Source organism: Pholis gunnellus (assembly GCF_910591455.1).
Source record: "Pholis gunnellus genome assembly, chromosome: 24".
Taxonomy (NCBI): Eukaryota; Metazoa; Chordata; class Actinopteri; order Perciformes; family Pholidae; genus Pholis; species Pholis gunnellus.
Genome location: NC_136551.1, coordinates 7,801,331 through 7,865,120, shown reverse-complemented (window position 1 = coordinate 7,865,120; position 63,790 = coordinate 7,801,331). Strand labels below are relative to the sequence as shown.

Below are 63,790 nucleotides of genomic sequence, written 5' to 3'. Positions count from 1 at the left end.
CCTGCAAACTGGAAGCGGCTGCCAGGGGATAGAGTGCACTCAACTCACACAGTAATACTTCAGGTATGGGGGGGGGGGGGGGTCAACATATGATATTTAATATGAGAAAAAAGTGTCACGTTTAAATCATTAAGCAATCATCAGGTGATTCCATAACAGTGAGCTGGTGGGACATCTAGGGATTTTAGGTAGATAACCTCATCAGGCAATGGCAGGGCTATCCCATTAGTTCCCTGCCATTGCAGCAGCTCCCATTCAACATAATAGCTTATGATCTCACACACCTTAATCGAAACCCTGCACCGATGACCGCACACACTTCGAGTCTTGGAGGCCGCGGGGCAGTAGGGCAGTGATGAGTCAGCGCTGTGATCCAGTCTGTACACCCCATCAATCCACTCACTGTCTCCTCTGTCTCTGTGCGTTTGTGAAGGTATTCGTGTGTGTGTGCGACTTCACCACTGTGTGTGTGAGTGTGTGTGTGTGTGTGTGTGTGTGTGTGAGTCTGCTGATATTACGGCGTCAGTGCCCCCTCCCCGCCACCCACCACCCACCACCCAACACCCACCTTCTCCTGCTGAATTCAGCCGGCGCATAGTTGCAGTCTGCTGAGGCGGAAGTACAGCGGGACATTCTTGTGCTAGTAAATCTATGCACACTGGAAGATGTCATACAGCAGCTGTAATTTCATTAAATTGAAAGACTTCTGCAGTATAATTGCATTCGGAACATTGGCCTGTCCAATGGTAATCAGAATCTAACATTAGCAAGCTAGCCTAGCTAGCATCCTAGCTAGTGATACGAGAGAATTTAAAACACTCACAAAATGAACTAACTTCGCTTTTGCTCCTAGAACTAGGGCTCCGCCCTCTACTGAACTCTATGGGTACAGTAGAGGGTTGATGGTATGCCGAGACCACACGTGTCGCCACAAAGTGGGAGGCCTTCTTCCCGCCCGCCTATAGGCTTGGGAGCATAGATAGGAACTGTCAGTGAAATCAGGCAACACTGCTTGAAGTTTAGATGCTTTAGCCACAAATAGGTCCAAAAACGGTGTCATCATCTCCAGAAAAATATGCACAGCTGATGTGTCATTATAGTTTCATTTTGTTATTGAAGATGTGTTGACAAAAATGAAAATAGATTACTTAAAATTACCTCGCATCTTGTTCTGGAAAGAGCCTGAAAGATGTTCAAATCAGGTAAAAAGCTCAAATAAGTACCCAGAATTGTACATAGTTTTTGATGTTTTCATGGTAATGATATGTTGCAGCAAAGTGCTGTCCAATGCATATTTACACCATTTCAAGCCTCTCACACTCTCACATTCAACCATTTACCAGGTGACGTCAGTAAGCCCTTGAGGGTTCAGGGTTTAAGACCTTAGCGGGGCACTTTGGGACTGGGCACATATTTCTTAAGATACGTTTTGATCCAATGACTTTCCAGTCACCATGCAAGGCTCGATAAACTCTTTTTCTGTGCACATACACTGAGGCATGTCACTTTTGAAATAACATGCACCATTTTTTATTGCACTTTTTGGTGTATTTGTCCTTCTTTCTCTGACACCACGGTCAGATCTAACCATTAGAAGTTTGGCCACTGCAACATTATCTTTTAAACATTTCAAACTGGCATGGAATTTCCTAGTAATGTGCAGTCAGACTGTCAAATTTGACATGGTCATTGGAACATTTTGAGTAGCTTCTCAGCAAACCTAATATATAATATATTGTATCTAACAAGATGTAATTATTTAAAGGTGCTTTTTTTGCATTTTATTGGATACAGATACCAATAGATGGGGAAGGGGGAGAGAGAGGGGACGACATGCAGCAAAGGACAACGGGTCAGATTCCATACCCAGGCAGTCTTGTGACCCTGTACAACTCACATAACTTACCTAATACAAGCTCAGATATAAAGGAAAAAACAACTTGAAAGAATTATTAAATGCCCCCAAAAACCTGAAACATGGCTGCAGAGGCAGCCGTGACTCCAGCTGCAGATTGAAACTGTGTGGTAATGCAGCGGATTAGACGAGGCATTCTGTCAACCATAAATCCCCTCCATTCTCTGTTTTAATCCTACTGCTATATCATGACATCTACCTCCAGAGAGGTGTGTGTGTGTGTGTGTGTGTGTGTGTGTGTTTCTGATTAGTTTTTTAAAGACAAGAGGCAGCTGTGTGTATTTGACAGCAATGTTTTCGTTTGACTCTCAGGATGGAGTAAACTGGTGTTTTCTGAGGAGAGAGTGAAGGGGTGTGTGAGAGGGTTTTAATTGGTTAAGTATGCGGACATTCAGGATAATTTGACAAGTTTGTAAATGTGTGTATTTGGGCACAAGTGGCTTTAAACTGTCAGCAGCACGATGCTGAACACTGGCCTCTCCCCTGAGCTATTTATAAATCAGTCCAGATGTGTTGCAGGGAATTTGTGTGTGTGTGTGTGTGTGTGTGTGTGTGTGTGTATGTGTGCTGAGCCTGGTTTAGTTAGTGTTTTATGGTTTGCTGGTATAAAAAAGAAAATCAATTTGAATTGGATTTTTTATTTCGAGGATTTTCCACAGTAAAAGCTCGGAATTTCTTTTGGAATTCTTTTGCTCATCACTTCCTCAACATTTCCCTTTTCCTAAAGTTTTTAGAGAGGTGTGTTAAAAACTCCCACACTGAAGAAACTTCAATCTCTATGCCATTTATTAAAAACTGTATGTTTTTAAGCTGTAATTGTACTACTATTTAAACTCCCTATATAACAGAAAAGTGTTTCGGAAGTCAGGAAGTGATGCGCTTCCACTCTGCTCACCAGATTACACCCACTGTCTGAGCCAAGAAACAATCAGTGCTTCTCAGAACTCTTAAGAGAAAGCTTCATGAAAACGGCCTCCATGATATACCTTGTGTCTCCTTTTTCTTCCCTTCTTCGTCAATCTTTTAATTGAAAACTGTCTCTCTCCCTTACCTCCAGCTCTCTATCAGCAGTACGATGCACAGCTAATTTAGGAGCTTCGGGGGATGGTATGCTTGTGTGTGAGTGCACATCCATTCAGTCCTCCAACGGCGAGAAGGATGTAGAGAAGGATAGGAGAGGAAGGAGGGGAGTGGCTGCCGATCTGTAGGTCTGACAAGACTGGTGCGGAAGCTGAGACACGGTTTGGCGTAATCGCCTGTCACAGTGGCAACCAGAGTGAGTGTGTGTGTGTGTGTTTGAGAGAGAGATCAATTGAGACTGGAAGAAGGAAGGACGAGGAGAGAATGTAGTGTGTGTGTGTGTGTGTGTGTGTGTGTGTGTGTGTGTGTGTGTGTGTGTGTGTGTGTGTGTGTGTGTGTGTGTGTGTGTGTGTGTGTGTGTGTGCGTGTGTGTGTGTGTGTGCAGGCGTTTTGAAAGATTGCCAGGAGGATATGGTTTTATTTCTATCTATTCAGGAAGTGGAATGGAACCTGTGAACCTCTGATGTAGCTGTATGGAGACATCTTTACAAATTCATTGTGTGGCTGACAAAAATGCCTACCTTTGGGTTGTAGAGTCGTTGAAAGTGATACAAATTTGCATTTATATATAAAAAATAGTAACGATGTAATAATTTATGTCAACGTTTTAATTTTGTTTAAAATGCCATCTGTAATATATCCCCAAGGGGTCCTGACGAGTTCAGAGTCTGCATATATGAAGTCCTTGCTGTTTTCTTATACATGTTACATCACATGTGATGAACTTCATGCTGTTTACCATGATAATATACCAGAAACTACACATATGGCAGATCCAATGTCAGTGCTGAAACTCAAAAGACAGCACACCTTCACTCATAGAAAACCGTGTCAATGTAGGATTCGATAAGTAGAATTGATCCGCAGCAGATTGGTTTCCTTGCTTTACTTGCATGGAAAATGCCCCACGTTTTCAATGACACACTGAAGTTGAGAGAAATAGTTACCATTACAATTTGCCCTCCTGCACACAAAGCACTACCACCCAATACTGACCACCATTCTTACTTTTGTCCTCCTCTTTCCCCTTCCACCTTTCTTACTTCCTCTCTCTCTGTGTCTCTCTCACTCTCCCTATAGGTCTTCAATCTCCCTTCACCCCTCTCCTCCCTGTGGATCATAGGAACGCCCCGTCATCACACCCTCCTCTCCAGACAGACCAGATGGATTCCCGGATCGCCTTTCATCCTTAATACCTTGTCTCTCTTTCTGCCCATCTTCCAACTCCACCACTTCCCTGTGTCATAATGGGTACCTGGATGGTTTACAAAGTACTCTAGGGCCCTAGAGCAAGACATTGCTCTGCTGTTGACACTTTAGTGTTTGTCAGAATGGATATGGTGTCTTGGGGTGTTAAGACAGATAAATCAGCATCGACAGTCGCAGTGGAAACGTGATATCCATGACGGATCTGAGAGAGAGAAGGGCAAAAAAAAGAGACATAGGTTCAACTATGGTTTAAAACTGCCTCATAGCACCTTAAATGACGGCTAGTGGAATCTGGGAACTCTGAAGTGCCTTGCCTAAGGGTACGCCAGCAGGGCCAAAGCAATGTACTTTAAGGAACCCAAACCCTTTTTTTAAAAGTTTATTTGGACAGTGCTCTGCTCTTGTGATCACTCCATCCATACTTCTGTATCTCCATACCTCCTTTCCTTTCTCCAGTACTCTTCATTTCATCTTTCCAGCCCATTCATTGCTTCTACACTTTGGTGTAGAGGTGCGTGTCTCCTTCCTTTCTTTCTTCCCCTTCCCTCTTTGTTGTTTTCTTTTGGCTTGCCCATCTGACCTCCACCATTCGCCCCTCTCTAGCAACGGCCGTCCTCCCCCCTCGCCCCCGCCCCCAGTCATCATCCGCCAGCCTCTCCACCCCATCTCCCCCTTCCCCTCCCCACCACCACCATCACCACCACCACCGCCATCCTCACCCTAAGCCCCACTCGCACCAGCACTACCGTCACCACCACCAACTCTCCTCCTCTCCCCCTCGCTTCTTGCCCCCTCCCTTCCTCGCCTCGTCTTCCGCGGAAACCATGGCGATGGCTGCCACTGCCTCCTCCTCTCCCTCATCCCCTTCGTCCTCATCATCGACCAACGGCGGCAGCGCCCGGGAGCACCTGCTGGCGGTGCGTCGGCGCACCCCACACACCCGGCCGTACACGATTGGTCCAGATAACCTCCGCAGCCTGTCGGTGCAGGGCACAGATGGGGAAGTCGGTGCCTCTGTGTCCTCCTCCCCCTCTACGTCGCCGGGGAGCCAACCAGAAACAGCGGGAGTTGGGCTGCAGCGGGCCAATAGCGACACAGACCTGGTGACATCAGACAGCCGCTCATCACTTGCGGCGTGTATGTACCAGCTGACTCTAGGCCACAACCACCTGGTAATCTCCTGGGACATCAAGGAGGAGGTGGATGCCACGGACTGGATCGGCCTGTACCACATCGGTAAGCAAACTCAGGGTTGGAGGGTGGGCGTAACGCTTCCACAACAACACGGTGGGGCGGCAATACCACCAATAACTGCCATATAAGCACTGTGCAGTGCGGCAGCAATAAGCGAACCAGTGGAACACACACATAGCTTCCATTCGCATTATTTGTATCACATGAAGTACTCTATTGGTATCTGCATCACTTGGTCAATCACTGGTCGGTGGAGGGGTTTAGCGAACGGTTAGTCCATTAAAGGACCAATCGTTGCAGCACTGCAGTCTTGCCACATCTAATTAGTTTGAATTACTGTTCTGGCTAGTTCTCAAATTCAAGTTCTCCATTGTTGTCTGTTCGTGCTTGCTCATCGTCATCATTCTTGTCCGTCTTCCTTTCTCCCGCCTCTCTGTCACTCCCTTCCATGTTGTCTCCCAGTCCGTCTGTCCACTTGTCTGTTCTCCTGGTTGTCTGGTGGTGCAATAGAAGTTTCTGTAGGATGGTGATATGATAGCGTTCCATCCTACATCAGCCCCACTGCTGCAACATTAACTGGCAATGGATTGTGTGCTTGTGTTTGTGTGTGAGAAAAAGATGTGGGTTAACCTGATGAAACCTGCTGACTCAGCATCAGTAAGAGCAGTACGTTTCTTCTCATGTTACATTCTCTCTCTTTCTCACACACACACACACACACGAACATTTCGAGTATGTTGTTTTCATCCTAGACTGACGTACAGGTGAATGACCGAGGGTGATGAGTGTGACCAGTCCGTCCCAAAACGATACCACAAAAACAAAATTCAAAGTGAATCAAGACCTATCAATCAGAGCGCTAGAAAAAGCAGCTTCGCTATACAGTCTGTACAATTCAGTGAAACATGTCTTCTTGTAGCAGGAATCACTGCACATTGTAGGTGTGAGGACATCAAATCTGGACAAAATGTATATGCACATTTTGACAATTTCACACACATGTATCATAGAACAAAATGAAGTGACGACATTTTGGACAGAAATGGATGTTATCTGCAACAATGCTGGTTGATGGAGGTATACAACCGCGAGGGCGGTGCTTCTGGTTCATTCTGATACGCTAGCATGGGTTTAATGTGAGATAAAAGCCCGTCTCTGTCAACAGCTGGGCTGGGTGATGCAGTTCTTAGGCTCAGGTGTGAAAGAGCAGCTTTATTTGGCAAATTAATTATTGTCCGCACCATTTCACAAAAGCTAAGGTCATCTCATACCACAAATTACCAATTGTGTGTGTGTGTGTGCGTGTGAAAGAATGATTGGCTGTGGACAATCCTCTACCTGAGACAGAGAAAGTCTGTGAAAGGTGATCTCCATCCATTCAACCTCGCTGCCGCTCTTCGGTGGTATTGACTCAATGCAGGGGGATTTCTGGGGGCTTTCTTCTCCCCAGGGGCAAGCACTGTTTCCAGCCTGGCTGTCAGCCATTCTCCCCTGGAGCCGCCTGAGTTCCACTACCTCACCCCACAGTCTGACCTTTGCGTCAGACTGTGTTAACAGGTCAAACAGGTGTGTGTGTGTGTGTGTGTGTGTGTGTGTGTGTGTGTGTGTGTGTGTGTGTGTGTGTGTGTGTGTGTGTGTGTGTGTGTGTGTGTGTGTGTGTGTGTGTGTGTGTGTGTGTGTGTGTGTGTGTGTGAGGAATTTGCTGGCACCAACAAAGGCTCAGATGTTATTGACCGTGACCTGGTGTGACTGTGGCGCTGGTGTGTGTGTGTGTGTGACAGACAGACATCAGCATCGATCCATTAGGACACCGGCCATTTGTCACAGGACATACACATGAATGTTTGATGGCTCTACAGGCACTGACAGGGATGTGGTTTATGACCTGAGGGCAGAGCATCCCTCAGTAACCCCCTTTTTCATTCTTGTGACCGTTTGACTGACAGCTTGACAACCGTGTCCTGGAACAGTCCCCAGACTCACGACTCCTGCCGCTCATTAATGAGGAGAAATGTTACACGACCTCTGTATAGAAGGCGCATGATAGAGATCATGTCACATATGTCCGCTGCATTTGAAAACAGTAACTACCATCTCTCCGTGCTTTGTTCACCTTAAAATCTCTCCTGCTGAGGTGTTTTTACAGGCTGCTGGTGAACAATAGCTGTTTGTGACCTTACCTGACGTCTTCCTCATTTACAAAAGCATCTGTGTAGAGCCACGGGTGGTAAAAAGACAAAGAGACACAAAGGGAACAACGTGTGAATATAAATGTGTGTATTTCACAGATGAGACGTGCGTGGCCAACGTGTGGGATTCCAAGAATCGTGGAGTGAATGGCACCCAGAGAGGACAGATTGTGTGGAGACTGGAGCCGGAGCCCTACTTCATGGAGCGTGAGTGGACCCCATGGGTGCTGTGTTGGTCTTCGGCTACATCCACTCTTATAGTTTTAAAACAAAAACGATCTCCGTCCATCCTAGCACGCCTGAAAACTAATATCACGTAACTATTAACGTACACTGTGCATGCGGGTGGTTACAGAAAGTAGAAAATACGACAAAGTGATAAAGTAGTCTTTGATAAAGGTCTGAGAAAATAGCCTTGATAATGTCGTAGTGATGTCATCTGATGTATCTTTGTTCTTTCCACAGCGGAGACTAAGATCTGCTTTAAATACTATCACGGCGTAAGTGGAGCATTAAGAGCAACAACTTCTTGTATCACCGTCAAGAACCCTGGAGTACCGGTATGTTAGTGTGTGTGTGTCCCATCTACATCTCCCTCAGGTCATTCCTCCACCTCTTTCACCATCAGCTCTTATCTTTTCTTTCTACTCTCACATGAAACCAGTGATCAGCTGCCATATTTATCAAGCATTTCAGAAGGAACACTTCACTTTTAATCTTGGCCCCTGACACTTTGGACCTCTGGTCTTGTGCCCGGTAGGTGCGATGAGTAAAACATCCAATTGTCCTGTACCTTTAAGTCCTACAAGGAGGTGTTTTTAGTCTTAGGTTCACTTTTTATTTGATTCCTCAAAGGAAGGTTATCGTGTTCAACGAACACAGTGACTAAATAAAGGATTACTTGAGGGTCCAGTTCAGAAAAGGTGGTTTTGAGAAGAAAATCTTCTTAACTGCTGCCCCTTAACCCGGAAAAGTTATTGGGTCACATATTTTGGACTTCACTCAGCTTAGACAGACGCTGGAAACAAATGAAGAGAAGGAAGGGATGTCCGAGTGAATGGAAGGAAGTGAATGGAGAGAAGTGGACGTCATTGAGTACTTGGCAGCGCAAACTGAGGCTAAGAGACATTTGCTCCAGTTGAGTCAGTAAAATGTAAAGCAGTCAGCCTGAATCAGGACTCTCTCTGTCTCATTATTCCTCTCCCTCTCTGATGTTCCTCCTTTTAACTTGTCATCAATATCGAATGGGTTTTTTCTCTAACAGTGAAGTTGGTCCACTCATAATGCTCTCCTATTGGTTGATTTCTCATCAGGTGGGCAGTGAAGGCCAAGTGGAGGACCAATCAGGGACTGAGCTGAGTCGTAAACTCGTCAGCTTCACCCTATCCGGTATGAGGACTGATTCGGTGGAATTGTGGTGTACTTGTGGTCAAGTTAAAGATGGTCCCAAATGCTTAAAAATGTGTGTTTTTTTTCTCCTCCAGACATCCGGGCGGTGGGCCTAAAGAAGGGCATGTTCTTCAACCCCGACCCCTACCTGAAGATGTCCATCCAGCCCGGCAAGAGGAGCGGCCTCCCCAAGTTCACCCACCACGGCCAGGAGAGACGCTCCTCCATCATAGCCAACACCACCAACCCTGTGTGGCACGGGGAGGTCAGCGCAAACACACACACACACACACACACACACACACAACTTGACATCTAAAAGTAATGTCTTTTAGTATTTTAGCTTCTTGTCTACACTAGAAGTGTTACTACTTCATGTTGGATTTCTACTAGAACATGTTTGTATGCTTAAAGATTTAAAAAAATAAACCAGTATATTTCTTATACTGTCTGTCTGAATATACTAAAAATAACTGATGTTATTATGGTTCTGTCAATCCTGGATTACCACCGAAGGAGGTGCTTTAACGTTGAATATATCTTCCGTCTCACGCACTTGCATGTTGAGAATTTATATCTACAAAGTCATGTGTAACCTTGCATGAGCCAGCCGGGTATAAGGTCCTGTGTCATCCACAAGATCATTCCCACGCAATCTTCAGGGTCTTTATGGGGATAGAGTGAAAAGGCTTAAGTCTTTAAGATTTAACTTTTGACAGTAAGAGGGCGGACCCAGTCACCATTGTATCTCTAGATTTAATTGGTTACAATCCTCGTCTTTAGATTGGCCGGATATCACTCTGACACAGACGCTAGGTGGCAGTATAGAGGTGGTTTTCAATCCGCCACTAAACAAGTTGATGGACAGTGTTTCCCTGATGTCGACTTCTTTCATGTTAATAGTTTGGCGATATTGTCCAGAGAAGTAAAACAATGATGTAGAAATTGTTGAAGCATTTGAATCCAATTTATGTCTAAATGCACAATGTAAATAAATGAACCGTAAATGTCAATAAAACTATACTTTTTACTCTTTCTGTAGAAATACACCTTTGTGGCTCTGATGACTGACGTGTTGGAGATCGAGGTGAAGGATAAGTTTGCCAAGAGCCGACCGATCATCAAGCGGTTTCTGGGTCAGCTGATCCTCCCTGTTCAGAGGCTTCTGGAGGGGCCGACCGCTGAGTGAGTGTCCACACACACATAGCTCGTATTCCCTTTGCGTGCACATCTATGAAAGGTGCAGGTTTTTAGATGAGCACTCGGACAGAAAGCGGGAACGTCTCAGGTGGTCGACAGTCATCTGACCTTCAGCACAGCGACTCAACATAGTGCAGTCAATACCGATCCGATACGTCCTAATCAGCTCAGGCATTGATTTGATATTGATCCACAACTGAAGACATTATGTACTGAACCAGGATTTATAGTGTATGCAAAGGTTGACAGTTTATAGTGGTAAAACTCATTGCACATGAATGGCAAACTTTTTAATAAATCTACGTATGTATGGTGTGTCTGTGAATTTTCTGATAATGTATGAGTGTCACTAGAGACATAATTAATGTGTGTGTGTGTGTGTGTGTGTGTGTGTGTGTGTGTGTGCGTGTGCGTGTGTGTGTGCAGTGACCAGCCAGTCAGCTACAGCCTGTGTCGTCGTCTCCCTACGGACCATGTGAGCGGGCAGCTTTCGTTCAGGGTGGTTGTCACCGCCACTGGACATGAAGGTGTGTGTGTGTGTATGTTTACATTATACAATTTTGTGGTAATGTAAATGAGCAACACACACATTAGTGTACAGTGTTTTGCATGATCAAAAGTTGTTTGACTGTCACATTCACGTCATACATCAAATAAATGTGGAAATCTATGTGAGTGGATTAATACACTGAGGGGATTTGGAGGATTAAATTTGTGATCTGGACCTCTGGATATGTTAGATAGTTATGAGCTAAAGTAATTTGTTATTTATACCCACTGGATGAATGGATTAATTCTGCGGCAGAAAAATATAATACTATAAAACGTGTTCTCTGCTCAATGCTGTACATAGCAGACTGACCAGTCAGTTACCTCAGAAATGTCCATTGTATTAAATACCACATAAGGGTTATTATAGTATTTTTCATTCAATTCAAACATTCAATGTTTCTGACACTAGTCTGTATCCTCATTTAGCTGGTATGACGTTGAATACTGCATTATATATATATATATATATATATACAGCGTAAAAGCTGTTCATTTTTCTTTTTTTATAGAAGTGTTCCATGCTTTTATTCGGAATAACTGATGCACATTCTCAAAGTCTAACTTCACAATTTCCCCTAAACCATTTCCTCGGTTTATCGATCCATGTGCACGGGTTTCCATGGCCAACATTTGTTTTCTACCACATGACTCCCAGTGCTTCTCCCCAATCTTAATTTCTCCATCCTCTCCTTCTCCCAGAAGCCTCCCCAGAGGCTGTAGGAGCCGTCCTAGGTGCAGTGAACGGTGACCCTGGAAGTCCCTCAGACGATGAAGACCTCCCTCACCAATCCTCCTCTTCACGCGTCACATACAGACGTTCCCCGACAGGCCCCGACGAAGGCTCCATGTTAGTCAATGGTGCTTGTTACTTTGGCGATGACAGCATTTGGCAGGAGCCTGGGCAGATGGGACAGGAGGATCTGCTTGCTGTGACTCTGGGCTGCCACACCCACCGGCAGGTGTCGCTCAACGACTACCTGGACACCATCGAGGCTCCGAGGAGCCCCGGGGACCGACCTTTCGCGGGGCCTTCGCCGAAACTCCGCTCCAGCTTTCCAACAGACACGCGGCTCAATGCCATGCTGCACATAGACTCCGATGAGGATGAGGAGACGGCGGGGCAGCACAGGGAGCAATCCCAGGAGACAAGGACACAGCACAGCACAGACTTAGCCTTAACGAGTAGGTGGGCTACATCTGAGTCTCGACAGGGGAATGAGGGTTCAAAAGGAGAGCCACAGGGGCAGAGCGGAGCTGCAACTGGGCCTGGCGCTGGGGCTACAACAGAAGCAGGTTCCTCTGCCAGGGCTCAGCCTGGAACTGAACCTGCAGGAGATGAAGCTGCAGAAGCACAGGCAGGAACATCAACAGCTGCTGAGACAGCAGCTGGGACCGGAGGGGTTGCTGGAGCGTCGGCAGAGGCTGCACACGTCACTGGAGACATTCTGACAGCTTCTTGCTCATCTGAGGCATCAGGGACTGATGTACAAGCAGCAGCTGGGCCGGTTGAGTCTGTGGGGGAATGTACCTGTCAGGAGCAGAGCAGCAGGACAGGGGCAAACCAGGAGGTACCCTGCACTCCCTCACTTGGTCCACTTTCACCCATTCCGGTGAGCAGCTGTAGTTTGGTGGCTAAAAGCTACATGTCTTGGATGTCAATTGGACAGAGTTTTTTTTAATTTTTTTGAATCTCTTCTCTGCTCATTTCCCCCCCTCTCCTGTCCACAGGAGGTAGAGACAAGAAAAGAAGTGGCTCCGAAGGCGGAGGAGGAAGGGGAGTCATCGAGCAGCGAGGCAAATGGACCAGTAGAAGCAGCTGCTGCTGTGAGCAGCATCCTAGCTACCCAAGGAGGAGGGACTTCTGACGTTGGTAGGTGGTAAATGTTGCTGTTTACGGGCAACAATATTTACTACAATATTATTAAAATACAATATGAAATGAGTCAAACTCAAAGACGGTGAGCGGGGGTGGAGGTGAGGCGGCCCAAATGAAGCATGGTTGCTGAAACACTGGCACCCTACGACAGCACCCATCCGTCATAGCAGCCGCACCCTAAATTATGCATTATTTTAAACCTTAAAATAATTCAGATGGATGAGTTGTATAAAGATTCACCTCCAGTTGTCATGAGTGGGGAAATTAGCTATAGAGAACAAAAAGGTTTCTTTGTACCAGACTGTGAACATGTTTATTTCTACTGTGAAGTTGGGCATTTTAACATGAGGGGCTTGGGAGATTGATTCACTTTTGGAGCCAGCCTCAAGTGGCCATTGGAGGATTTTTCTTCCACCACTGTATGTTAACATTAGTTTATTTAAGTATCAAAAGGGTTTCCTTTCGCACACACTTTTCCCCGATGCAGTTCATGTTGTGTAGTGTGTGTGCAAAATGACCTGGCAACGCCGCTGGAGGTTTCCACTTGGTTGCACTAAAACAGCTTGTTAATTACAGGAGCGACAGCCAGTGACAGAGGCGCTCGGGAGGAGCAGGAGGACGGGGAGGTGTGGAGGAGGAGGCAGTCCATGCAGGCCTCCGGAGGCACAGCCCAAAGCCAGGAGGTTTGTGGGGCCAGAGGCAGTCCGAACGGGACAGTTGTGGAGAGAGAGACAGGTGAGATACACGATGGCTATGGCTTTTTTTTTTTTGCTCGATTTTTCAGGTGAATTATTTTAATAAATGACATATTATTCCTTTTATTTACAAGGGAAAATATTGCAACACCTCCACCCATTCTTACCTCCTGTACAGCTTTACTCCTCTATTAGGCGTGACTGAGCAGTGATAGTATAGTAGCCTCACTGGAGGTGTTCACTACTTTAAATCTTCAATCTTTCTGTGTCTGTGTCTGTGTGTGTGTGTGTGTGTGTGTGTGTGAACCAGACTGGGAGGCTCGTATTGACAGCCATGGTAGGATCTTTTACGTGGACCATGTGAACAGAACCACAACCTGGCAGCGTCCCACCGCTCCCCCCGCCCCGCAGACCCTCCAGAGGTCCAGCTCCATACAGCAGATGGAGCAGCTGAACCGCAGGTCAGATCGCACACACAGACACTCTGCTCCTCAAACTGTGAAAGCAAGCAGCAAAGTAACAAAAACAACAGTATTTGAATCTTAACAGTTTACCTTGATTACTTCAACTATCATCATGGCAGTTAACACAAACACACACACCTTTCCAGGTATCAGAGTATACGTAGGACGATAACCAATGACAGCAGACCAGAGGAGCAGCCAGCCAATGAGCTGCTGACAGATGAGACTGACATGCAACCTTCTATACCGGGTAATCCTCTCATGTACTGCCTTATTGTCTATGCAGTCTGCAAAGCATGTCCTGGAGACCTGATTAGTTTGGTCTGACTTTGTGTGTGTGTGTGTGTGTGTTGCAGAGCTGCGTAGGGACACCAGTGTGGCTCAGTCCAGTCCCAGGTCTCGCCTCACTCTGCTGCTTCAGTCCCCCAGCGCCAAGTTCCTCACCAGCCCCGACTTCTTCACTGTGCTGCATTCCATCCCTGTACGGGCAGTCCTTTTCCTCTTTTCTCTCTTCTCTCTCTCCTCAACCAATCGATTGCTTTTTTCCCCTACATCCACCTCATAGGTCACACACTCTGCTGTTTGTTGCAGGAACAGCAAAGTCTGTTGACCACACACTCATTAAGGGACTGTACGGAAATGATTAGGGGGGTCAGAAAAGGGGGAGCTTAGTCTAGCATAAAGACTGGCTGTGTCCAAAGGTAACAAAACCTCTAATCTTACTTTAGAATTAGCATGCTAAGATTTGCTGACTAACACCGAACACAAACTACAACTGAGGCTGCTGAAGATGCAGGTATTTAATTGTTGACCTGATGAATTCAGCCCCCCTCCCCACACCAATACTTTTCAGACAGTCTTTTACTCATTTAAAAACAAAACACAATGTAAAAATGGTAAATAATTACACAGTATCACAGTGGGATGACTTCACAAGAAAACTTGTGTGTTCCCCCTCTTCTTTCTGTCTTTTCTCCTTCCTTTTCCTCTATAAATTCTCCCCTGCTTCCCTTTGCGTGCCTAGAGTGCCTACCGTATGTTCACCACCAACACGTGTCTGAAGCACATGATCAGTAAGGTGCGTCGGGATGGTCACCACTTTGAGCGCTACCAGCACAACAGGGACCTGGTGGCCTTCCTCAACTTGTTCGCCAACAAACAGCTGGAGCTGCCGAGAGGCTGGGAGATGAAGCACGACCATACCGGCAAGGTGGGGCGACACGCATATCAACCAGTGCGTCTCAAAGTCTTCTAACTCGAGGGCTTTAAGGGTTGTGGATACAGTCGGTTGTTGTGTTTGAATTCAGTTGAAGATACAGTCCAGATAAATATGCTCAACATGTGGATATATTGTTAAATAGGTCTACACTATGACTGGGGATGATGGTTTAAAAGGCTTTTTTTCGTTTCGTCTCCGCTGTAAAATGGATGCTTGATTGACAGCCTCATGTTGTGTGTACATATTCAGTCTTTCTTCGTGGACCATAACTGCCGCGCCACCACCTTCATCGACCCCCGGCTTCCTCTCCAGAGCACTCGGCCCCCGAGCCTCCTGGCCCACCGCCAACACCTGACTCGCCAACGCAGCCACAGCGCCGGGGAGGTCAGCCCGAGGCGACTGGTGAGATCGGAAAATCCCGCAGCTTACAGCGGTATGAGGAGGTAGAAACTATAAAAAATATAACGCGCTTCTCCCCTCCCTCTGTAGGCTGGTGAAGACCCCCGTCACGCCAGCCCACCCGTCCTGCCGCGGCCTTCCAGCACCTTCACTTCTGCCAACAGAGGGCAGTGCCAAGACGTTGTGCCAGTGGGTGAGTACAAACGCACACAAGCCTTCAGGAATGATCGAAGACGACCTACATGAATGCGTCTGCTTTTCTTCCAGCTTACAACGAGAAGATTGTGGCGTTTCTTCGACAACCAAACATCTTTGAGATTTTGCAGGAAAGACAGCCTGACTTCAACCGGAACCATCCACTCAGGTATATGGCTAACAGACTAACACAGACAGCCCATACCCAAAACACTGAGTTTTCCTGTTTGGTACCATAAGTCTAGCTATTTGTGTAGCTTCCATAACAAGCAAAGCTCAAGTCCTCAGCATCCGTCTCAGTGTGATATTAATGTGACATTAGGGAGAAGGTGCAGCTCATACGCACAGATGGAGGGTCAGGATTGGCCAGGCTGTCAGGTGATGCTGATCTTGTCATGCTACTAAGGTGAGACCTGCTTCCTTCCTCCCTTCCCTCCTTCTTCCCTTCCCTCAGTGTCTACACCCCTCCGTGATGTTTGCTTCCTTATTTCTCTTTCTTTTTTTAAATATATTTCCTTGTCTATCTTCCTTACATGTCTAATTGTATCAGCTACCTTCCCTCTTTACTTCCTGGCTTCCTCCCTAATGTGTATCCTTCCTCTCTCTCTTTCTTTCAACTTAAGTCACTCTACTCATTCAGTTTCATCCTCTCTCTCCTCCGCAGTCTGTTTGAAGATGAAGTGATGTCCTACGTGCCTCCTCATGCCTTACTTCACCCCAGCTACTGCCAGTCACCTCGGGGATCCCCTGTCTCCTCCCCACAGAACTCGCCTGGTAAGTGACTGAGAAACAAGTCACATTTTGATTTAGATTTGCTCGACAGGCCTGCCGTGCCTAGTTATGGGTGCTGAGCTATGGACAGTTGCTGTGGATAAGCTTTTAGCCTCAACCATAACTGATTATTGTTCACTTCCATCAATAATTTCATCAGAAAAGATTTCGAAAGATCTCCAAATTGAAAAGCCGGCAGAAAACATCAGTCAACAAAATATGCAACATGTGGTTTTGTGACAACATAAACAAAATAGAGGACATAACAGTGAGGAACAGCACTAACGCATACATAACTAACTTTACAGGTTCAAAGCAGATTTGAATAGGTGAGTTTTAAGTGCAGTTTTGAAAGACAAGGCCCTGGTGGAAGTGTACTGAGCATAGAATAGAATAGAATCTTGTTTAGCTACAGCTTGGAACTGCTTGGATGCATGTGTATTTGCAATCCATTGGTTTCCCATGCCATGCAGCACAGAATACAACTTCCCTCTTTCTCTCTACCTGTAGGTACTCAGAGGGCCAACGCCAGAGCCCCAGCACCCTATAAGAGAGACTTTGAGGCCAAACTGCGCAACTTCTACAGGAAACTGGAAACTAAAGGCTACGGCCAAGGACCGGGCAAGCTAAAGTGGGTGGAATGTGTTATTATGAGGAGAGACGTTTCTTCTTCCGTTTCTTTGTGCTTATACAGGTGTATGTGTCCGTCTCAGGTTGATCATCCGTCGTGACCATCTGCTGGAAGATGCCTTCAACCAGATCATGTGCTATTCCCGTAAAGACCTGCAGCGCAGCAAGCTCTACGTCAGCTTTGTCGGGGAGGAGGGGTGAGTACGTGGGAGGGGGAGGAGAGGTATGCGAGGCCGTCGCTTTTTCAACCAATGTTGACAAGAGGTCAACATTGGTGGGGAGACATGTTTTGAAAACGCTTCATTTGCTGCATTCTGGTGAATGTTTCTGCATCAATTTATGGTGGAAATGTCGTTATTTATGTTAAGGGGTATAATGCAGTAAGGCACTTAGGCATACTTTCAAATATTTATTTTCCTGTAGATCAATTTCTCTCATTTAATGTTGTTTTCTGCTGAGTCAACACACGTTGACGTTATTACTCTTCCCTCCTCTTTTTTGTCTTTAACCTCTTTAAATGGGCATGTCCTATTCCTGTCAATGATACATGAATTCCTTTTAATTACTTTATAAACCTATGTAAATGAATTGCTCAAATGGGTTTCGGCAAGATTTCTCTAATGTATTCAGTAACTGATATCTGAATGTTGCAGGTTGGACTACAGCGGGCCTTCCAGAGAGTTCTTCTTCTTGGTTTCCAGGGAGCTGTTCAACCCTTACTATGGTCTCTTTGAGTACTCTGCAAACGACACTTACACCGTCCAGATCAGCCCAATGTCTGCTTTTGTAGACAATCACCACGAATGGTGAGGTTTACTGTACACACACACACACACAAATATAACAGCCAATGAAGCTCAGATATGATCTTTAGTATCCTGATTACTTTAACTTTGTTAATGTGTGTGTGTGTGTGTGTGTGTGTGTGTGTGTGTGTGTTTCAGGTTCCGGTTCAGTGGTCGTATTCTGGGTTTGGCTCTGATCCACCAGTACCTGCTGGATGCCTTCTTCACCAGACCCTTCTATAAAGGCCTACTGCGCATGTACGTATGTGTATTCAAAGCACAGATGCACAGATTGTACCATTATGCCATTAGAGTATTCCCTTCCTTTTCCTGTTTGCGTCTCTTCCTGAGCCAATGTGTGTTTAATGCTACAGTTCACACACTCACTCACACACACACACACACTCGCTCACTTGCATTTCTCACCATGTAGTCCCTGTGACCTGAGTGACCTGGAGTACCTGGATGAGGAGTTTCACCAGTCCCTTCAGTGGATGAAGGACAACGACATAGAAGACATGCTGGACCTCACCTTCACCGTCAATGAGGAGGTGTTCGGACAGGTTAGGTTCTGAGTGTGAAACAGCACGCAAACACAACCACGGACCCTTTCATTACCGACATCATGGTTACATCACAGTGTTAGCTCCGTCACAATTCCGTCTGTATACTTCTGATTTGTATCCTGAAGTCCTTTTTTCTGCCTGTGTGCTCCCTACAGATAACAGAAAGGGAACTGAAGCCCGGCGGAGCCAACATCCCGGTATCGGAGAAGAACAAAAAAGAATACATTGAGCGGATGGTGAAGTGGAGGATAGAGAGAGGAGTGGTGCAGCAGACCGACAGCCTGGTCAGAGGTTTCTACGAGGTATGGATTGGTTTGATATACTCTATTCTAAGAATCTAAGTTCCTATACTTTGACATGATTTATTTTTTCTTACGCCTGGCACTAATAATAAAAGTTGAACCTTGTACTTATTCTTAAAATGTTTATTTTCCTCATTTTCTTTGCTTTAAGCCTGGCTCTAAGTCTCTTTCCGCATCAAAATCAGTGGTAATGTGTGTGTGTGCTTTCTAGGTGGTGGATGCCAGGCTAGTATCAGTGTTTGACGCAAGGGAACTGGAGCTGGTGATTGCTGGCACAGCTGAAATTGACTTATCAGACTGGAGGAACAACACAGAGTACAGAGGAGGTATGGAAGAAAAGATGGAGAATCGGCCATTTATCAGTCGAAGTTCACTTTAAACCTTTAAGTCCTATTTTGTTATTTATTATTTTGATAAAATCATTAAAATAATGAGGAAGAAGCTAATATTTTCCTTATGTCCACAACTATTCCCATGGAATGATGTTTGAGGCTCACTCAAAAAAGTACATTTGTGGTCCATCGTAGTTATGTAATGTAAACGGGGACTGATGAAGCCGTCCCTGAGCCTGGTGGGGCGGACACTGCTTAAAGGCGTCATCTTCTCAGGCTTCAGTCATCATGAGCCATCGGCAAAGTTACATGACATGTGTTATTTGTAGGTTACCACGACAACCACATTGTAATCCGGTGGTTCTGGGCCGCAGTGGAGAGGTTCAACAATGAACAGAGACTACGGCTTCTGCAGGTGCGTGTGTGTGTGTGTGTGTGTGTGTGTGTGATGGAGAAACAGAAAGAGGATTGTTATTTACTAAACTTTTGAGGTAAGGTGCAACAGCGATATTTGCCCCCTCCATCTTAAGCCTTCATCTTGTTTTCCTCCTCTGTACCTTCAGTTTGTGACCGGGACATCCAGTATTCCTTACGAGGGCTTTGCTGCTCTGCGAGGCAGCAACGGACCCCGCAGGTTTTGTGTGGAGAAGTGGGGGAAGGTCAGCGCATTGCCCAGGTGAACACGAAGCTCATTAATGGTTTGAACTTGGTCATGATTTCATGCCCTCGTCCTTTTTACTGTGATTTCGGAGTCCGGATTTATTTGAAAATAATTAAATTAGGCTAGAGAGTCGAAGTAACAATTATGCAAAAGGCAGTAAAAGTAGTCATCAAGATAAGTAAAAGTAATCATCAAGATAATTATTGGAGAACAAAAGTAGAAAGAACGCAATGAGTAACAACAGTCAGTTTTTTATATACTGTTACGTTAAGGAGGTGCTATTTATTGGAATTGTTTTTTTCCACTTAAGTTTTTGTGCTGATTAAAGCGTGCTGGTTTTGTTATATTTCTATATATTATTTGTGAGCTTTAAAGATGCTGGGAGGTGATTTTTGTCTCTGTTTAATACAGCCAGGCTAGCTGTTTTCCTGTTTCTGTTTATACGCTAAGCTGGCTCAAACTTCATAATTACCAAATATTTGACAAAGCCAAGATTATTGACATTTTTTTTAAAAAGCAAAAAATGTACTCGACAATGATTAACCCTCTGATGTAATAAATGGGTCCAGAGCAACACAAGCTCATGATTATGTTTTACATTTTTGCATATTATGCATTTTATTACTCAATATTGAAAGAATTCCTTAACCAAGTTGTTTTTGAATATGACTAACTATATATTCTCAATGGCATTTTATTGGAAGAACTACGATTAACCCTTGTGCAACCCTAGGTACATACCTGGCTTTTTAAAATTGAAAAAAAAGAATTGCATATGGGAAAGATTTTGGCGAGGTTGTGATTTCTGCAGTGTGTCTAATATCCCTGTGATCTCTCTCCAGAGCCCATACCTGTTTCAATCGGCTGGACCTGCCACCTTACCCATGCTTCTCAATGCTGTATGAGAAGATGCTGACAGCCGTGGAGGAGACCAGCACCTTTGGGCTGGAATGATTCTCGTCTGACCACCTACACAGATTTCAGCTTGCCTCAGTCACCTCAATGACTAGTGGTCATCATAAGAAGAGAGGTAGCCATGATGGACAAAGGTTCAAAAAGCTGGATTTGAAGTCCATTTTCTGGTTTGTGTTTAATTTATAATGGGCTATCATTTATAACGGAGGCTGATAAGACCTTTGAAGCTGCACTCGGACCTTTTGAAATGTCCCATGTACAGAGGTAAACACTTGTTTTTTCTTGCACCTGCACACATTTCCCACCTACTTAGTAACTCACCCTGTGATGTGAAGAATGAAGAGCCACACTGCCTTTGGGACCAGAAATATTGACTGTTGGGATTTGACCAATCTGAGACCGGGATGAGTTTTTTTTCACTTTCTCTTTGATAACAGGAGTACACATCAAAGAAGAAGCAACTACTGCCTCCACTGTAAAAGTCTTTTATTTTAGTGTGGGTGGACCTCAAATATACGGCCTGTCCAGAACTGTGTTTCTTGCAGTACAGTGTTTCTTTTTGGCCTGTAGTAATAACCACTCATGCATTTAATTCTCAAAGCCATTCGAGGACGGCCCGATATAACATTTGGTAAGGTTTTTGGAACTTTCCCCTGAACTTCTACAACAAATTTTGGTCTCCAGACAGAAGCTTTGGTATTTTACAGTATTTTCATCTACAAGAAAAAGTGATTTTCTAATGATGTGGCAGTGACATGTTGTGATTTGAATGTAACCAACTTTATCATGTAGATTGTGTGGGAAGTGATTTTGTACCAGATTTGGATCAACTGGCAAAAACAATATTTGGCCATCACTTAATGAGTAATTCTTTTGATGGTAAGAAAGTAACACGCACTTTTATAATCATATCCATTTATTTGGATTGTACTTGATTGTTTTGCTTTGATCGAGGTCCATTTTTTCAAAGTTTGTTAAAAGTAGTCTTCACTCAAGAGGCGTAGATTGAAAGAAAAATGTACATCCAAAATGGCAATCTAAATTAAATGTCATCTACCAGTGGCGGATCTAGAAAATTGGAGGCAGGGATGGAAAAAAACAAAAAGGTCACCAGCTCTATGTGGTATGGCACCAGCACGCAGCAAAAACACTTATACAAATGCAACGTGTCTATATGTTGATTTCTTTTCACTCTTTTAAAAATATATCATTACCGTTTATTTTTTTGCAAAGTGACGGTTGTTGCTTACGAGGCCTCTAAAAGGGTCCGCATTTTTCGATTGCAGGAACGTTTTCGAATGTCAAAGCATCAAAATGACTGAATATGAATCCATGATCATCTGATCTGGTAGGCCCCTTATAAGGGAGAACCAAATGTATCCCAGCCAGTTAATGCTACCTAATTTTGAATCCCAGTTACACACATAGCTGTTACATGCATGAAAAAAAAGTATTTGCATCAATTAGCAATTGGATTACAAATTGTGATTCGTGCATATGTAAATCATTGTAATGTTGCAGAAAGGGGGGGCTAATTGTATCTAATTTTAGTCTTCACTATTTCATCTACTGCTGGAGTTAATTATAGTTGGTATTGATCGGCTCCAGTCCCCCAGCGACCTCTCTTAATAATGGATGGATGGATGGATAAACAGTTACAGATAATGGATGGATGGATATTTGTTATACTTTGTAAATACGCAAAATAAACAGTAACTTAAGTTTACATGCAGTGATAGAGTACAATATCTGAATTGTTCTATTCAGTATAAAGTAACAGAAAATTTAAATACTCAAGTACAAGTACAAATACCTAAAATTGTACTTGAGTAAATGTACTTAGTTTCCAATAGTTATTGAGATATTTCAGGCTGAACCAAAGTGGTTAACCAACAAACATTGCTCTCCCTTCATCCAGGTCAGTAGCATGGCTAAAATGAAGGTATGAACGTATCAGCTCAGTTGCAGCCTGCAATGTATCTTTTTAAGCTAACGTAACAATAATGGACTGGCTCTGATTATTGGGCGTCATCAGTTATGGATTGTCTCCGTATTTTTTACTTGGTTCAGTTTGGACGGATCAGCTGTCCCCCCCCACTTTGCCTCCCTTTAGATCCTGCCATGCACACCCATATCAGAACCAAAAACTAAATCTCTAAGCCCCACTACAGCTGCTGGTGTGAAACACACAATAAGATAATTCGATTTTAAGATGCTATTTTAAGTTAATTTATTATGTACTCACAGAAAATGACCCTGAGATATGAAAACTGATTTTGATTAAGTCAAGGACCTACTGTTTTTCTTGTTTACACTTTTAATGAATGTACACACTCCGATTACAAAATATTATTTCATGTGCAAATTCAGTTTAATTCAATTGGGATCAAATAATTCCATTTTGGTAATGAAAATGTATTATTTCCATCACTGAATGCACTGCCCTTTGTCAGTCTCACCAGAATGTACCAAAGTTTTGAGCCTTAACCGGCTGCCTCACGTCCAAACAACCACTCTTTCTGTACAGTCCACCTCACTTTTGAATATGAATGTTTGTCAGCACTCTGCTCCTAATATAAAATGTTATTGCTCTATGCAAGCTTTTTCTTCTTCTTTCCATGTCACTTCACTCTAATTGAGTAAAACAAAGCAAGATCAAATGAAAATTTATATTTTTGTCTTGTCTTTTTTGTAATCCATTTGTGCTGGGCGGTATGACCGAAAATGTGTCTCACAGTATTTTTTAAGGTTCTGCCGGTTTCACAGTATATCACGGTATTATTTCTTTCCCTTGAATGTGTTTTTATATAGGTTTATAATGGCTTGCTCTACTTTCAGAAGTACATAGAATATAACTTTTTTTTAATGTCATATATAAAGCCTTACTATAGGGTATGCTCATTTGTTCGTATAATGCTGGGATAGCAGTTTCGCTGAAGTATTTTCGCCCCGGTAAGGCTTGAATCCAGTGTTTTAATCATTGCTCTGAACCCGTCTTTCTCGACTGTCTGTAGCGGGACCAAGTCCTTGCTTAGCTGGATCGTTATTGCATTCGTAATGTTGTTCCACCGCTTGCTTTTCTTGTCATATGCAGCGCATCGAGCAAATGCCTCTTCAAGCGATGTCTGATCCTTTGGCTTCAATATGTTTCACTCGCGCTAACGTTACTGTTACCGTTACTATCGGTGCATCTCCGGTCTGTCTTTGTTCATCCTGCATCGCTCTTTTTTGTTTGTTGATGTAGCGTTACGGTAGCGACGAAGGCTCTCGCAGCTGTTAGCAGATTGTTATGCTAGCGGGCTAGCTAGCTAGTGAGCTGTACCTAGCATGCCGTTCGGTGGTGTAATTTTATAAATGTATAATTATTAGTGTTACAAATTGTTTGTGTCACAAACTATTGTGTTGTGGTGTTTTACCCTGTTAAAGATCATTAGTTGTGGGTTATTAATTGTTGTTATAAAGTTATAACCATGACTAGGGGTCCCTCTCAATACACATAAGAGAACTAGCGCCGACATTTGCGCTCTTTGCGCGAACAATTTTGCTGCCTGTTGAAGAGTGACAGCAGTTGTTTCGGCTACCGGTATGACGGTGTGTGAAAAATCAATATCATACGTGGCGCTACAGAATTCAATTCAATTAAATTCAATTTATTTTTGTACAGCCCAAAATCACAAATTAGAAATTTGCCTCAGAGGGCTTTACAATGCGACATCCTCTGTCCCGGAACCCTCACATCGGAACAGGAAAAACTCCCCCCAAAAAAACCTTTAACAGGGAGAAAAGAGGGAGAGACCTGTGGGAGAGCAACAGAGGAGGGATCCCTCTCCCAGGATGGACAGAAGTGCAATAGATGTCATGTGTACAGAATGAACAGCATTGCAGCATTAAGAACATGCGTAAACATGCATTATGTTCCTCTATATGAAGTGTAAACCACATTGTGTAAAAGTAATGTAGATCGGATGCCGTTTGTCACAAAACGCAGATTTCTTGGTGGCGCTATGAGTATTAGTGAAAATTAGCTTGTAGACATCCTCAGGCCATCAGTGTTATCAAGCATGGGAAGTTTGGGATGGTTTGGAACAAGTCCAGCTGAGTTACATCAATTTATTTGATGGGGAATCACGTAAAGTAGCCGCCCACTACGGCTAAGCCATTCAACCAAACCTAAACCAAATTTGAAGTGGATCAGAGAAATTCCTCAGGAGGAGTTTGTTAAAGGATGGCGACAACAAATGGTCAAACATCTATCGAAAAATGACACAAAAATCTAAATGGCCAACTTTCGGTATGCTTTATGATACTTTTGATACTCTAACACTGTGGGAGTGAGTTGGAGCAGGACTGTTTTTGACTTTTTTCGACATGCTATACTATGACTGTTTTTGACTTTTTTTCGACATGCTATACTATGAGTGTTTTTGACATGCTATACTATGAGTGTTTTTGACATGCTATACTATGACTGTTTTTCGACATGGTATACTATGACTGTTTTTGACTTTTTTCGACATGCTATACTATGACTGTTTTTGACTTTTTTCGACATGCTATACTATGACTGTTTTTGACTTTTTTCGACATGCTATACTATGACTGTTTTTGACTTTTTTCGACATGCTATACTATGACTGTTTTTAACATTTTTCGACATGCTATACTATGACTGTTTTTGACATGCTATACTATGACTGTTTTTAATATTTTTCGACATGCTATACTATGCCGTTTATAACACTGCAGCAACTCCCTTCATCAACACCACGACCAGTGGCTGTACTCCAGCAGGATAATGCCTCATTGACGTCAGCATCACAAGCCCTCGATCGCCTTCCTTCAGGATGGAGTCCAATCGCTAAAGACATTGCACTATTCATATTTGTACAATGTGCAATAAATTGTTATGTCAGATTCGATGGCTCAGGGTGATAGACGACTGATCAGGAGTCTGGAGGTTGTGGGCTCGATCCCGGGGTGCGGTGAATTTTAAAGTCCAACAGCAAAGATGAGGAAGTTAAATATTCTATGAAGATATACGACTTGACGCAAGTGAGGCTGGGTTATGAGTGACTGGAGGTTATGAGTTTGTACCTTCAGTAGTGCGTTACATGTTTAGGTCAAACAGTCAAAACAGAGGAGACAAATATGCAATGAAACACACATGAGTGACAGATCAGATAGCGTGAGGTGATGGACGACTGCTTAGAAGACAGAAGACAGGAGGTTGTGGGTTCAATCCTTATGTGGTGCAGTGGCTTTTGAGGTCTAACAGCCAAAGGCAGAAGTCAAATATACCAAGAGAACAGTTCAAAGCGTGAGTGACTTGATGGTGTGGTTACACAGTTCCCGGTTTGGATCCCGGGGTTCCCGGGTTCGCTCCTCACCTGTGTGAGGACATCAATGTCCACTACCCCGGTTGAGTTGAGACGTCCGTCTCCTCCTGGGCTTTCAGAGAAGTGAACGGAGAGGGTTATGGAAGTTTTGTTTATTAAAAAGTCAGGCTGTGTTGCTGTGTTGCTGTGTTGCTGTGTTGCTGTGTTGCTGTGTTGCTGTGTTGCTGTCCTTAGATGAGTGCAGACTTTCCAGACCAGACCTGAGGACGACGGGGTTTCTGCTCTTCATCCACGTCGTCGTCTTCTGCTTCTGCGCGGTTACTCGGTTACTGTGTATCCACACCATCACTCACGCTTTGAACTGTTCTCTTGGTATATTTGACTTCTTCCTTTGGCTGTTAGACCTCAAAAGCCACTGCACCACATAAGGATTGAACCCACAACCTCCTGTCTGCTAACCAGTCGTCCATCACCTCACGCTATCTGATCTGACTCTCATGTGTGTTTCATTGCATATTTATCTCCTCTGTTTTGACTGGTTGACCTAAACATGTAACGCACTACTGAAGGTACAAACTCATAACCTCCAGTAACTCATAACCCAGCCTCACTTGCGTCAAGTCGTACATCTTCATAGAATATTTAACTTCCTCATCTTTGCTGTTGGACTTTTAATTTCACCGCACCCCGGGATCGAGCCCACAACCTCCAGACTCCTGATCAGTCCTCTATCACCCTGAGCCATCGGATCTGACACGCCAAACTGCTGCAGCGTCACATATTCTTCTGCAAAAATAAACTATCACTCTTCTCTATAAAGCTGCTTCAGCTTTGTTGTCAGTGTTTCACATGTGTGGAGGAAACAGACTGGACCTTCCTGAAACACAGTTAGGGTTTCATCCTTTCATCTCATGTTGTCACGCATCACTCGTGTCGGCACTTTCACTCAAAAATCTCTGCACCTCACAAGGAGCGAGCTCATGAACTCAGGTCTTCTGAGCAGTCTGCTAACTGACTGAGCTGTTTGGTCACACCGCCTTCACTCAGCTCTGAAACACAGAAAACCTCTGAAAAAAACTAACATTTAAGCTACTTTCCAACAATGAGAGATTGTTCTGCACATTTACAAATAAAATACCAGATCACATTATGAGTCATCTTCAGTTGTGGTGTCTCTAATCGGTGGTGGAAACAGACCGGACCTTCCTGAACCAGAGTCTGGATTTGATCCTTTCTCCTCAGGGTGCCACGCGTCACTCACTGTCAGCTGCTTATCTCGGTGAGCTATCCCTGAAGCTCGAGGCCCGTTTGTTCTGGGCTTTGTTCTCCACACTGCTGCTATATGAGCTTCTTCAAATCAAGCTTCCAGACCGCGAGTCGAGAACCGGGCAGCATGAGAAAACCAGGAATCCTTACCGCTTGACTATCTATGACGTTTTTAATCCTAAGTAAACAATAGTAAGTATACTAAACTTACAGTATAGTATGTCTTAAACATCCAATATTAACATCTAAATTATTATTTTAAAATATGTATTCTTACTAACTGTGTATATAATGTTGTATTTTATCAAACCTTGTGTTTCTTTAAATGTTTGCATGTTTCACATCGTTTACTTAGTATAGGTTAGGTTAGGGTTAAGTGTCATAGATGGTCAAGCGGTAAGGATTCCTGGTTTTCTCATGCGTCCAGGTTCTCGACTCGCGGCATGGGAATCGTTATGATTTTTTTCAACACACTAAACGATGACTTTTCTGACACTTTTTTCAACATAAATTTCCAGACCGCGAGTCGAGAACCTGGACGCATGAGAAAACCAGGAATCCTTACCGCTTGACCATCTATGACGTTTTTAACGCTAACGCTAAAACATGCACAAATGTAAAGAAACACAAGATTTGATGAAATACAACATTATATACACAGTTAGTAAGAATAAATATTTAAAAATAATAATTTTGATGTTAAGATATTAAAGATATTAGATATTAAATTATTCTTACTAACTGTGTATGTAATGTTGTATTTTATCAAACCTTGTGTTTCTTTAAATGTTTGCATGTTTCACATCGTTTACTTAGTATAGGTTAGCATTAGCGTTAAAAACGTCATAGATGGTCAAGCGGTAAGGATTCCTGGTTTTCTCATGCTGCCCGGTTCTCGACTCGCGGTCTGGAAGTTTGATTTGAAGAAGCTCATATAACAGCAGTGTGGAGAACAAAGCCCAGAACAAACGGGCCTCGAGCTTCAGGGATAGCTCACCGAGATAAGCAGCTGACAGTGAGTGACGCGTGGCACCCTGAGGAGAAGGGATCAAATCCAGACTCTGGTTCAGGAAGGTCCGGTCTGTTTCCACCACCGATTAGAGACACCACAACTGAAGATGACTCATAATGTGATCTGGTGTTTTATTTGTAAATGTGCAGAACAATCTCTCATTGTTGGAAAGTAGCTTAAATGTTAGTTTTTTTCAGAGGTTTTCTGTGTTTCAGAGCTGAGTGAAGGCGGTGTGACCAAACAGCTCAGTCAGTTAGCAGACTGCTCAGAAGACCTGAGTTCATGAGCTCGCTCCTTGTGAGGTGCAGAGATTTTTGAGTGAAAGTTCCGACACAAGTGGTGCGTGTCAACATGAGGTGAAAGGATGAAACCCTAACTGTGTTTCAGGAAGGTCCAGTCTGTTTCCTCCACACATGTGAAACACTGACAACAAAGCTGAAGCAGCTTTATAGAGAAGAGTGATAGTTTATTTTTGCAGAAGAATATGTGACGCTGCAGCAGGTCGGCGTGTCAGATCCGATGGCTCAGGGTGATAGAGGACTGATCAGGAGTCTGGAGGTTGTGGGCTCAGTCCCGGGGTGCGGTGAATTTTAAAGTCCAACAGCAAAGATGAGGAAGTTAAATATTCTATGAAGATGTACGACTTGACGCAAGTGAGGCTGGGTTATGAGTGACTGGAGGTTATGAGTTTGTACCTTCAGTAGTGCGTTACATGTTTAGGTCAACCAGTCAAACCAGAGGAGACAAATATGCAATGAAACACACATGAGTGACAGATCAGATAGCGTGAGGTGATGGACGACTGCTTAGAAGACAGAAGACAGGAGCTTGTGGGTTCAATCCTTATGTGGTGCAGTGGCTTTTGAGGTCGAACAGCCAAAGGAAGAAGTCAAATATACCAAGAGAACAGTTCAAAGCGTGCGTGACTTGATGGTGTGGTTACACAGTTCCCGGTTTGGATCCCGGGGTTCCCGGGTTCGCTCCTCACCTGTGTGAGGACATCAATGTCCAGTACCCCGGTTGAGTCGAGGCGTCCGTCTCCTCCTGGGTTTTCAGAGAAGTGAACGGAGAGGGTTATGGAAGTTTTGTTTATTAAAAAGTCAGGCTGTGTTGCTGTGTTGCTGTGTTGCTGTGTTGCTGTGTTGCTGTGTTGCTGTGTTGCTGTGTTGCTGTGTTGCTGTGTTGCTGTGTTGCTGTGTTGCTGTGTTGCTGTGTTGCTGTGTTGCTGTGCTCAGATGAGTGCAGACTTTCCAGACCAGACCTGAGGACGACGGGGTTTCTGCTCTTCATCCACGTCGTCGTCGTCTTCTGCTTCTGCTGCTGTGCGGTTACTCGGTTACTGTGTAACCACACCATCACTCACGCTTTGAACTGTTCTCTTGGTATATTTGACTTCTTCCTTTGGCTGTTAGACCTCAAAAGCCACTGCACCACATAAGGATTGAACCCACAACCTCCTGTCTGCTAACCAGTCGTCCATCACCTCACGCTATCTGATCTGACTCTCATGTGTGTTTCATTGCATATTTATCTCCTCTGTTTTGACTGGTTGACCTAAACATGTAACGCACTACTGAAGGTACAAACTCATAACCTCCAGTAACTCATAACCCAGCCTCACTTGCGTCAAGTCGTACATCTTCATAGAATATTTAACTTCCTCATCTTTGCTGTTGGACTTTTAATTTCACCGCACCCCGGGATCGAGCCCACAACCTCCAGACTCCTGATCAGTCCTCTATCACCCTGAGCCATCGGATCTGACACGCCAAACTGCTGCAGCGTCACATATTCTTCTGCAAAAATAAACTATCACTCTTCTCTATAAAGCTGCTTCAGCTTTGTTGTCAGTGTTTCACATGTGTGGAGGAAACAGACTGGACCTTCCTGAAACACAGTTAGGGTTTCATCCTTTCATCTCATGTTGTCACGCATCACTCGTGTCGGCACTTTCACTCAAAAATCTCTGCACCTCACAAGGAGCGAGCTCATGAACTCAGGTCTTCTGAGCAGTCTGCTAACTGACTGAGCTGTTTGGTCACACCGCCTTCACTCAGCTCTGAAACACAGAAAACCTCTGAAAAAAACTAACATTTAAGCTACTTTCCAACAATGAGAGATTGTTCTGCACATTTACAAATAAAATACCAGATCACATTATGAGTCATCTTCAGTTGTGGTGTCTCTAATCGGTGGTGGAAACAGACCGGACCTTCCTGAACCAGAGTCTGGATTTGATCCTTTCTCCTCAGGGTGCCACGCGTCACTCACTGTCAGCTGCTTATCTCGGTGAGCTATCCCTGAAGCTCGAGGCCCGTTTGTTCTGGGCTTTGTTCTCCACACTGCTGCTATATGAGCTTCTTCAAATCAAGCTTCCAGACCGCGAGTCGAGAACCGGGCAGCATGAGAAAACCAGGAATCCTTACCGCTTGACTATCTATGACGTTTTTAATCCTAAGTAAACAATAGTAAGTATACTAAACTTACAGTATAGTATGTCTTAAACATCCAATATTAACATCTAAATTATTATTTTAAAATATGTATTCTTACTAACTGTGTATATAATGTTGTATTTTATCAAACCTTGTGTTTCTTTAAATGTTTGCATGTTTCACATCGTTTACTTAGTATAGGTTAGGTTAGGGTTAAGTGTCATAGATGGTCAAGCGGTAAGGATTCCTGGTTTTCTCATGCGTCCAGGTTCTCGACTCGCGGCATGGGAATCGTTATGATTTTTTTCAACACACTAAACGATGACTTTTCTGACACTTTTTTCAACATAAATTTCCAGACCGCGAGTCGAGAACCTGGACGCATGAGAAAACCAGGAATCCTTACCGCTTGACCATCTATGACGTTTTTAACGCTAACGCTAAAACATGCACAAATGTAAAGAAACACAAGATTTGATGAAATACAACATTATATACACAGTTAGTAAGAATAAATATCTAAAAATAATAATTTTGATGTTAAGATATTAAAGATATTAGATATTAAATTATTCTTACTAACTGTGTATGTAATGTTGTATTTTATCAAACCTTGTGTTTCTTTAAATGTTTGCATGTTTCACATCGTTTACTTAGTATAGGTTAGCATTAGCGTTAAAAACGTCATAGATGGTCAAGCGGTAAGGATTCCTGGTTTTCTCATGCTGCCCGGTTCTCGACTCGCGGTCTGGAAGTTTGATTTGAAGAAGCTCATATAACAGCAGTGTGGAGAACAAAGCCCAGAACAAACGGGCCTCGAGCTTCAGGGATAGCTCACCGAGATAAGCAGCTGACAGTGAGTGACGCGTGGCACCCTGAGGAGAAGGGATCAAATCCAGACTCTGGTTCAGGAAGGTCCGGTCTGTTTCCACCACCGATTAGAGACACCACAACTGAAGATGACTCATAATGTGATCTGGTGTTTTATTTGTAAATGTGCAGAACAATCTCTCATTGTTGGAAAGTAGCTTAAATGTTAGTTTTTTTCAGAGGTTTTCTGTGTTTCAGAGCTGAGTGAAGGCGGTGTGACCAAACAGCTCAGTCAGTTAGCAGACTGCTCAGAAGACCTGAGTTCATGAGCTCGCTCCTTGTGAGGTGCAGAGATTTTTGAGTGAAAGTTCCGACACAAGTGGTGCGTGTCAACATGAGGTGAAAGGATGAAACCCTAACTGTGTTTCAGGAAGGTCCAGTCTGTTTCCTCCACACATGTGAAACACTGACAACAAAGCTGAAGCAGCTTTATAGAGAAGAGTGATAGTTTATTTTTGCAGAAGAATATGTGACGCTGCAGCAGGTCGGCGTGTCAGATCCGATGGCTCAGGGTGATAGAGGACTGATCAGGAGTCTGGAGGTTGTGGGCTCAGTCCCGGGGTGCGGTGAATTTTAAAGTCCAACAGCAAAGATGAGGAAGTTAAATATTCTATGAAGATGTACGACTTGACGCAAGTGAGGCTGGGTTATGAGTGACTGGAGGTTATGAGTTTGTACCTTCAGTAGTGCGTTACATGTTTAGGTCAACCAGTCAAACCAGAGGAGACAAATATGCAATGAAACACACATGAGTGACAGATCAGATAGCGTGAGGTGATGGACGACTGCTTAGAAGACAGAAGACAGGAGGTTGTGGGTTCAATCCTTATGTGGTGCAGTGGCTTTTGAGGTCGAACAGCCAAAGGAAGAAGTCAAATATACCAAGAGAACAGTTCAAAGCGTGCGTGACTTGATGGTGTGGTTACACAGTTCCCGGTTTGGATCCCGGGGTTCCCGGGTTCGCTCCTCACCTGTGTGAGGACATCAATGTCCAGTACCCCGGTTGAGTCGAGGCGTCCGTCTCCTCCTGGGTTTTCAGAGAAGTGAACGGAGAGGGTTATGGAAGTTTTGTTTATTAAAAAGTCAGGCTGTGTTGCTGTGTTGCTGTGTTGCTGTGTTGCTGTGTTGCTGTGTTGCTGTGTTGCTGTGTTGCTGTGTTGCTGTGTTGCTGTGCTCAGATGAGTGCAGACTTTCCAGACCAGACCTGAGGACGACGGGGTTTCTGCTCTTCATCCACGTCGTCGTCGTCTTCTGCTTCTGCTGCTGTGCGGTTACTCGGTTACTGTGTAACCACACCATCACTCACGCTTTGAACTGTTCTCTTGGTATATTTGACTTCTTCCTTTGGCTGTTAGACCTCAAAAGCCACTGCACCACATAAGGATTGAACCCACAACCTCCTGTCTGCTAACCAGTCGTCCATCACCTCACGCTATCTGATCTGACTCTCATGTGTGTTTCATTGCATATTTATCTCCTCTGTTTTGACTGGTTGACCTAAACATGTAACGCACTACTGAAGGTACAAACTCATAACCTCCAGTAACTCATAACCCAGCCTCACTTGCGTCAAGTCGTACATCTTCATAGAATATTTAACTTCCTCATCTTTGCTGTTGGACTTTTAATTTCACCGCACCCCGGGATCGAGCCCACAACCTCCAGACTCCTGATCAGTCCTCTATCACCCTGAGCCATCGGATCTGACACGCCAAACTGCTGCAGCGTCACATATTCTTCTGCAAAAATAAACTATCACTCTTCTCTATAAAGCTGCTTCAGCTTTGTTGTCAGTGTTTCACATGTGTGGAGGAAACAGACTGGACCTTCCTGAAACACAGTTAGGGTTTCATCCTTTCACCTCATGTTGTCACGCATCACTCGTGTCGGCACTTTCACTCAAAAATCTCTGCACCTCACAAGGAGCGAGCTCATGAACTCAGGTCTTCTGAGCAGTCTGCTAACTGACTGAGCTGTTTGGTCACACCGCCTTCACTCAGCTCTGAAACACAGAAAACCTCTGAAAAAAACTAACATTTAAGCTACTTTCCAACAATGAGAGATTGTTCTGCACATTTACAAATAAAATACCAGATCACATTATGAGTCATCTTCAGTTGTGGTGTCTCTAATCGGTGGTGGAAACAGACCGGACCTTCCTGAACCAGAGTCTGGATTTGATCCTTTCTCCTCAGGGTGCCACGCGTCACTCACTGTCAGCTGCTTATCTCGGTGAGCTATCCCTGAAGCTCGAGGCCCGTTTGTTCTGGGCTTTGTTCTCCACACTGCTGCTATATGAGCTTCTTCAAATCAAGCTTCCAGACCGCGAGTCGAGAACCGGGCAGCATGAGAAAACCAGGAATCCTTACCGCTTGACTATCTATGACGTTTTTAATCCTAAGTAAACAATAGTAAGTATACTAAACTTACAGTATAGTATGTCTTAAACATCCAATATTAACATCTAAATTATTATTTTAAAATATGTATTCTTACTAACTGTGTATATAATGTTGTATTTTATCAAACCTTGTGTTTCTTTAAATGTTTGCATGTTTCACATCGTTTACTTAGTATAGGTTAGGTTAGGGTTAAGTGTCATAGATGGTCAAGCGGTAAGGATTCCTGGTTTTCTCATGCGTCCAGGTTCTCGACTCGCGGCATGGGAATCGTTATGATTTTTTTCAACACACTAAACGATGACTTTTCTGACACTTTTTTCAACATAAATTTCCAGACCGCGAGTCGAGAACCTGGACGCATGAGAAAACCAGGAATCCTTACCGCTTGACCATCTATGACGTTTTTAACGCTAACGCTAAAACATGCACAAATGTAAAGAAACACAAGATTTGATGAAATACAACATTATATACACAGTTAGTAAGAATAAATATTTAAAAATAATAATTTTGATGTTAAGATATTAAAGATATTAGATATTAAATTATTCTTACTAACTGTGTATGTAATGTTGTATTTTATCAAACCTTGTGTTTCTTTAAATGTTTGCATGTTTCACATCGTTTACTTAGTATAGGTTAGCATTAGCGTTAAAAACGTCATAGATGGTCAAGCGGTAAGGATTCCTGGTTTTCTCATGCTGCCCGGTTCTCGACTCGCGGTCTGGAAGTTTGATTTGAAGAAGCTCATATAACAGCAGTGTGGAGAACAAAGCCCAGAACAAACGGGCCTCGAGCTTCAGGGATAGCTCACCGAGATAAGCAGCTGACAGTGAGTGACGCGTGGCACCCTGAGGAGAAGGGATCAAATCCAGACTCTGGTTCAGGAAGGTCCGGTCTGTTTCCACCACCGATTAGAGACACCACAACTGAAGATGACTCATAATGTGATCTGGTGTTTTATTTGTAAATGTGCAGAACAATCTCTCATTGTTGGAAAGTAGCTTAAATGTTAGTTTTTTTCAGAGGTTTTCTGTGTTTCAGAGCTGAGTGAAGGCGGTGTGACCAAACAGCTCAGTCAGTTAGCAGACTGCTCAGAAGACCTGAGTTCATGAGCTCGCTCCTTGTGAGGTGCAGAGATTTTTGAGTGAAAGTTCCGACACAAGTGGTGCGTGTCAACATGAGGTGAAAGGATGAAACCCTAACTGTGTTTCAGGAAGGTCCAGTCTGTTTCCTCCACACATGTGAAACACTGACAACAAAGCTGAAGCAGCTTTATAGAGAAGAGTGATAGTTTATTTTTGCAGAAGAATATGTGACGCTGCAGCAGGTCGGCGTGTCAGATCCGATGGCTCAGGGTGATAGAGGACTGATCAGGAGTCTGGAGGTTGTGGGCTCAGTCCCGGGGTGCGGTGAATTTTAAAGTCCAACAGCAAAGATGAGGAAGTTAAATATTCTATGAAGATGTACGACTTGACGCAAGTGAGGCTGGGTTATGAGTGACTGGAGGTTATGAGTTTGTACCTTCAGTAGTGCGTTACATGTTTAGGTCAACCAGTCAAACCAGAGGAGACAAATATGCAATGAAACACACATGAGTGACAGATCAGATAGCGTGAGGTGATGGACGACTGCTTAGAAGACAGAAGACAGGAGCTTGTGGGTTCAATCCTTATGTGGTGCAGTGGCTTTTGAGGTCGAACAGCCAAAGGAAGAAGTCAAATATACCAAGAGAACAGTTCAAAGCGTGCGTGACTTGATGGTGTGGTTACACAGTTCCCGGTTTGGATCCCGGGGTTCCCGGGTTCGCTCCTCACCTGTGTGAGGACATCAATGTCCAGTACCCCGGTTGAGTCGAGGCGTCCGTCTCCTCCTGGGTTTTCAGAGAAGTGAACGGAGAGGGTTATGGAAGTTTTGTTTATTAAAAAGTCAGGCTGTGTTGCTGTGTTGCTGTGTTGCTGTGTTGCTGTGTTGCTGTGTTGCTGTGTTGCTGTGTTGCTGTGTTGCTGTGTTGCTGTGTTGCTGTGTTGCTGTGTTGCTGTGTTGCTGTGTTGCTGTGCTCAGATGAGTGCAGACTTTCCAGACCAGACCTGAGGACGACGGGGTTTCTGCTCTTCATCCACGTCGTCGTCGTCTTCTGCTTCTGCTGCTGTGCGGTTACTCGGTTACTGTGTAACCACACCATCACTCACGCTTTGAACTGTTCTCTTGGTATATTTGACTTCTTCCTTTGGCTGTTAGACCTCAAAAGCCACTGCACCACATAAGGATTGAACCCACAACCTCCTGTCTGCTAACCAGTCGTCCATCACCTCACGCTATCTGATCTGACTCTCATGTGTGTTTCATTGCATATTTATCTCCTCTGTTTTGACTGGTTGACCTAAACATGTAACGCACTACTGAAGGTACAAACTCATAACCTCCAGTAACTCATAACCCAGCCTCACTTGCGTCAAGTCGTACATCTTCATAGAATATTTAACTTCCTCATCTTTGCTGTTGGACTTTTAATTTCACCGCACCCCGGGATCGAGCCCACAACCTCCAGACTCCTGATCAGTCCTCTATCACCCTGAGCCATCGGATCTGACACGCCAAACTGCTGCAGCGTCACATATTCTTCTGCAAAAATAAACTATCACTCTTCTCTATAAAGCTGCTTCAGCTTTGTTGTCAGTGTTTCACATGTGTGGAGGAAACAGACTGGACCTTCCTGAAACACAGTTAGGGTTTCATCCTTTCACCTCATGTTGTCACGCATCACTCGTGTCGGCACTTTCACTCAAAAATCTCTGCACCTCACAAGGAGCGAGCTCATGAACTCAGGTCTTCTGAGCAGTCTGCTAACTGACTGAGCTGTTTGGTCACACCGCCTTCACTCAGCTCTGAAACACAGAAAACCTCTGAAAAAAACTAACATTTAAGCTACTTTCCAACAATGAGAGATTGTTCTGCACATTTACAAATAAAATACCAGATCACATTATGAGTCATCTTCAGTTGTGGTGTCTCTAATCGGTGGTGGAAACAGACCGGACCTTCCTGAACCAGAGTCTGGATTTGATCCTTTCTCCTCAGGGTGCCACGCGTCACTCACTGTCAGCTGCTTATCTCGGTGAGCTATCCCTGAAGCTCGAGGCCCGTTTGTTCTGGGCTTTGTTCTCCACACTGCTGCTATATGAGCTTCTTCAAATCAAGCTTCCAGACCGCGAGTCGAGAACCGGGCAGCATGAGAAAACCAGGAATCCTTACCGCTTGACTATCTATGACGTTTTTAATCCTAAGTAAACAATAGTAAGTATACTAAACTTACAGTATAGTATGTCTTAAACATCCAATATTAACATCTAAATTATTATTTTAAAATATGTATTCTTACTAACTGTGTATATAATGTTGTATTTTATCAAACCTTGTGTTTCTTTAAATGTTTGCATGTTTCACATCGTTTACTTAGTATAGGTTAGGTTAGGGTTAAGTGTCATAGATGGTCAAGCGGTAAGGATTCCTGGTTTTCTCATGCGTCCAGGTTCTCGACTCGCGGCATGGGAATCGTTATGATTTTTTTCAACACACTAAACGATGACTTTTCTGACACTTTTTTCAACATAAATTTCCAGACCGCGAGTCGAGAACCTGGACGCATGAGAAAACCAGGAATCCTTACCGCTTGACCATCTATGACGTTTTTAACGCTAACGCTAAAACATGCACAAATGTAAAGAAACACAAGATTTGATGAAATACAACATTATATACACAGTTAGTAAGAATAAATATTTAAAAATAATAATTTTGATGTTAAGATATTAAAGATATTAGATATTAAATTATTCTTACTAACTGTGTATGTAATGTTGTATTTTATCAAACCTTGTGTTTCTTTAAATGTTTGCATGTTTCACATCGTTTACTTAGTATAGGTTAGCATTAGCGTTAAAAACGTCATAGATGGTCAAGCGGTAAGGATTCCTGGTTTTCTCATGCTGCCCGGTTCTCGACTCGCGGTCTGGAAGTTTGATTTGAAGAAGCTCATATAACAGCAGTGTGGAGAACAAAGCCCAGAACAAACGGGCCTCGAGCTTCAGGGATAGCTCACCGAGATAAGCAGCTGACAGTGAGTGACGCGTGGCACCCTGAGGAGAAGGGATCAAATCCAGACTCTGGTTCAGGAAGGTCCGGTCTGTTTCCACCACCGATTAGAGACACCACAACTGAAGATGACTCATAATGTGATCTGGTGTTTTATTTGTAAATGTGCAGAACAATCTCTCATTGTTGGAAAGTAGCTTAAATGTTAGTTTTTTTCAGAGGTTTTCTGTGTTTCAGAGCTGAGTGAAGGCGGTGTGACCAAACAGCTCAGTCAGTTAGCAGACTGCTCAGAAGACCTGAGTTCATGAGCTCGCTCCTTGTGAGGTGCAGAGATTTTTGAGTGAAAGTTCCGACACAAGTGGTGCGTGTCAACATGAGGTGAAAGGATGAAACCCTAACTGTGTTTCAGGAAGGTCCAGTCTGTTTCCTCCACACATGTGAAACACTGACAACAAAGCTGAAGCAGCTTTATAGAGAAGAGTGATAGTTTATTTTTGCAGAAGAATATGTGACGCTGCAGCAGGTCGGCGTGTCAGATCCGATGGCTCAGGGTGATAGAGGACTGATCAGGAGTCTGGAGGTTGTGGGCTCAGTCCCGGGGTGCGGTGAATTTTAAAGTCCAACAGCAAAGATGAGGAAGTTAAATATTCTATGAAGATGTACGACTTGACGCAAGTGAGGCTGGGTTATGAGTGACTGGAGGTTATGAGTTTGTACCTTCAGTAGTGCGTTACATGTTTAGGTCAACCAGTCAAACCAGAGGAGACAAATATGCAATGAAACACACATGAGTGACAGATCAGATAGCGTGAGGTGATGGACGACTGCTTAGAAGACAGAAGACAGGAGGTTGTGGGTTCAATCCTTATGTGGTGCAGTGGCTTTTGAGGTCGAACAGCCAAAGGAAGAAGTCAAATATACCAAGAGAACAGTTCAAAGCGTGCGTGACTTGATGGTGTGGTTACACAGTTCCCGGTTTGGATCCCGGGGTTCCCGGGTTCGCTCCTCACCTGTGTGAGGACATCAATGTCCAGTACCCCGGTTGAGTCGAGGCGTCCGTCTCCTCCTGGGTTTTCAGAGAAGTGAACGGAGAGGGTTATGGAAGTTTTGTTTATTAAAAAGTCAGGCTGTGTTGCTGTGTTGCTGTGTTGCTGTGTTGCTGTGTTGCTGTGTTGCTGTGTTGCTGTGTTGCTGTGTTGCTGTGTTGCTGTGTTGCTGTGTTGCTGTGCGCAGATGAGTGCAGACTTTCCAGACCAGACCTGAGGACGACGGGGTTTCTGCTCTTCATCCACGTCGTCGTCGTCTTCTGCTTCTGCTGCTGTGCGGTTACTCGGTTACTGTGTAACCACACCATCACTCACGCTTTGAACTGTTCTCTTGGTATATTTGACTTCTTCCTTTGGCTGTTAGACCTCAAAAGCCACTGCACCACATAAGGATTGAACCCACAACCTCCTGTCTGCTAACCAGTCGTCCATCACCTCACGCTATCTGATCTGACTCTCATGTGTGTTTCATTGCATATTTATCTCCTCTGTTTTGACTGGTTGACCTAAACATGTAACGCACTACTGAAGGTACAAACTCATAACCTCCAGTAACTCATAACCCAGCCTCACTTGCGTCAAGTCGTACATCTTCATAGAATATTTAACTTCCTCATCTTTGCTGTTGGACTTTTAATTTCACCGCACCCCGGGATCGAGCCCACAACCTCCAGACTCCTGATCAGTCCTCTATCACCCTGAGCCATCGGATCTGACACGCCAAACTGCTGCAGCGTCACATATTCTTCTGCAAAAATAAACTATCACTCTTCTCTATAAAGCTGCTTCAGCTTTGTTGTCAGTGTTTCACATGTGTGGAGGAAACAGACTGGACCTTCCTGAAACACAGTTAGGGTTTCATCCTTTCACCTCATGTTGTCACGCATCACTCGTGTCGGCACTTTCACTCAAAAATCTCTGCACCTCACAAGGAGCGAGCTCATGAACTCAGGTCTTCTGAGCAGTCTGCTAACTGACTGAGCTGTTTGGTCACACCGCCTTCACTCAGCTCTGAAACACAGAAAACCTCTGAAAAAAACTAACATTTAAGCTACTTTCCAACAATGAGAGATTGTTCTGCACATTTACAAATAAAATACCAGATCACATTATGAGTCATCTTCAGTTGTGGTGTCTCTAATCGGTGGTGGAAACAGACCGGACCTTCCTGAACCAGAGTCTGGATTTGATCCTTTCTCCTCAGGGTGCCACGCGTCACTCACTGTCAGCTGCTTATCTCGGTGAGCTATCCCTGAAGCTCGAGGCCCGTTTGTTCTGGGCTTTGTTCTCCACACTGCTGCTATATGAGCTTCTTCAAATCAAGCTTCCAGACCGCGAGTCGAGAACCGGGCAGCATGAGAAAACCAGGAATCCTTACCGCTTGACTATCTATGACGTTTTTAATCCTAAGTAAACAATAGTAAGTATACTAAACTTACAGTATAGTATGTCTTAAACATCCAATATTAACATCTAAATTATTATTTTAAAATATGTATTCTTACTAACTGTGTATATAATGTTGTATTTTATCAAACCTTGTGTTTCTTTAAATGTTTGCATGTTTCACATCGTTTACTTAGTATAGGTTAGGTTAGGGTTAAGTGTCATAGATGGTCAAGCGGTAAGGATTCCTGGTTTTCTCATGCGTCCAGGTTCTCGACTCGCGGCATGGGAATCGTTATGATTTTTTTCAACACACTAAACGATGACTTTTCTGACACTTTTTTCAACATAAATTTCCAGACCGCGAGTCGAGAACCTGGACGCATGAGAAAACCAGGAATCCTTACCGCTTGACCATCTATGACGTTTTTAACGCTAACGCTAAAACATGCACAAATGTAAAGAAACACAAGATTTGATGAAATACAACATTATATACACAGTTAGTAAGAATAAATATTTAAAAATAATAATTTTGATGTTAAGATATTAAAGATATTAGATATTAAATTATTCTTACTAACTGTGTATGTAATGTTGTATTTTATCAAACCTTGTGTTTCTTTAAATGTTTGCATGTTTCACATCGTTTACTTAGTATAGGTTAGCATTAGCGTTAAAAACGTCATAGATGGTCAAGCGGTAAGGATTCCTGGTTTTCTCATGCTGCCCGGTTCTCGACTCGCGGTCTGGAAGTTTGATTTGAAGAAGCTCATATAACAGCAGTGTGGAGAACAAAGCCCAGAACAAACGGGCCTCGAGCTTCAGGGATAGCTCACCGAGATAAGCAGCTGACAGTGAGTGACGCGTGGCACCCTGAGGAGAAGGGATCAAATCCAGACTCTGGTTCAGGAAGGTCCGGTCTGTTTCCACCACCGATTAGAGACACCACAACTGAAGATGACTCATAATGTGATCTGGTGTTTTATTTGTAAATGTGCAGAACAATCTCTCATTGTTGGAAAGTAGCTTAAATGTTAGTTTTTTTCAGAGGTTTTCTGTGTTTCAGAGCTGAGTGAAGGCGGTGTGACCAAACAGCTCAGTCAGTTAGCAGACTGCTCAGAAGACCTGAGTTCATGAGCTCGCTCCTTGTGAGGTGCAGAGATTTTTGAGTGAAAGTTCCGACACAAGTGGTGCGTGTCAACATGAGGTGAAAGGATGAAACCCTAACTGTGTTTCAGGAAGGTCCAGTCTGTTTCCTCCACACATGTGAAACACTGACAACAAAGCTGAAGCAGCTTTATAGAGAAGAGTGATAGTTTATTTTTGCAGAAGAATATGTGACGCTGCAGCAGGTCGGCGTGTCAGATCCGATGGCTCAGGGTGATAGAGGACTGATCAGGAGTCTGGAGGTTGTGGGCTCAGTCCCGGGGTGCGGTGAATTTTAAAGTCCAACAGCAAAGATGAGGAAGTTAAATATTCTATGAAGATGTACGACTTGACGCAAGTGAGGCTGGGTTATGAGTGACTGGAGGTTATGAGTTTGTACCTTCAGTAGTGCGTTACATGTTTAGGTCAACCAGTCAAACCAGAGGAGACAAATATGCAATGAAACACACATGAGTGACAGATCAGATAGCGTGAGGTGATGGACGACTGCTTAGAAGACAGAAGACAGGAGCTTGTGGGTTCAATCCTTATGTGGTGCAGTGGCTTTTGAGGTCGAACAGCCAAAGGAAGAAGTCAAATATACCAAGAGAACAGTTCAAAGCGTGCGTGACTTGATGGTGTGGTTACACAGTTCCCGGTTTGGATCCCGGGGTTCCCGGGTTCGCTCCTCACCTGTGTGAGGACATCAATGTCCAGTACCCCGGTTGAGTCGAGGCGTCCGTCTCCTCCTGGGTTTTCAGAGAAGTGAACGGAGAGGGTTATGGAAGTTTTGTTTATTAAAAAGTCAGGCTGTGTTGCTGTGTTGCTGTGTTGCTGTGTTGCTGTGTTGCTGTGTTGCTGTGTTGCTGTGTTGCTGTGTTGCTGTGTTGCTGTGTTGCTGTGTTGCTGTGTTGCTGTGTTGCTGTGTTGCTGTGTTGCTGTGTTGCTGTGTTGCTGTGCTCAGGTGAGTGCAGACTTTCCAGACCAGACCTGAGGACGACGGGGTTTCTGCTCTTCATCCACGTCGTCGTCGTCTTCTGCTTCTGCTGCTGTGCGGTTACTCGGTTACTGTGTAACCACACCATCACTCACGCTTTGAACTGTTCTCTTGGTATATTTGACTTCTTCCTTTGGCTGTTAGACCTCAAAAGCCACTGCACCACATAAGGATTGAACCCACAACCTCCTGTCTGCTAACCAGTCGTCCATCACCTCACGCTATCTGATCTGACTCTCATGTGTGTTTCATTGCATATTTATCTCCTCTGTTTTGACTGGTTGACCTAAACATGTAACGCACTACTGAAGGTACAAACTCATAACCTCCAGTAACTCATAACCCAGCCTCACTTGCGTCAAGTCGTACATCTTCATAGAATATTTAACTTCCTCATCTTTGCTGTTGGACTTTTAATTTCACCGCACCCCGGGATCGAGCCCACAACCTCCAGACTCCTGATCAGTCCTCTATCACCCTGAGCCATCGGATCTGACACGCCAAACTGCTGCAGCGTCACATATTCTTCTGCAAAAATAAACTATCACTCTTCTCTATAAAGCTGCTTCAGCTTTGTTGTCAGTGTTTCACATGTGTGGAGGAAACAGACTGGACCTTCCTGAAACACAGTTAGGGTTTCATCCTTTCACCTCATGTTGTCACGCATCACTCGTGTCGGCACTTTCACTCAAAAATCTCTGCACCTCACAAGGAGCGAGCTCATGAACTCAGGTCTTCTGAGCAGTCTGCTAACTGACTGAGCTGTTTGGTCACACCGCCTTCACTCAGCTCTGAAACACAGAAAACCTCTGAAAAAAACTAACATTTAAGCTACTTTCCAACAATGAGAGATTGTTCTGCACATTTACAAATAAAATACCAGATCACATTATGAGTCATCTTCAGTTGTGGTGTCTCTAATCGGTGGTGGAAACAGACCGGACCTTCCTGAACCAGAGTCTGGATTTGATCCTTTCTCCTCAGGGTGCCACGCGTCACTCACTGTCAGCTGCTTATCTCGGTGAGCTATCCCTGAAGCTCGAGGCCCGTTTGTTCTGGGCTTTGTTCTCCACACTGCTGCTATATGAGCTTCTTCAAATCAAGCTTCCAGACCGCGAGTCGAGAACCGGGCAGCATGAGAAAACCAGGAATCCTTACCGCTTGACTATCTATGACGTTTTTAATCCTAAGTAAACAATAGTAAGTATACTAAACTTACAGTATAGTATGTCTTAAACATCCAATATTAACATCTAAATTATTATTTTAAAATATGTATTCTTACTAACTGTGTATATAATGTTGTATTTTATCAAACCTTGTGTTTCTTTAAATGTTTGCATGTTTCACATCGTTTACTTAGTATAGGTTAGGTTAGGGTTAAGTGTCATAGATGGTCAAGCGGTAAGGATTCCTGGTTTTCTCATGCGTCCAGGTTCTCGACTCGCGGCATGGGAATCGTTATGATTTTTTTCAACACACTAAACGATGACTTTTCTGACACTTTTTTCAACATAAATTTCCAGACCGCGAGTCGAGAACCTGGACGCATGAGAAAACCAGGAATCCTTACCGCTTGACCATCTATGACGTTTTTAACGCTAACGCTAAAACATGCACAAATGTAAAGAAACACAAGATTTGATGAAATACAACATTATATACACAGTTAGTAAGAATAAATATTTAAAAATAATAATTTTGATGTTAAGATATTAAAGATATTAGATATTAAATTATTCTTACTAACTGTGTATGTAATGTTGTATTTTATCAAACCTTGTGTTTCTTTAAATGTTTGCATGTTTCACATCGTTTACTTAGTATAGGTTAGCATTAGCGTTAAAAACGTCATAGATGGTCAAGCGGTAAGGATTCCTGGTTTTCTCATGCTGCCCGGTTCTCGACTCGCGGTCTGGAAGTTTGATTTGAAGAAGCTCATACAGCAGCAGTGTGGAGAACAAAGCCCAGAACAAACGGGCCTCGAGCTTCAGGGATAGCTCACCGAGATAAGCAGCTGACAGTGAGTGACGCGTGGCACCCTGAGGAGAAGGGATCAAATCCAGACTCTGGTTCAGGAAGGTCCGGTCTGTTTCCACCACCCATTAGAGACACCACAACTGAAGATGACTCATAATGTGATCTGGTGTTTTATTTGTAAATGTGCAGAACAATCTCTCATTGTTGGAAAGTAGCTTAAATGTTAGTTTTTTTCAGAGGTTTTCTGTGTTTCAGAGCTGAGTGAAGGCGGTGTGACCAAACAGCTCAGTCAGTTAGCAGACTGCTCAGAAGACCTGAGTTCATGAGCTCGCTCCTTGTGAGGTGCAGAGATTTTTGAGTGAAAGTTCTGACACAAGTGGTGCGTGTCAACATGAGGTGAAAGGATGAAACCCTAACTGTGTTTCAGGAAGGTCCAGTCTGTTTCCTCCACACATGTGAAACACTGACAACAAAGCTGAAGCAGCTTTATAGAGAAGAGTGATAGTTTATTTTTGCAGAAGAATATGTGACGCTGCAGCAGGTCGGCGTGTCAGATCCGATGGCTCAGGGTGATAGAGGACTGATCAGGAGTCTGGAGGTTGTGGGCTCGGTCCCGGGGTGGGGTGAATTTTAAAGTCCAACAGCAAAGATGAGGAAGTTAAATATTCTATGAAGATGTACGACTTGACGCAAGTGAGGCTGGGTTATGAGTGACTGGAGGTTATGAGTTTGTACCTTCAGTAGTGCGTTACATGTTTAGGTCAACCAGTCAAACCAGAGGAGACAAATATGCAATGAAACACACATGAGTGACAGATCAGATAGCGTGAGGTGATGGACGACTGCTTAGAAGACAGAAGACAGGAGGTTGTGGGTTCAATCCTTATGTGGTGCAGTGGCTTTTGAGGTCGAACAGCCAAAGGAAGAAGTCAAATATACCAAGAGAACAGTTCAAAGCGTGCGTGACTTGATGGTGTGGTTACACAGTTCCCGGTTTGGATCCCGGGGTTCCCGGGTTCGCTCCTCACCTGTGTGAGGACATCAATGTCCAGTACCCCGGTTGAGTCGAGGCGTCCGTCTCCTCCTGGGTTTTCAGAGAAGTGAACGGAGAGGGTTATGGAAGTTTTGTTTATTAAAAAGTCAGGCTGTGTTGCTGTGTTGCTGTGTTGCTGTCCTCAGATGAGTGCAGACTTTCCAGACCAGACCTGAGGACGACGGGGTTTCTGCTCTTCATCCACGTCGTCGTCTTCTGCTTCTGCTGCTGCTGCTGCTGCTGCGCGGTTACTCGGTTACTGTGTAACCACACCATCACTCACGCTTTGAACTGTTCTCTTGGTATATTTGACTTCTTCCTTTGGCTGTTAGACCTCAAAAGCCACTGCACCACATAAGGATTGAACCCACAACCTCCTGTCTGCTAACCAGTCGTCCATCACCTCACGCTATCTGATCTGACACTCATGTGTGTTTCATTGCATATTTATCTCCTCTGTTTTGACTGGTTGACCTAAACATGTAACGCACTACTGAAGGTACAAACTCATAACCTCCAGTAACTCATAACCCAGCCTCACTTGCGTCAAGTCGTACATCTTCATAGAATATTTAACTTCCTCATCTTTGCTGTTGGACTTTTAATTTCACCGCACCCCGGGATCGAGCCCACAACCTCCAGACTCCTGATCAGTCCTCTATCACCCTGAGCCATCGGATCTGACACGCCAAACTGCTGCAGCGTCACATATTCTTCTGCAAAAATAAACTATCACTCTTTTCTATAAAGCTGCTTCAGCTTTGTTGTCAGTGTTTCACATGTGTGGAGGAAACAGACTGGACCTTCCTGAAACACAGTTAGGGTTTCATCCTTTCACCTCATGTTGTCACGCATCACTCGTGTCGGCACTTTCACTCAAAAATCTCTGCACCTCACAAGGAGCGAGCTCATGAACTCAAGTCTTCTGAGCAGTCTGCTAACTGACTGAGCTGTTTGGTCACACCGCCTTCACTCAGCTCTGAAACACAGAAAACCTCTGAAAAAAACTAACATTTAAGCTACTTTCCAACAATGAGAGATTGTTCTGCACATTTACAAATAAAATACCAGATCACATTATGAGTCATCTTCAGTTGTGGTGTCTCTAATCGGTGGTGGAAACAGACCGGACCTTCCTGAACCAGAGTCTGGATTTGATCCCTTCTCCTCAGGGTGCCACGCGTCACTCACTGTCAGCTGCTTATCTCGGTGAGCTATCCCTGAAGCTCGAGGCCCGTTTGTTCTGGGCTTTGTTCTCCACACTGCTGCTATATGAGCTTCTTCAAATCAAGCTTCCAGACCGCGAGTCGAGAACCGGGCAGCATGAGAAAACCAGGAATCCTTACCGCTTGACCATCTATGACGTTTTTCGACATGCTATACTATGACTGTTTTTGACAGGCTATACTATGACTGTTTTTAACATTTTTTGACATGCTATACTATGAGTGTTTTTGACATGCTATACTATGACTGTTTTTGACTTTTTTCGACATGACTGTTTTTGACATGCTATACTATGACTGTTTTTAACATTTTTCGACATGCTAAACTATGACTGTTTTTGACTTTTTTCGACATGCTATACTATGACTGTTTTTGACATGCTATACTATGACTGTTTTTGACTTTTTTCGACATGCTATACTATGACTGTTTTCGTATACTATGATTGTTTTTAACATTTTTCGACATGCTATACTATGACTGTTTTTGACATGCTATACTATGAGTGTTTTTGACATGCTATACTATGACTGTTTTTGACTTTTTTCGACATGACTGTTTTTGACATGCTATACTATGACTGTTTTTAACATTTTTCGACATGCTATACTATGAGTGTTTTTGACATGCTAAACTATGACTGTTTTTGACTTTTTTCGACATGCTATACTATGACTGTTTTTGACTTTTTTCGACATGCTATACTATGACTGTTTTTGATTTTTTTCGACATGCTATACTATGACTGTTTTCGTATACTATGATTGTTTTTAACATTTTTCGACATGCTATACTATGACTGTTTTTGACATGCTATACTATGACTGTTTTTGACATGCTATACTATGACTGTTTTTGATATGCTATACTATGACTGTTTTTGACATGCTATACTATGACTGTTTTTGACATGCTATACTATGACTGTTTTTCGACATGCTATACTATGAGTGTTTTTGACATGCTATACTATGACTGTTTTTGACATGCTATACTATGAGTGTTTTTGACATGCTATACTATGAGTGTTTTTGACATGCTATACTATGACTGTTTTTGACATGCTATACTATGACTGTTTTTGACATGCTATACTATGACTGTTTTTCGACATGCTATACTATGAGTGTTTTTGACATGCTATACTATGACTGTTTTTGACATGCTATACTATGACTGTTTTTGACTTTTTTCGACATGCTATACTATGACTGTATTTAACATTTTTCGACATGCTATACAATGACTGTTTTTGACATGCTATACTATGACTGTTTTCGACTTTTTTCGACATGCTATACTATGACTGTTTTTGACATGCTATACTATGAGTGTTTTTGACATGCTATACTATGACTGTTTTTCGACATGCTATACTATGACTGTTTTTGACTTTTTTCGACATGCTATACTATGACTGTTTTTGACATGCTATACTATGACTGTTTTTCGACATGCTATATCATGTGATCATGATTTTGGCTTCCCACAAGTAAATGTTCCACTGCAATATTGACGTTTATAAATGCATGCTCTGCTCATAGAAAACTCTGCTGCATATCAAATCAGGGGCCACCAGGGGGAGATCCAGATGTTGATTTCATTTTGGGTAAAAAGGTTTTGGTACAATTTTATTTGTGCTTCCAAGAGAAGCTCTGTGAAGAAGGACCCGTCTTATTTCAATGCAACTATTTGTTCATTAGCAGGAATGTAGCACAACATGGAAGTGAAAGATGTGCTCAATACAAATATGTTGACACTAAATTCATGATTTAATAATTGTGATCTCAATAATGATCAAAATAATCCTGATGATCATTTTGGCCATAATCGTGCAGCCTTAGAGAATATGCAGTCGGTTTTCCACACTAAATTTAGGGGAAATGTGCGGGTTAATAAAATACAATGTTTTTTGAAACTTTGGCATCTCCAGTAGATGGAAGCAGTCCCAAAGGGTTGAACAATTTAGTGAAAAGTGGAACATTTTGGAGTAAAAAGAAAAAAAGAGTCCAAAGTCTCTTTGCTGCCACTCAGAGAACACAGCAAAGAAAGTAGAAGCAGAGTTCAGGGTATCTGTAGATACAGACACATAGGAAAATACTACACATTATACCTTTTAAAAAGATCATTGTTTAACTATAAGCCTACTGGTTATCTTATATATTTAATTTGAAGCCTGGCTGACTCAGGCCGGTGCTGTGCCAGACTTGTTCAGTCCTGTTGTGCAACACAGCAACCAGTTCATATTTTCCCATAACATACTGTTCACACATGACTCATTCATAATGAAACATGTTTCATAGTTATTCATAATCCCACGTCCACTCTAAGTTGATTTCTTCAACTAACAACGTGGTCTGTTCACAAACAAGTGGCGTCACGCGTCATCGCAAAACTGGCATTACCTCTGTGGACCACTTAATTCAGAAGGGAGAAAACTAAATGTTAAAATGTATTATTTCATTTCAAACGTCATCGCGTTTGAAAGTGCACGTAATGAAAGTATGTTTGGCAGTTCATAGAAACACGAATGACGTTTTTAAATGGGTTTTACCATAGGTTTTAACCATCCTCCTCCCCCTCCACCTCTACAGAACAAATGGTACGGTCCGCGAGTGTCCGTCTCCTGCACTCGGTTGCTAGGAGGCGAAGAACGCTAGAAATAGAACGCAGTGAAAAGCTCGACCTCACACTCGTCCTCACGCGGCACAGTTAGCGGTTCTACTTCATTCATTTCTGCGCCGAACGATAACTCGTTGGATTTGTCGGTATGGGACGGTACGACAGGAACGCATGTTTACACGATGTTTTGCTGCTTTGACGGTTATTCAAATTAGTAGTTTACAATGGCGTCCGAGTGTACTCAAGAGGCAATTCTCGCCTTTCTAAAGGAGAAAGGGGGCGAAGTGAAAAACACGGATTTAATTGCGCATTTTAAGGTCGTATTCCCGGAGGAGCCTGAGAAGAAAACTGCTGTCCGTGAGAAATTTAAAAAGTACGTGGACAACATTGCTTTTGTAAAGACTGAGAGTGAAGTGAAATATGTCCGCCTGAAGAAAAAGTTTCGCGGGACAGAAACCGAGTCGGTAACGTCCCGAGAGGAACTCCGTCACCGTTATCCTGCAGGTTCAGACAGCCGTCGAACTCGTGGCAGTGACGCAGAGGAGCTCCCAGCCCAGCCTCGCGCCGCAGGAGGTGAGGCGCATTCACCTGGCGCAGGTTACGGAAGTGACAGCCAGGTGAGAGTTCCGCATGTTTTCAACACTGCGAATATTTTTACAGCGCAAACGGACGACACGAGTGAGTGTGGCGACTTTGTTTGTGTAGTTGAGGAATTGGACAGCCGCTCAGGTGAGATGGGAAACAGAGGAAGCTTCAAACGAGAGAAGAGGGACTCCAAGAAGAAGCAGGTTGTAAACGAGCCTGAAATACCAGAAATTTCAGTGACTAAAGCTTCGCCTGTTCCTGCAGAGGGATCTATGTTCATCCTGCTGGGGCCTGTACAAACCGGTACTACAGGACAGGTAGACACAGGTAGTGTTGGACTCGGCCCCAGAGACAGACCAGTTGAGACAGAGCCTCTTTCACCAGAAGGCCTGAATGAAGTAGAACTCATTAACGTGGGGACCAGGAGCTCAAAGGGATCCCAACGGCAAGTTCCCTCCAGACAGCCGGAGTCAGACGAAGAGGAGGACGAGGATGAAGGGCAGTTGGACACACACAGTCTGTCTGGGAGCGAAGGACTCGGCAGCCCCAAAGGCAGTCGTAAACACTTCATCAAGGTAATGATGAACAGCTCCCCCCAGCTGAGGCGGAGCATGGTGATACGCAGCTCAGTGTACCTGTCCTATAGGAATGACGGCGACTCGGCTTCCCTGGTCTCCTCCGACCCGGATGACGACAGGACCGCCATCGCTCTGGACCCGCTGGAACACGAGTGGATGATGTGCGCCTCGGACGGGGAGTGGGGCAGATTGTGCCCCCTCCTCGCCACGGAGCCGAGCCTCGTCCTGAGGAAGGACTTCGTCACCGGTTTCACCTGCCTGCACTGGGCGGCCAAGCAAGGCAAGCCCGAGCTGATGGCGCTGCTCATCAACTTTGCCAAGCGGCACGACGTCCCCATCAGCGCCGATGTCCGATCCAACAGCGGCTACACGCCGCTGCACGTGGCTGCCATGCACAACCACATGGAGGTGGTGAAGCTCCTGGTGGGGGCCTACGACGCCGATGTGGAGATCCGAGACTACAGCGGGAGGAAGGCCTGCCAGTACCTCACTGACAACGTGAGTGTGGACATGCGGGACATAATCGGAGCATACGAGCGTGCTGACTCAAAGAATACAGACCGCAGGGAAGGAGGCCGCTGGAGGTTCTCCAAGGCTCTCCAGTCCAACCTGAAGCCCCTCAGACTCCTCAACCCCAATGACCAGGACTCCGTGGACGGCGAGGTTCCATCCAGAGAGAAAGTCCTCAGGAGGAAGTCCTCATTCAGCAGGATGAAGCCCAAACTGCAGAGGCTGCGCTTGAGGACATCGCAGATTGTCCACAGCACCTCGTTCCGAGACATAGAGGAGCAGGAGGGGTCCGGGAGAGGTTCCTTTAGGTCCAGACCCAAGACATCTTTCTTTGGGTGAGATCAGTACTGATACAGGACAGGAAATGGTTTACAGGGATACCAACGGTACAAGCATACAGTGATGTAGTGATGTACACTGATATACTGAAAAAAAAAAGTTTTTAACCTCAGCTCTGTTTTACCTTGTGTGAAATGTTCCTGTATGAATTTGGTCCACTCACTACATTTAACCCTAAATGTTTGTGACTCGTTTCACCAACATTTGAGGTTAAAACAAAGTGACAGACCTCTGAAAATACTAAAGCCACCTGGAGCGGGCTAAATCCAAGAAAGTGGATCAATCCTCTGGTTAGTGTGCTGCACAGCACTGACGTTTACAAATGGGTTACATAACAGGAATATATATCCACTGTTAGGACAGAGATATTATTATATATATATATATATATATAATCTGTTATTTTGCCAGCCAGCCTCTTTCTGTGTAAGCACACATTTAACAGTACTGATAGTATTGATACAGTACTGTTCATATGATGTCATATCGTTTAACCGCACACTGAAAACTGCTGACTGTTTTCTCCAGTAGGACCGGATTGATACATTGGCAGGGCCTGTATCTTGGCTTATTAGCAAAATGTCACACTCGGCACATAAATAGTGATACAAATGAGTATTGCCTGATATATTGTCATTTTTTGTAAAAATTCAAATATGTACATCCTGTATCATTTCCACCGTTGATCTATTTTGTTACATCTTTGCACATTTGAACAAAAACAGCTCTTAGATTCTTATTTGCACATTATAATTAGTTACAGGACACAAACCTTTATGTTAAAGGAATAGGAAATATTTCCTCTGGTTACTTGGACTGGGTTAAGGGGCCATTTTAAGGTTGTGCATGTTTGACTGATTCAATCAATAAAACTCTGTTATTGCATATTCATAAAGGCTTGTGTTTCTGATTTGACTATTTTTTATGTGACCTTAAATCAGTTGAAGAGGTCTTTAGGGGTTTCCAGTGGTCCCTGAAGGGGTCCTGCGGGGTCCCCGGCAACCCTTTTCCCAATTAGAAATCAACAGTTGGACAACTATTCTTCACGCACTAGTTCTTCTTGAAGCTTTGCACCGCATCGACGAGTGTTCATGAGTGAACTGTGAGATGTGGCTGAAAGCTCCAGAAAAGGCTAGTAAGTGACGGTCATGTTACCAAACTACTGTTCCTTAAATGAAGGTTCCACTTCTCCACTATAGACCATGTGGACAACAGACTCGTTTTAAAACCAGAAGTAAAAAAATAAAAATACAGAAATAATATCAATTGTATACATGTAAAATAAAAATAAATACATACGAAGCAATTTGTTAATTAGTGTTTATGAACATATTAATTGGTGGGACATCTTAATCTGTTAATATAACTGTAAACTCACATGACTATAAATAAGTACAATCTGGAAGAAAGGCATACTTCACAGTGATCATGGTAAACCATTTGTGCGCAGTAGAATCAGTTTGATTGGAATACAGTTTCTGATGCTGAAACACTGAAATGTATCCAGAACATTAAACAGAAGAGTTCAGGGCAGGCCCAGGATATCAGAAACATAAATAAATGAACATGAACTTTTTTTATGCTTATAGAAAGTAAGACGACACCATGATCCGGGACGACGATTTACATTCATGTAATCTTTGAAAACGTATCACATATAGTTATAGACTTTCATTAAAGAGCAATTTGCAAGAATTTGCTAAAACAACTGGTCACTGTAGTTTTTATGAAACACACTCAAATATAGTATAATTATAAGACGTACCCACAGTATCTGCATTAAACAGGTTTGGATCGTCAACTAACGCTAAAGCTATCAGCATGTGGAGACTCTGAGTTAAATATGTGAAATAATATTGCACTATAAATACTAATTCAATATATGAATGTAAAGATTCATTTTTATTAAGGCATTTTTATTACCACTTTGTGGTATACAAATGGAATATTTATACCCTAAAACTGAATCCACTTAAAGGGCCGGTGTGTAGGATCTGGCAACTGGAACGTCGACCGTGTTTCCTTTCAGCAATTAGATAGGATTCAATAATTCATTCTTTTTGGCATAGAGATAAATCAAAATGGATGAAAACTGAACATATAGGAGTTCATTGTCTGATGATAAGATACAGGTCACACTGTGAAATCACTGTTTCTATTGGTCGACTGTGCACATTTCTCTTCGGGTTTACCATTTTCAAGTTTGAATTTAATACATTCTCAACAATTTTCATGTTATTTCAGTTATAACTGAATAACAATTGCAGTTTTAAACACGTTGTTCACGTGAATTTAAACTAAACTAAACAAAAAAATAACAAAACTACTATGTTGAGTAAAAACCTTATAGTTTGGCTTAAAATACGTCTGTTTGTATTCTCCTTGGATGATTTTGGCGCTTTGTGATGCAAGCTGTAGCTGTAAAACCATCTGTGTCAGCAGATGTGGACGGCCTGGAAGTCTAGATGTTTGAGTGTTGGGACACTACATGAAGTCAGGCAGCGCTTCGGTAGCACTTGTGGCTCTGGAGGATGTGGAACTATATCTGAAGGCCCACCAGCTCACAGCTCTTCTTCCACAGCTCGGCTTGTAGCTCGGAGTCGTAGGAGCTGTCGGAGGACTGAGTCTTGTGGCTGTTGTACAGGTAACAGGCGCCCACGCCCTCCATCTCAGAGGCAGCTGCAGCATAGATGGATATGGACGCTCCCTCTGCTGGAGTCTGAGGAGCATGCAGGAGAAACCATGGAAGTTTAGTTGATGAACATGAGGAGGTGCGCATTTATAAGATTTGGTCACTACATTAACACTGCCACCAAATGATTATATAAGGCTACTAGTTGAGAACATATTGCCACCATTCTCCAACGCCATTTGTTCTCTCACATCCCTCTCATGTTGGATGAGAGTCAATATCACAGAACCACTTACAAATGTCTGACGCAATGAAATATAAACCACTGGAGGAGCATCGAATGGAACGGACAGGAAATCATTCCGGTGAAATGTAGTTGATGGCACTGATATGTTCTATCCATTAACGAATGAACAGGAAATTAAATCCTGAAACTACTCTGCTTTTGTCGAGACTACTTTCCCAGGGACCGGGTTTATTAGGCAGGGAGAAAAAAAAGAAAAAAAAAGTATTCTTTCAGAACAAGGTTTCCTGTTTCTGTGTCAGGTGCGTTTCACCACTGCCCCGCCCCTTTACAGTCTATTGACTCCAATGGGAGAAGTGAACAGACACTCAGGAGACAATCCCCTTTGTCTGAGACCTTTTTTTTGTCTCAGCAACACGCTGATCTGGCCAGCCTGTGAAGACGTACCCTGAACAGTATCTTGGCCACGGGTTTCTTCAGCGCCTGCGCGATGCTCCACAGGTTGTCGTACAGCGCCGTGTCCACCATGCCGGGGTCCACGGCGTTGACGGTCACCGGGAAGCCGCCGGCCGTAAGCTGCTCCTGCAGGTAGTAGGTGAAGAGGACCAGAGCCAGTTTGCTTTGGGAATAAGCACCGTGGGAACTGTAGCAGATCCTAGAGAGGGGGAGAGGGACGCTATCAGAGTCTTTGTCAGCTTCACACACTGAGCTCAACAGTGGTTATGGTTCGGAGCTGTGAGTTGACTATGTTGGTTTGAAGGCTCTTGAAGAAGACATACAACAATTAAACAATTATATCTAAAAGCTAGACATGAGTACAGGTTTGTTGCTGTATAAACCAGTAGCTCTCTTCAAAGCGAATTTATAGTTCAAGGACTTCCTTTGACAGAAAAAGCTGTTTGAGCAAACGCTGTGTTGCAGAATGGAACCTTCCAAAGCTGCTCTGGTGGATTTGCTGCAGCTCTGTAATCTCTTCAAGTATTTGCAGAAAGCTAAACACAAAGTCCATTTACACATTCAAACTCACGCTTTACATAATGAAAATCAATACAGTTTACAAAACTTTGAAATCTTGTATTTACTTAAAATGTGGCACTGATGGTACCATGTTGACCAAGATTTTCAAGCACCAATTGTTAAAACACGCTATAGATTTAATTACAGGCTGGCTGGCCTGGGATCAGGCAGCCAAACCAAAGGACAGATGTACAAATATTGAATTTAGAAAGAGAAAGGCAAGCATTTTAAAACAGCTAAGGCTAGCCTTAATCTTCTTTGCATGACTTAAAATGTATCTAAAATTATCCTTAATTACTTAATCTCTGTTACTTGTTTAAGGATTCTTATGCAGGTTGATTTTAACACATGTACTTTGTTTTCTTAGTATTTGGTTAGCTTTTCTGCAACAATATCACAGGTTTTGCCAGATACATGGACGACTGTTCATCTTGAATACCTAAACCAGGTTGTCTCCACACACGACACACGACACACGACACACACACACACTTCCTGAGATGAGGCGATGCCATCGATCAGATGAAGGCTGAAAGGACTGCTCTGTATTCTTCTTTGTGCTATCTATGAGGCAATATTGCCATGAAAAGCAATAACTGCAACAACAGCAGAGCACAGATGATAGATGTCTGACGTCTGCACACGGACTGATTCTTCTTCTTTACCACAGTAAGGGAATACTGCAGACAACAGAATGTAGCATCATATCATAGCCAAGACTGTAAAATGGTTTCATTATTCGGATTTGGGCTAGCAGCTCCGTGGGGCTAAATGCTAAAGTCTGCCTCATGTTCACAAGGACATATTAACAAATTTACTGTTCATCGTGTTCACCATCATAGTTTGGTGTGTTAGCGTCTTCTGCTTTTGGCTGTTCCCATCAAACTCCACCCAGAGAGGTCCTGACCGGGGATCGAACCCACTACCTTCATGCTTTGAGGTGACAGTGCACCACGCCGGTGTGTTAGCATGCTACCATCTACTAATTAGCAGTAAACTTAAGACTAGATAACTAGAAAGTCAGAGGATCACTAAAATCATCAGTAGGACTAATCTGAGGGTGTGATGTGCTGATAGCACTTGTGTTAAATTCTAAATCGCTTGAAAATATCTTTGACTATTGCGCTGTGTTTATTGCCCTGCACCAATCACCACGCCGAATTCCTTGTATGTGCAAACATGCCAATAAACCCGTTTTTTGATTCCGATTTCAACCACGCACTGACTGACTGCGTCGTCAGAACCCTCAGAATCATCAGCATCAGGAGCAGCCGTATCCTGGTCAGACTGCACCGAGATCGTTCCCTCTTCCTCTCACCTCCTGTTTAAGTCATCCATGCGCACGACGCCGGAGTAGTGTGTAGCGGAGGACATGTTGATGATCCTGGAGCAGCAGCCCTGTTGCCCCGACCTCTTCAGCGTGCCCAGCAGCAGGTTGGTCAGCAGGAAGTGGCCGAGGTAGTTGAGCGTAAAGTGGAACTCAAAGCCGTCCTCCGTCTGTCTCTCAGGAACCATCATGGTTCCAGCTACACGCACAGAGATATGCTCTTAGTGTACGCAGTGTGTCGGTGTGTATGATCTTCTCTTGCATGCATTTACAGCAGCTTACCGTTGTTAACCAGAACATGGAGCGGGAGACCTCGGTCTTTGAACGCCTGAGCAAACTGCCGCACTGATTTGAGCGAGGTCAGGTCTAAGAAGACAAACTCCACTGTGAACAGAAAAACAGCCACGTTAGCACAGATTGCATATCATCCTGTAAAGAGGTAAACAAAGAGGATCGGATGAGTTAGTCAGACCCGTTTAAACGGTTTAGAGATTAAGATTGAAATATTAATATAAGCATGAAGCGCTGGAATAAATAAATAAAGAATACAACATATAAGACATCTTCAATCAATCATTTTATAGAGTATGTGGGCTAAACCACAGAGCTGAAAGAGACTGAAGAGCTTTCACATTGCATCCATTGTTAATACAAAGCATATTGATAGGTGCACACGGAACAATTTAGGGGAAAACTGGAAATGAAAATAAGTTAAACAGCTTTGAAACTAGAATGCGTTCCCCCTAAATCCTGGTTTTAGTTCTTAGCAGCTTCACGCATGTCATTCATGTCAAGATTTTATAATTTAAGGACCTCTGTGTCACTTTAAATCAGTCTAACAGCTGGCTGCTTCCGTGAGTCCCATTTAAAGCCGCTTTCATCAGCACTCCTCGGGCCTCGGGCCCAGAGCAGAGCACTTTGTACAAGTTTTGTATTTTAGAAATTGATTTTCAAAATGAGAGGAAATAGGTTAGATTCATGAAATCCTCAGGGGAAGATTTATGTTAAGCACAAACCAGAACAAATGACTTCAACCACATAAACCCTTCAATGGCATTTCCTGGTATTTCATATTCATTTATATTATGTTAATAAAGTACAAAAAAAGTTGAGTATAGTATTTTGGAAAAAGTCATAAAAAGACAGTATAGTACGACTAAAAAATAAAACATTATGATGAAGAAAGTCATAAAAACATCATAGTATAGTAGAGAAAAGCTATTTAAAAGACAGTAGATCAAGACCTAACATCCAGATGTTTACCCCCGTAAGCTGCACACAGACGGAGCAACCTTTGCAGCAGCAGTTCTCCAGATCTTTGTCACATCAACATCAGTTTTTAGTGGAATATAAAAGCTAATATTGATTATGAATATCAAAAAAAGGATTGGAAACTTTTTTCAGAGATGGCTAATTTAAAGAAAAATAGAATTCAGAAAAACAGAATAATTCAGACGACAAATGACTTCATACAGCCAAAGTCTTAGCTTCTGTGCATGTATATTTGAATAGAGAACATTTAGTATCTATTGGCAGCTTTGGTTTGAAGGCTCCGCTACTCTTTCAGCTCACATTCTATACCAGACTATTTAAAGAGTTCTTTTCTTTTGTCTTAAATGACATGTGACCAGAGACGGACAGATGATTACCTTTCCCCTCGACGCCTTCCTCTTGAATCCTGCCGACGGCCGCCGCTCCCTCCTCCCTCTCGTTTCCAGCTGGAGATGATGGAGATCAGAGAGACTTGGTGGGCGGATGTCCAGCAGATATCTACTACAACTCAACCGGACTGGCTAAAGCTCACGTCGCTACTAATTATTCATTCTGTCTGAAAATGATTAGCTGTCATGTATCAAGCTCGGCTGTATTTACTAAACATTTTGACAACATCACATGTTTGACTGAAATGTAAAAAGGTGGCCGATCCTGGTGGAGCTTTCACACTCCGAGGTATTTAGAATAATCCACCCTACCTATGACAACATGCATGCCGAGGCGTGCCAGGTGCCTCGCTGTCTCATAACCCATTCCTCTGGTGCCCCCCGTCACAACGGCAACCCTTCCATTCCGCTTGGGCAAGACTGTGTAGGAGAGAGCGGATCACATGACAACATTATCCAATCCTTCATTTGCAGATGTTTTTAGGACTCAATATGATTCAATGTTTGTGTGAATAACAGGTAGTGTCATATAAACTATGTCAGGACAGGAACGTGTAATTATTCAAGAATCAATTAATATAATTTAAAATACGTTGCCCCTGTGAAAGATGAATAATTGTGAGTGTATTCATAAAAATGCACCAATGTTACAATAAAAAAAAAGGAAAGTCAAACAGTCAGTAAAATGTTGAAGATCAAACCTTTACTTTCATAGATTGCTTTTACATCATAATCACATGTGCCAGTGTTCTGCACAGCAAGACATAAAAAAAAAAACATCCATCACAAAAAATACTAAAAAAGTGAATTCACAGAGCTTAATCTTTGAAAAGATTTCTAAAATTCTTTTGGTGTTTGATTACAGGTGCGTTTGATCCGATGAAGATCTACTGTGTGACAACTGTAGCAGTTTAAGGATTTCCTCTGATTAATGCGATGGCAAAATAAAAAAAACGTGATTTGTATAGTTGATCTATAGGCTTTAATAAAGTCCTTCAGGTTTGAAGTTTTTCCTTTTCTTTCCTGAGATGAGAAGATTGATTTCAATCTCATTTTTTAACAAAGTACAACAAGACCTCCAAGTTCCCTAGAATTCCTTTTAGAATGACTATGTAAGACAATATAGGTAAAAACTCTTAAAAAAAAAGAAACGGTAATTACTGGTACAACAGTTCCATTACAAGGAATAAATTCATCACACTTCTTTGACTTTTTGCTCATTTTAAGCACACAGTCACTCAAGAGGCTCTCCTAAACGTTGTCCAAATCCCCCTCACAGGGTTCAGGCTCATAGTAGCTTCTCGAGTTCTCGTACAAGAAGATCTGCTGATCTACTAAAGCTGGAGCTATGCGGTTCCTTTTCCCACACAGAGCAGTCCCAGAGGGGCCGAACAGCCGGTGACACGGCACACTGGTGGCAGGAACACACCAGTACTTCTGGAGCACCTTAGGGAGGGCGGGGAACAAGGGCGCATGACTCGACCACCAGAATAACGGGTCTTCATTCAGACCGAGGACTCTTTGTGCTTTGTAGTTGCTCAGCTCCTCCAACACCTGTGCATGCAGCTCCTCCTGGCTCTGGTCTGTATTGAACTGACAAAATATGGCAGCCAAAGGGTTGTCTTGGGTTGAACTCCTGGCAGATTCTCTTAGAAGCGCAGGCTTTTTGCTCGGTGGCTCATCAGAGTCCAAGGAGAAATCATCTCGGCACGGTCGCTCTGCAATCTGCTTCTCCAGGATCGCTTTCACCTCCTCTATGATGGTACTCTCAACTTTGGAGCGCTCCTCAGTGGACAGGAAGGGCAACTTCTTGTACCGAGGGTCCAAAAATGTAGCAACGTTGAGGAACGTTGAAATGTCTTGCGACGTATCCTGCGAATAGGTGCTGGATAAGACCTTTGAGATGATCTCTTTGGACATGCTGATCTCTTTGAGGTCCCCGTCATTGACCTTGAGGGTGGTGTTCAGCAGCATATGAAGCACGGGCCGAACCATGCTGATGGTTGGGTACCTACAAGAAGTGATCATGTTCGCCACAACTTTAAAAGGCTGAAGGATTTCAATCAAGCCATCCAACAAAGCCCAGTGAGTGCCTTCAAAGCTGAAATGATGACTGCTGGAACTCTCTCTAAGTGTCGCAGTTATAGCAATTTGTTGCTCCTCCAGTCTTTGCAACATTGCCAACGTGGCCAACCAAGACCTGGGCCTGTCTGCGATGAGCGCACACTGTGGGAGGCCATGCTGCTTCTGTTTCTCCTTCAGCAGATAAAGCGTCGGTTCTTGAAAATGGTCGACCAGTTTTCGGCAACATCCCAAAAAGCTGTCGACTCGCGGCAACTGGAAGGCTTCGTCCACCGCACGGTTGATGGTGTGTCCGAGGCAAGGCATTTCCACGGACAGGTCTAGGAGTGAGCACGCTTTGACAACGTCAACTGAACTGTTTGTGGTGGCACCGCTGACTTTGTGAGTTATCCCCCACTCAACGAACGCCTCGTACATCGCTCTGGTGATGTTCTCGGCCGTGTTGTCCTCTTGCACTATGAAGGTTTTAAGACACTTGTTGATCATGGAGAAGCCAATAGTACTACAGTAGTTAACTGAATGCATAGAGAGCGAAATGTAGGTCCTTTTCTGGGTTTGGCTTTGCCAAAGGTCAGTGGTCACGCCACAGTTCACAACCCCAGCAAGCTCGCAGAAGACCATGTCCCGGGTACGGCAGTACATCTGAGGGAGCAATTTAACGGCCACGTCACTTTTGCTCGGTAGAGAGTACCCGGGATCGACAGTACTCATCAAGGTCTTGAAAGTAGGCTCCTCAACTACAGATACAGGGTACAGCCCCTCACAGATGAAGTTGATGACGGCCATTGTTAGATCACTGCGTCGCCTGTTTTCATCATCTAAACTCGGCTTTAGGTTTGTGTCCTGGGACGGTTGCTGAACAGGTACAAGCGAAGGCTCGGTCTTTATCCTGGAGAACGCCATGGCAAACGCCTCGCGCATCTGATCCGTGTTGCTCCTCACAAATGCGTTGAATTCTACGGGGTGGTTCTTCTCAAGGTGGTACATAAGATTGGAGGTGTTTCCGGAGTAAGCGATTTGACTCATACATACGCGACAGTATATCCGTTTCCAGTGCAATATGAAGCCATTTGCATCCGAGTCAAAGCCAAAGTATTTCCAGACTTTGCTTTTTGCCCGCGGGTGTGACACCAGTTTGGGGGCAGAGCATGAAGGTCCTGAACTTTTAGCCTCCATCGGTTCCTTCACTTATTGAGCACCTAACAAGAATAGTGAAATACACATTTGAAGGATGCGGTTAAAAAACAGTCGAGCAATTTGTGAAGCTACGCTGAGATGGGATCTTGAAAATCAGTCGGCAAGGCTCACAACAAACTAGATCACAGTGAAAAATCATAAACAGTTGTGCAACACATTCTACCTTCATGAAGTTTATAATGTTCCGTTTTTATTGACATCGTTTAAGAGGTATTCAATAGTAATTATAGTGCCGTTTCGAATTGTGTTTACACCATATGACCAAACATGATCATACAGTTGAATAAACACCTCTCTACAACTAAACACTGATTATAACCTTCATGATGGGAGGATTTCTTGCAGGACTGTGGTATTAGACTGCACACGCTTTAGCTAGGTGTACCTAATAAACTGGCAACGGAGTGTTTTCAAATGGGGTTTTAATAAGAGCTCTCTCGACCACATTTGTATTAGCCTGTTATTAGTTCATTGTAATTAAGCGAGAATACAAAATGATTCAACACCAGTGATCTGTTGAAGGATTTTCATTCAACACAATTCAGTATTTGGTCCCCACTAGTTGGCATTAAAACACCAAAGAACCAGTCTTCATCATTTCAGAAATCAGGTCAGTGACTGGAATGAGTCACTTGAGTGCATACAAACTCAGATTAAGGGCGTATTTCAAAATGGAGGCGAAACACACGTAGTGCTTTAACAGGACTGATGTCCAAACCAACAACAGAAAGAAATGAAAAGAAAATTCATAAAAAGAGGGCAGCTGCAAAACTGGAATTTTTGCAAAAAAATCACAAGCCAGTCAGGCTTTATCTTTTAGTCACGGTGTGGGAAATTCCATATAAATAACTAGAATTTAGGAAATCCTCTTACTAGCTGATAAATAGCCTGCATTCTCTGTGAGATTAGAAGTGTGTAAACCTCAGGTCCAACCCGCCTCATGCTGCCTGGAGACACAATCCTCTCTTTGTCTTACTGTAGAAAACTAAACTAGTATTTGTTTGTCACACATGAAGGGCGTACTGATGTAGTACCTCGCAGTGGAACACTGCGCTGCTTTCAACATCAGTTTGAGTAGTTTGTGTGTGTGTATACAAGAGCTATATTCATAATCACAAAATATACATTCTATTAATAATCACATATACTCAATGAGGGTAAAAATATCTTCATAGTAGGCTCCAAATACTATTCTGTTATGTCTTGGGACATTATCGAATAATGTAATAATCTCCTAAAAAATGGAACACAATTTGCACTTATTATTGAAAATGGAATAAAACCAATATTGTGATAACTTAAAAAGACTAGAGTATACATTCCTAAACATGACATCAGTGTTAAATATGATTGTTTTCAGTGAACTACCATGACACTAAGAGTAGTATACATTTTCTATACCATACTTGTGTATTACATTAGTCGGTCAAATGTTATTTCAGTATCATTCCGGCATTTTATTAAATTGTTGGTCTAATTTATTACGCTATTGGGTTTATTACATTTTGAGGTCTTAGCTTTCAAAAGCTAAAGTATTAATGAACGAGCTCACATTCAATACTTCATGAAACCCTCAGAATGAATTTGAATACAGCTTAAAAACAACAATAATCTATAGATACAATATCAGTCATGAATTGGCTATATGATATCCGACTCGTTAACGATGTTCATTCCTGACTATTGTTTTAAGACTTTTTAAAAATATGCCAAACTCGGTTAGAAACATCCCACAGTCCCTCCAGCAACATCTCTGTTCACTACAGTCGCATTATTTAGATTTGATTCATCATTATTTATTTTGTTGGAAGATTATGACGGACTAACGCTACATTTTACCGATCATGTATATGTAAACAGTCCCATTTCTAACGGAGATCCGCATGGAAACGGCACATATCGTGCATGCCGGGAGATTATAATTTCAAAGAATATCATTAGCTAAATAAAATATACATTGATTTTTACCTGGTAGCGTGAACGATCTGTTGAACATCTGATAGAAGAGAACTTTCATTCCGCATAGATACAGCCTGAGGAGAGGCAGCAGCACGGACTGCAGCCACATTATGCTTCCGACCGGTACAGCTTCCGACTTCGTCTGTGCTTCACGTCAAAGTGTCCGACTCGGAGCCTGCGAGGGATTTATCTGTCCGTGGTTCCGCCTCCAGGAAAATGGCGTCACATGATGGAAAAGTTGGTTCAGATGAACTGTTAAGACAAG

At 43.5% G+C, this 63,790-nt stretch overlaps 3 protein-coding genes across 4 annotated transcripts; 2 read left to right on the top strand and 1 right to left on the bottom strand.

Moving 5' to 3' along the window:
- Positions 1–5,028: 5,028 nt before the first annotated feature.
- Positions 5,029–20,577, top strand: LOC306715612 (E3 ubiquitin-protein ligase HECW2-like; the record flags this gene model as incomplete). The annotated part of the gene is made up of 29 exons (XM_079186034.1): positions 5,029–5,440; positions 7,687–7,794; positions 8,053–8,147; positions 8,901–8,976; positions 9,072–9,241; positions 10,019–10,161; positions 10,603–10,703; positions 11,428–12,338; positions 12,457–12,605; positions 13,194–13,339; positions 13,610–13,760; positions 13,910–14,013; positions 14,120–14,244; positions 14,788–14,973; positions 15,232–15,384; positions 15,472–15,574; positions 15,649–15,745; positions 15,899–15,982; positions 16,241–16,350; positions 16,858–16,978; positions 17,061–17,174; positions 17,631–17,783; positions 17,922–18,020; positions 18,196–18,325; positions 18,484–18,630; positions 18,842–18,956; positions 19,292–19,377; positions 19,526–19,638; positions 20,466–20,577. The coding sequence occupies 29 exons, from the start codon at positions 5,029–5,031 to the stop codon at positions 20,575–20,577; spliced, it is 4,614 nt and encodes a 1,537-aa protein (XP_079042160.1).
- Positions 20,578–49,519: 28,942 nt separating this feature from the next.
- Positions 49,520–52,245, top strand: LOC306715162 (ankyrin repeat domain-containing protein SOWAHC-like). Its single transcript, XM_079185438.1, has one exon. It carries the CDS (start codon positions 49,619–49,621, stop codon positions 51,404–51,406), a length of 1,788 nt encoding a protein of 595 aa, XP_079041564.1. The 5' UTR covers positions 49,520–49,618; the 3' UTR covers positions 51,407–52,245.
- A 509-nt stretch (positions 52,246–52,754) lies between these two features.
- dhrsx (dehydrogenase/reductase (SDR family) X-linked) lies at positions 52,755–63,654 on the bottom strand (the record flags this gene model as incomplete). 2 transcript variants are annotated; one of them, XM_079185327.1, is made up of 7 exons in its annotated part: positions 52,755–54,125; positions 54,730–54,937; positions 56,618–56,825; positions 56,909–57,010; positions 58,276–58,344; positions 58,600–58,707; positions 63,535–63,634. In XM_079185327.1, 7 exons carry the CDS (start codon positions 63,632–63,634, stop codon positions 53,946–53,948), a joined length of 975 nt encoding a protein of 324 aa, XP_079041453.1. In that variant the 3' UTR covers positions 52,755–53,945. The 2 variants fall into 2 exon arrangements, with proteins under 2 accessions (XP_079041453.1, XP_079041452.1); XM_079185326.1 differs by lacking the exons at positions 52,755–54,125; positions 54,730–54,937; positions 56,618–56,825; ... (1 more) ...; positions 58,276–58,344; positions 58,600–58,707 and adding an exon at positions 58,988–61,568 and having other exon boundaries at positions 63,535–63,654.
- Positions 63,655–63,790: the final 136 nt, after the last annotated feature.

Bases quoted from the DNA above. Each gene is read 5' to 3' on its own strand.
- LOC306715162 (XM_079185438.1), top strand. From the start codon at position 49,619: ATGGCGTCCGAGTGTACTCAAGAGGCAATTCTCGCCTTTCTAAAGGAG.